General features: G+C 32.6%; 2 long non-coding RNA genes across 2 annotated transcripts; both read left to right on the forward strand.

The window, feature by feature from the left end:
• The first annotated feature begins 6,804 nt into the window (after positions 1 to 6,804).
• LOC134702164 (uncharacterized) lies at positions 6,805 to 8,895 on the forward strand. The gene is made up of 2 exons (XR_010104351.1): positions 6,805 to 6,924; positions 8,066 to 8,895. It is a non-coding gene; the product is annotated as an uncharacterized LOC134702164 (long non-coding RNA).
• A 5,195-nt stretch (positions 8,896 to 14,090) lies between these two features.
• LOC134702165 (uncharacterized) lies at positions 14,091 to 43,181 on the forward strand. The gene is made up of 3 exons (XR_010104352.1): positions 14,091 to 14,163; positions 39,863 to 39,924; positions 43,101 to 43,181. It is a non-coding gene; the product is annotated as an uncharacterized LOC134702165 (long non-coding RNA).
• The last annotated feature ends 28,908 nt before the right edge of the window (positions 43,182 to 72,089 follow it).

The following is a 72,089-nucleotide window of genomic DNA, read 5'->3' on the forward strand; positions in this document are numbered from 1 at the left end:
GGAAGTGTACCCAAATTCATTTTAGTCACGTTTGTATCTACCTATTAACTAAATATCTGCATAATATTAGAAAGATTGAGGGATCAGGGGCTCTCACCAATATCCTGTGCCCTTTGTCCTAAAATGTTGACATTTTTTGGCTTAAAAGTGACAATCTAAGCCCTCTGTAGATATTGATGTTGATGTTATTCTGAAAAATCCTTCTATTACAACCTTTATATATACAGAGTCAATGATTTGATTTAATTTTATCGACATTGAAAGATCAGGGGGGTCTCAACCTCATTTAAGCGGTTTCGGGTAGGTTTTCGCTATATATTTTGAATATCCAACTGGCACTTTGGGCGCTCCGTAAACATGGAAAACAGGAAGTGTACCCAAATTCATTTTAGTCACGTTTGTTTTACCTTTTAACTAAATATCTGCATAATATTAGAAAGATTGAGGGATCAGGGGGCTCTCACCATTATCTTGTGCCCTTTGTCCTAAAATTTTGACATACTTTGACTGAAAATGTTTTTTTTTGGCTTTCCGTATATATGTCTATTTATAAATTATAAATATTTTTAGAGGCATCGGGTTTTTTTTTTTGTCTTAAGAAATATAATATACAAAAGTACATCTTTGAAGTCGTTTAATTGACATAAATCTATAATACATAAAGACAAATATGTAACTTAGAAATGGGTTAGGGTTTATATTCGAGGACAACGAGAAATTACGACAACTTATCTTATCAGTCATTTTAACTATGAATATCATGCTTTTAATGTTATCAAGTTATTTTGCTAGCGCTCGTCACTTTCGTATTTTACGAAAGGGTTTTCGAATTGACAAAAGTTTTTCAAATCAATTTCGTCACTTAAAATTGAAAGTGTAAAAATATTTTCTCATTAAAATACCATAAATCTACCTGTCTATATGTTTTTGACAAGTTTATGACCCCCAGGTAATTAACATTTTCAACAGGTGTAACAAGTTGTGATTACAACTAATCTGCTTTCCACCATCCGATGGGTCACTAATCAGTTAATTATTAATAAACCTCATAATTGACCATTATAATTATTTCCCCAGGAAGATGAGTCAGTTAGCAATTCAACAACCAAGAGTATAATTTCGTCTTTGATCGAAATAATTTGTTACCCCGGACAGTTCGCATTTGCATTATTTCTCAAACGATCACGATTTGAAGTTCGTTTGTCGTAGAATTCGTCATCTGAACGCATTTTCGTCACAATTGATATTAATTAATTGCCATAAAAATCTATCGTCTATTTCCTTTTAAAAAATATTATATAGAACTTTTATTTTCAGTTCAAATAAAAATTTGTCTTCACGAGTTGACAAGTATAATATTTTCTTACAATTATCAACTAAATTTTGAATATCGAACCGACTGCTAGCAGCCGGTTGGATATTGAATATCGAATAACGAATAAAGAACCGGCTGCTAACTTCACATACATGTTTTTACAGGTCAGGAAAATGAGTTTATTTCATTTGAGATTGTATGCATAAAAATTCCTAATTTGATGTTAAAGGGACCCATTTGAAAACACCTGGAATCATCCCTGGCATAGCACATATAGCAAATACTATAAATTATTTTGAAATTAAATATTTCATGGCACAAAGCGAAGACTGAATTATTTAGAAATTAACCACTCATAATAAGCCAATAATATGAGTTAAGAAATTCTATTAGCATTTGTACATTTCATTTCCATGGTTAACTGAATATAAAAAAATCACATATTTGGTTTTTAGTTCAGTTTATAGATAATTGATAAATGTAATTTTATCGGCATATATCCTTCATTGACTTTACACCTTCAGTCATGTTCAATTGACTTTACATCTTCAGTCATGTTCCATTGACCTTACAGCTTCAGTCATGTTCCATTGACTTTACACCTTCAGTCATGTTCCATTGGCTTTACACCTTCAGTCATGTTCCATTGACTTTACACCTTCATTCATGTTCCATTGACTTTACACCTTCAGTCATGTTCCATTGACTTTACACCTTCAGTCATGTTCCATTGACTTTACACCTTCAGTCATGTTCCATTGACTTTACACCTTCAGTCATGTTCCATTGACTTTACACCTTCAGTCATGTTCCATTGGCTTTACACCTTCAGTCCTGTTCCATTGACTTTACACTTTCAGTCATGTTCCATTAACTTTACACCTTCAGTCATGTTCCAATGACTTTACACCTTCAGTCATGTTCCATTGACTCTACACCTTCAGTCATGTTCCATGGACTTTACACCTTCAGTCATGTTCCATTGACTTTACACCTTCAGTCCTGTTCCATCGACTTTGCACCTTCAGTCATGTTCCATTTACTTTGAATGCTTTGCAGAGTTTGTTAAAGTATTGCCATTTTAATTTCAATGTTTGCATTAAACATTTACAATATTTTAAAATAACAGAAAAACTAGACATATTTCTGAATCAACAGTTTATTATTTTATAAAATTTAGAATGGAAATGGGGAATGTGTCAAAGAGACAACAACCCGACCAAAGAGCAGACAACAGCTGTAATCCACCAATAGGTCATCAACACAGCAAGAAAATCCCACACTCGGAGGCGTGCTTCAGCTGGCCCCCAAAACATGTGTACTAGTTCAGTGAAGATGGATGTCATAAAAAACTCTGAAATATATAAATGAACTTATATTTAAAATCATACATGAAGAAAAAAGGCCAGAGGCCCCTGACTTGGGACAGTCTCAAAAAAATGTGGCAGGGTTAAATATGTTTATTACAGGCTATTCTACAAAGGTTTTTATTCCTTCTGGGACACATGAACTAATTATCAATAAAATGATCTTCATTGTTGTCTTGAATACTCAGAGACAGACCCGTTACACTGGCATGTATATATATATATATATATATATTATACTTCTTTGCTTTAAGGGATGATTACCCGCCTGCTTTAAAAAAGTGGGGGTATACTGTTTTGTCTCTGTCTGTTGGTTCATTCATCCTTCCATCCATCCATCCATCCATCTGTCAGTCCGTCACATGAATATTTTTGGTAGCAATTTTCTAAGGAACTACAGTGAAACCTGGGTAAACCGAACCCTGATAAAACCGAATTTCAGTTTAAACCGAACAACTTTCAAAGTCCCACAAAATTTCTCTATCATTTAACATTAATCTAACCTGAAAAAACCGAACCCTGTTAACACCGAATTCCGAACGCTTTTTGAAGGCTTGTTAGTAAATTTTTATGTAAAAATTACCTGTCAAAATCGATCAATATCAATCAAATCAATAAAATATTACTAATGATTTGCATGATTTAATTAAACAAACACAGGATGTCAGAGTATCCCCGAGGGTATTTGAGGTTTAATGAGCTTGTGAGTTGTTGTTACAAACTAATTAGCATGTCTGTGTCCATGTATAAAGTTTTTTTTAGTAAGGAAACGTTAAACTTGTCAGTTAGCCCCATTGCCGATACTGACAAGAAAGGAACTTTCTCTCAGATCAATTAAATGCACCTTACTAAAATAATTACGGCCACAAAATTATAACTGCCATTCTGTAGCTAAACTGTTTAATTAAATTCTAGTTTTAAAGCCTTTCACTTGATTAAGAAGTCGTGCAACACAACAAGGTCAATGGATTTCGATTGCTAGATTCCCTTTAGAGGCCCTTTATATATATTCGAATGCTCCCGAAGACTTCCGTTAGCTATTTAGCAACAATTAAGTCCGAGAAATAACTGGACCCCTGCTGTAGTTTCACTTTTATCTTGTGCCGAAGTATCAATCAGCGGGTGACCAGTTTAGTCCGAGAACTCGTGTGTACAATGACGTTCCCGATTCAACTACGGGATCGTCATTTGACAGTGATTGTGAATCTGAACTGGTCTGAATTAACGGATGAGAAAATGATTATAAAAAGCAAAATCGATCCACGTCGGACATCTCCCAACGACGAGCTTGATTGACGGAGTGGCGTTTGATTTATAAGCAAAAAAATGTAACAACGTTTATCTTCATCTTCTTTTATTTTTACATTTGCATTTAAATCAACACAAAAATAAACTGTCGTCTGTTTTATTACCTATTATCCCTTGTCAGTAAATGTCAGTAAAATTATTTTGGTGTCGACTTCCGTTAACCTCTACAATCCGAACACCTGTGAAAACCGAACAAAACGCTAAGTCCCGCGGGTGTTCGGTTTGGATAGGTTTCACTGTACATTACAAAAACTTATATTTGTTAAGTTTATATAAGTCCAGTTTACCGTGTGATGCATTTTTAGATTCACCACTTAACAACTTCCTGTTTACCAAACACTTACATCATTTTACACATAACATCCAAGTTGAAAATTTATCGTCACATTTTTCTCTGGAACTGCATTACAAGGATTTCTGAAGTTTGGTTTCCGGGTTTATATAATTCAGCTATACCATTTGATGCTTTTTCAGATTCATCACTCAACAACTTCCTTTTTTCTGTCAAGTATTTGGGAAGGGGTATCATCAGAGAGCAATAGCTCACAGTTTCACTTGTTAAAGCGTTGTTTAAATTGTAGATATTGCAACAGTTCCCTTGTTCATTTGAGTTCAATGAAGAGTTTCTAGTCCTGCTGTTCGAACACACCTACTCCTCACAATTTGGTAAGTGATATAATAAGTAGAAAACAAGCTGGCTACAACTTAATCTTGTATAGATTCAGAACTACAATGTATTAAGAAGGAGATAAATATTGGCATTTGTCTTGGGAGAAATCATCAGGTAGGATAATCTTTAGTCAGAGGTCATCAGGCATGGTAACCATTAGAAAGAGGTTAGCAATCATGATACCATATGCCAACCATATACACCATGTGTCAACCATTTATACCCTTTGTCGACCATATATACATTTTCATCAGTATTTACTATGTGTCACCAATAAAGACCATATGCCAACCTGTTTTCAACAAAATATACCACTTGTCAACCAAGTGTCAGTCATTTATAATATATGTCAACTAGGTGTCATCAAAATAGACCATTTGTCAACAAGGTGTCATCAAAATAGACCATTTGTCAACAAGGTGTCATCAAATTGACTATTTGTCAACCAGGTGTCATCAAAATAGACCATATGTCAACCAGGTGTCATCAAAATAGACCATATGTCAACAAGGTGTCATCAAAATAGACCATATGTCAACAAGGTGTCATCAAAATAGACCATTTGTCAACAAGGTGTCATCAAAATAGACCATATGTCAACCAGGTGTCATCAAAATAGACCATATGTCAACTAGGTGTCATCAAAATAGACCATATGTCAACCAGGTGTCATCAAAATAGACCATTTATGAACAAAAAGGTGTAAGTCATGTGTAAAATATATATCAAACATGTGTCAGCCAAATATTACATGTGTCAACCAGTTTGTTTGTCCCTGGTTTTGTGGTTAAAGGAACAGTCTTTTTGTGCTTGTTGTTATTGGATATTTTGTTCTATTTTTAGGTACATTCCTGTGCAATAATGGGAAGAAAAGAAAAGAGTGTAAATTGTCCTCAAGAACAGTCTCTTTATGGTAATTGAAGAAAAGTTTTAATTAAATTATCCTTTATCTAGAAAAAAAAACATAAAATGCTACAACCATCTTGTTTCTAGTCATTATTCATCAAGAAAACACTTTGTCCTTTTAACATTTTAAGGTAAAATAGGTCCTGACCCATATTGGGTGATGATTATAAGGTCATTATAGTTAAAAGTTTTCGCAGCTTGAATTGAAAATAAAGATTGAGAAAATATCCATTTAAGATTTTTCATTTGAAATTGTACATTGTATACCATTTTTGTCTCTCCCTTTTGGCATCACTTTTGTCAACAGCTTTGTAAACAATGGCCTGAAGTTTTTGATTAGGTTACACATGAGATACATGTGGGTTACACATGAGATACATGTTGGTTACACATGATATACATGTGGGTTACACATGAGATACATTTGGGTTACACATGAGATACATGTGGGTTACACATGAGATACACGTAGGTTACACATGAGATACACGTAGGTTACACATGAGATACACGTAGGTTACACATGAGATACACGTAGGTTACACATGAGATACACGTAGGTTACACATGAGATACATGTGGGTCACACATGAGATACAGGTGTTACTTGTTTACTGTAAAGGTGTTTAAGCACTGAATTGTTGATTAAACTTATTCTTTTAGAACTCTTTAGTTTGAATGCTTGGATTTAAGAATGGCCTTGGTAACATATTTTAATCTTTTAACTTTATTTACAGGACATATTTAGCAAGACCAGAAGTTTTACAGAAGTATCTTAATCCTATGTATGATCCTAATCCTCGAAATATATGGCCCTCTGTAGCTCCACACAGTTTGGTATGTAATATAGCATTTCTCTTTTAACTTCATATCTGAAGTACCCTATATTTTTTCAGTTTGTGCGTCCATTTGTCTGTCTTTTTGTCCAACCTCATGTTAAAGTTTTTGGTCAAGATAGTTTTTGATGAAGTGGAAGTCCAATTAACTTGAAACTTAGTTCACATGTTTCCTATGCTATGATCTTTCTAATTTTAATGCCAAAGAGTTTTTCCCAAAATTTTACGGTCCACTGAAATAGTTTGGGTGGGGCATCTGTATTCTATGGACACATTCTTGTTTGTAATAATACTTACTTCTTTACCTGTCGTAAGTGTATTAAATTCTACATCCTCACACATTTTTATCTGATTACTGTCTATTCAAGATATTCAGTTATTTTTCTTTTTGCAGGTGTTGTGGTCTGGGTTATACCAGAGATCAATAATTGACCAATCAAAATAGAAGGAGGTTTGGCAGGAAGTCAGTAAAATTAGAGAGTATGACAAAGAATTAAGGTCAAAGGTCACCAAACTCAGGAGGTAACCATACTTACTACATAGTGATATTAAATAGATATAGATTATATATAAAGTTAAATCTCATATTTGTCTCATTTTGTTGTTTGGTGAAAAATGAAGAAATTATTATACCAAACAACCATTAAACATGATAACCACTGGAAAATAATGTAGAAGATTGAAGCCAAATAATGATACAGTTATGACTTTTGTGAATTCTGCTCCATGATTCCACATAGCTGTTACCATTATAAAAATGGCAATATATTTAATAAAAAGTTATGATAATAACTGTAAAGTTTCAATTGCAACCAGTCTAACCGTCACCATATGACCTTCAACAATGAGCAAAGCCCATACCCCATAGTCAGCTATAAAAGACCCTGAAATGTCAAATGTAAAACAAATAAAACGAAAAAACTTCCGACCTAATTTATGTAATTTTTTTTTATCAAAAAGCAAATATGTAACACAGCAACAGCAACACAGAAGGGTACTTGTACATGCCAACAACAAAAAGACATTAAGTACAGATCTGAAAGTTCTTGCAGACTTGGGACAGACACATACATAATAGAATGTGGCGGGGTTAAACATGTAAGTGGGATTTCAACCCTCCCCTAACCTGGAAAGTACAAAATAAGAACGAAGTATAAAAAGCATTAAAAAAAGGCTTAACTCATCAGATGGGTACAAATAGAAATATATCTAACAAAAACAAAGGTACTTGTACATTCCAACAACAAAAGTAAAAATAGGTGTCAGACAAGTTGTATCAACATATAAGATGTCCAATGGGACAAGTGAGTTGATAATCATCAAATTATAATTTATTTCCTTTATTGATGATTTGATGGTAGCAAATTAAGTTTATTGGCTACATGTTAGCCATTCAATGCCATCAGAGATTAAAATGAATTATTTTTATCTCCATTATAAAGAAATTGACAAAAACAAATGTCAAATCATGCATTTAAAATCTGTCATAAGTTGCCTTTGTTTGCTAATACATTTTCATAGCATCAATTTTGAATTGACACCATGAAAATTGATAACATATCCAATCAAAATGAACAATGTTGCATTAGAATGATTAATTAATTGACTGATTATTGTTTGTTGTTATTGCTGATAATATATGACGGCTGTTATTTTATTTCAGACAACTTGCCTCATTAGAAAGAGAAGCACTAGGAGTTGGACTGATTCTTCCCTCAGAACTTGGTGTTGATTGTATACCAGAATGAGGTCAATATTCAGGACAAACTTTGCTGGACTAATTTATGACTATTGTATAGTTTGTAACTTACTGATATATCTTCAGATTTTAAATACCAGGATAGAGACTTTCATGTTCCATTTTGTCTTAAGGATGTACTTAAGTGAAATTAAAATAATGTAGACTTTCAAATTGATACTATAAGTTGGAAGTTAAAAAAAAACAAAATAAGCTAAAAATATTGATAGGTTATGGAGCTCCTGATCAAGAAATTGATTTTTTTTTTAAATTGCAAGAAAACTTTTTAAGGCTGACTAAGACTTTGATATTTTTGCATTGGTATTATTTGGTGGGTCTCGAAAGAACATAATTCTAAAATCTCCTTAAATATTGGTGAATGACTATTAAAGTCTTATATAAACATTAAAATTGGTGTTATGGAACAAAATATTTTATCCTGTGTTGAAGGACAAAAATATCAAATTATCTTTTTACATGGTAGATTAAAAGTAATTATTATTATAATAATGCATTATACTGCAATTTAAAGTCATATAATTAGTTTACAGTTCAGCACTGTGAATTTATATAATTTGAACTCTAATAGAGGAATATAAATATTTTCAAGTGACGAAATATTTTTGACAATATGTGCAATATTTAATTGTTGATGTAATCATGTGTATGTATGTACTTCTGTGATAAATAATAAAGTTTATTATGTCTGCTATGTTAAAGTGTCAATCAGTGACACTTAAATGCTGGCCTGTGAATTCCAAACTTTTTCTTAATTCTGCTAGCAACATACAATTGAGTAGTGGTATGTGAATATCAAGGTTGTCCTGTAGATTCGAATTTTTTCCTTGATTGTGCTAACACCTGAATATATTAAGAGGCGTTCTGTGAATTCCATAAAGAGGGACAAAAGATACCAGAGTCACAGTCAAACTCATAAATCAAAAATAAAGTGACAACGCCATGGCTAAAAATGAAAGAGACAAACAGACAAACAATAGTACACATGACACAACATAGAAAACTAAAGCATAAGCAACACCAACCCCACCAAAAACTAGGGGTGATCTCAGGTGAGCAGATCCTGCTCCAAATGTGGCACTGGTCGTGTTGCTTATGTTATAACAAATCTGGTAAATAGTCTAATTTGGTAGGTCACATTTATGAAAGGGAAGGGGATATTAGTTACGACGAAAGGAACATATCCGATACTATTGTGAAAATGTTATTCCATAACCGTCAACCAACTTGTAATGGCATTCGTAAAAGGTGCTGCTGGAATGTTGCTACTTAGAAATGGAAAGTTCACAATCGGAATAGTATCAAAGGTACCAGGACTATAATTTAGTACGCCAGACACACATTTAGTCTTCATAAGACTCATCAGTGACGCTAATATCAAAATATTTTTTAAAGCCAAAAGAGGTACAAAGTTGAACAGCATTGAGGATCCAAAATTCCAAAAAAGTTGTGCCAAATACGGCTAAGGTAATCCTTGCCTTGGATAAGAAAATCCTTAGTTTTTCAAAAAAATTTAAGTTTTGTAAACAGGAAATCTATAAAAATGACCACATTAATGATATTCATGTCAACACTTCGTACTGAGCTGGTGATACCTCGGAGACGAAACGTCCACCAGCAGTGGCATCGACCCAATGATGTAAATAGTTATCAAAGGTACCAGGATTATAATTTTAACGCTCGTTTCGTCTTCATAAGACTCATCAGTGACGCTTATATCAAATACAAAGTTGAAGAGCATTGAGGATCCAAAATTCCAAAAAAGTTGTGCCAAATACGGCTAAGGTAATCTTTGCCTGGAATAAGAAAATCCTTAGTTTTTCGAAAAAGTTTTGTAAACAGAAAATTTATAAAAATGACCAGATTATTGATATACTGGGCTGGTGATACCCTCGGGAACGAAATGTCCAAAGCTGAAATCATATCTTTTGTCGTAAAGTTTTGTTTTCAACCGACCCTCATTGTCAATTTCTAGATGTTAGTCAAGATATGAGCCCGACTTAACTGTATCTGTAGTATCCTTTATCTCTAGTTCGATGGGATAGATGCGTTCCACATAGTCACCAAATTTTGAATTCTTTAGTGAAAGAACATCATCTATATAGCGGAAAGTAGAGTTAAAGGATATCGCCAACTTCTTGTCTTTCTTCCTAAGAGGTTCCTGTATGAAGTAAGCCTCGTACTAATAAAGAAACAAGTCGACAAGAAGAGGGTCACAATTTGTTTCCACTGGAATGCCGACAGTTGAAAAACATGTCCTCCGAACGTAACAAATATGTTGTCAATCAAGAAATCAAGCATCTTGATAATGTCAGTTTCAGAGAATTTTTTGTTTGAATCAGAGTGATCCTTTACAAAGTAGGATTTATCCCTCTTTAAGACAAGATACTTGTATCTACCTACGTTGGCCATTCTTAAGTTACACCAAAAAGGTTATCTTGATATAAAATTTAAAGGTGTCCAGTAAAACCCGAAGTAACGTCCTCCGTGATTCTGCTCAACTAATATCAGCACAATTGATAATCGATAATTGTAAAACGAGGAACACTTGCAGTAATTAATTACATGACGTTTACCCCCTTTCGAATGATGTGTTTGAGCTTTTGGTTTTGCCATTTGATAAGGAAATATTTTTTTTACATTTTCGGCGATTATTTTTTTATAAAAAGTACAAAGATTATCAATGTTATATATTTCATCAAAAATGTTGCATTGGTTGCACATGATTATACAGCGTCACCATTTGGTTTAGATTTTTTTTCGAATCGCCTTAAAACATAATGCAGGGAAAGTTTAAATAGAGATGTTGAACCAACTCAAAATTGCAATAGATGAAAATATTCGTGACAACCACGCTCGATTCAAACAAAACAAACTATGTGCAGATCAATTAGAAACGTGAAGTATCATCCTTAAACAAGCCTGAAAGAGTTCAATTCATCACTTTATTCTGTTTTTGTCGACTTTGCTAAAACCTCTGACAACTTAGATAGAGGTGTGTTGTGGCAGTTGATGAGACACTATGGCATTCCTCTGACAACTTAGATAGAGGTGTGTTGTGGCAGTTGATGAGACACTATGGCATTCATGAACATTTGTTACAATCATCTGAAACACCTCTACAGGAATGACAATCATCTGAAACACCTCTACAGGAATGCAGAGTAAGATCATTCACGGAGGCGAACAAATAGAGGCATTTGATATTACAACTGGGTAAATATAAAAAAAAAAGTTGTAGTATGATTGCCAATGAGACAACTGTCCACAAGAGACCAAAATGACACAGACATTAACAACTATAGGTCACCGTACGGCCTTCAACAATGACAAGACTGTCTTTTTCACCTATGCTATTCCTCCTGTCAGTTGACTGGATCATGAAGCATGCCACAGACGACAGAATAAACGGTATTTAATGGACTATGTTCATCCAGCTGAATGCCCTAAACTTTGCCGATGACGTTGTGTTGCTGTCCCAAAACCACCACCAAATGAAGGACAAACTAGCAGGATGAAAAGAGAGCATCAGAAACAGGCCTTTCCATAAATCACAACAAAATCAATGTTTTGAAGTCAAATACAAGGTCCCTATATAGCAAGTCTGATGGTTAACACCAAATCTTAAGAAAAAGTGGATTCTTTTACATACATTGGAAGCGTAGTGGATAATTTTGGCGGCTCAGATCGATAAAGATGAAAAAAAATCAGAATTGGCAAAGCTAGAACTGCATTTAATATGATGGGATCAATTTAATTTGGAAAGCACGAAACATCACTCACGAGACCAAAATACGCGTTATAATTCCAATGTGAAAACCATACTCTTATTATTGAGCTGAGACTTGGAAAACAACAAAAAGTCTGTTTCAAAACTCCAAGTCTTCATCAACAACAGTCTCAGGTTCATGCTTAACATCAGATGGTCTGAGATGATTTCAAACAAAGATCTATGAGTAAAAAAGATCAACCAATATCCAGTTGATGAAGAGAAAAAAAAAAGAGAAAATAGCGATGGAAAGGACACACACTTAGGAAGCCAAACAACATTACAAGGTAATATATGATTTAGCAGGTAAGGGAGCCTTAAAATAGACAATATATTAATCTTTCGACTTTCAAATGAATTACAAAAAAGAAAAATATTGAATTTTAAAGTTAGAAAGAACATCCTGTCGATGCAAAATAGATGCTTAATCTTGTTTTTGCTATTGGAATTCCTAAAAAAAAATCTATATCTTTACACACTATGTGTTGAACACAATTAGTAAGTTCTTATGTTCATGATATTCAAAAAATAAACAATTTTTATTGTTATGAGTAACAATGTCAGTGTTTTCGGCATGTAGACACAGGGGTTTCCAGAAACCCGCTATCCACACCTTGAGGTCAAAATCTATTGTTATTTGTAGCGATAGATCTATTCAGTTTACACTTGTTTCAGACATATAGGAACTCAGTCGAAGTAGAACAATAGAATTGGGGTTTAAAACGAAGATAAATATATTTGAATGTCCATCTTACAACGAAGTATAACAATAGAACTGGGGTTTAAAACGCAGATAAATATATTTGAATGTCCATCTAACAACGAAGTAGACATAACTTCCTTATTCTTTTAATATGCACAGGTATCATTGAATATACGACATTTGAATGATCCAGTCAGGTAATTAAGACAATAAATATAGATTCATGTTTCCGCATGCCAAACCCTGCACTAAAAACATAAAACTTGCGACACACACTATATGTTTTAGAAGAATAGTTTAGTTATCAAAATTTAAAAAAAGGTACTCAACATTAAAATGGCATAGTATACTTATATAAAAGATTTCGTTTATAGAAAATCACCACTTAGAGTGATCTTTTAGTAGAAGGCGACTTCCGGAGTGCTTTGAACTCACCGACAGGACATTTATCTTATCCTCCGTCTCGTTTCCCCACAAATCCGTAATTTTACTATAATTCATGGTAAATTCTCCATTTAATGTTGTTTTAGTAAATTTGTTGAAATATTACAAAGAGAAAAAAATATGAAAATAATTGAAATGAAAAGAAAATGGATTTTTGAAAAAAAGGAGGAGGAAAAAAACAAACTTGTCCTGTCTCCAAGTACATTTAGACTCATATAAGTAAAAGTCCACATAAGAATCAAACAAAATGTGATTCATTGACGAACACCTGCACATTTATATTTCTTGTAGTTTATTCAGAATGAAAAGTTTTAATTTTATTCGTGGTCATGACATGCATGAGTTATCAGTGGTGTATCAACACAGCAGACGGGCGTTTTCTTTGAATCTTACCTATAAAATAAAAGGCTAATATAAACGCTTGCTTTTTATCTAACCAATCCTGCACAAGACTTATACGACCGCTTGTTATATATAATAATGAATATGACTAAAATGTGCAAAAGACATGGCAACAAAAAAGAAAAGAATAAAGTAAAGTAGGGCAAACAAAAAGAAGAGAGAATAATTGGTTGCTATAAAACATAGAGCATAAATAGAAAACAAATAAAGGACCCTATACAGATCCTCATTAACAATAAGGTTTTAAATTTGTTTTTTAAATTTCTTTGTTCCGCTCATCACCATGCCATCAATATTTACTTAAGACTCCAACATTTTACCTTGCAATAAGTGAATAAACAGATAAAGGGTAATGCATGCAGCTTACTTCATTCTAACAACAGCTACCTTTGCAATTTAAATATGAAAAACATGACTCAACTGTTTGCATTATTTCATAAAGATTCGCATTATAAGTAAATGCTAACATATGAAAAATCACAAACTAGTTTGCATTATGTACAAAAGCCTTTTAAAAGTTGATCTTTGGTATCGGTTCAATAAACATATATATGTTATATTGCATTGATGGGTCTTGTATTACCGTACTAGATACCCGTATGTAGAAATGAAGTGTCGACAATCGGCAATGTTTATAAAGGAAACGAAAATGGAAATTTTCTTTAACCAACAGGACTACTTTTAAAGGTAATTTTAGTAAGCTCTGTTGAATATTTATTTGAAATATCAATATGATATGAAGTTGATTTCCATTTGTTTGATGTTTTTAGCTTTTGATTTTGCCTTTTGACTCCGATTTAAAATTTTCTTTGAGTTCAGCAGTTTGGTTACTTCTTTTTCATTATTCAGACAGAACTTTAGGTAAAGTTATTTTCTATAATTGTGTTTTACATTAAATGACCTTTATGAGTAAAATACAATTGTAGATTTTTGTGACTATGGGCGTATCAGGGATATATCTTATTTTGAAACATGTGTTTTAAGTTTAAAGTTTTTTTTTTTAATATTGAGCGCCTGCTTCAAATAATTTACACCTCTATTTCCTCCTCCCTCTATGAAAGCCTCCATCTGCTACTGCATGGTGCTAAATACCATATGTTACAAGTATGTATACCCTTTGAGCACCTCATTCTGGAATATGAGAAGACAACTATTCAAGTTATTATTTTACTAAGTTATTTAAATCATAGTATATCAAATAGAAAAGCTGGACTTCATGATAAAACTTGTAAAGCCTCGTAAGATGTACATAATTTTTTTGTTTAAAATACACTTATAAACAGTCTTACAGGTATTTCAATCGTCTTTGTGTATCGCGCAATGAATGATTTGAAATAACTATCGGTGCTATTTCAATGGGTTGCTAACACTGAAAGGTTAATCTATTTAAAGGTCCAACTAAATAAGAATACATACTTCCTTATTCATTGCACACGCAATTTGAATGATCCAGTTAAGTGACCTAGACAAAAAAGTCCCAAATGAAACCTACCGAATTAGACTTATTACCGGATTTGTACTAACATGAGCTACACGACGGGTGTCAAATGTGGAGCAAGATCTGTTTACCCTTCCGGAGCACCTGATATAAACCTCAGTTTTTATGGGGTTGCTCAGTGTTTAGTTTTCTATGTTGTTTTTATGTACTATTATTTGTCTGTTGGTCTTTTCATTTTTAGCCATGGCGTTGTCAGTTTGTTTTTGGCTTATGAGTTTGAATGTCCCTCTGGTATCTTTCGCCTCTCTTTTATTGATTTATTTCCTCTGGATGACAACACCTACCCTAAAACAACAATTAAAACTTTAGGCACAAATCATTCGTCTTTTTCTGAGGTATAGTTAAACATTGTTCATTAAAAAAAAAATGAAAAAAGTAAACAACATTGACATGACATAAAATGCTTAGTAAAGAGATAATCAGCATCTATCTAGAGTACTATTTTTAGTAGCAGGCGCCTTCCGGAGTGTCATTGAACTTTTATACAGGACATTTTTTTTCCCTCCTCCTTATTTCAAAAATCCCTTATTTTTTGTTTTCTTTTAATAGTAATTATTTATTTTTGTGTTTTTCTGTGTTATACTTCCATAAATTTACAACGTTTGTTTACGATTTATATGACTATCAATTGGTGGTTTATTGTCGACATCGGTCACTACTGAATAATTTATTTGTATAAGTATTGCCGATTGACCACCAAATGTCAGCTTTTCTTCATTTTTTCTATGTGATTTTCATACTGCAAAGCAAATAATGTTTTGGAATGCAACATTTTTTGTTTTCTTTCAAGAAAACTGTTCACATGATCACATTTAGTACTAGTACATTGGACAATTCAGAGTCATTTAATATCTTAAAAAGGGTGGATGTTTTTTTTTCTGAGGGATATCAAAAGCCATTTCTTCGGCCCGATTGGCTCAAAATATATCTGAAGGGTGCCCATATTCACGGTTTCTGATAGGTCTTTTGTTGTCTTAATGTGTAAAATTGAGGAAATGCTGGCACAATTTGGCATCTGAGGGGTTTAAATCAAAGCACGTGAGTGATTGAAATTTGCCTGACAAGGTATAATCCCCCTCACGGCTTTTCATATATTATTGTTTCTGTGCAGCATTTTTGTTTACCATGTAAGACTATGGAGCAGTCAATATTCCAGACTCGGGGCGGGTCCAGGATTTTTCAAACGAGGGGCGGCTTTATTTCAGAAAACGGAATTTATCTACTACCGACGAGCGGAAACAGACCTTTCGCTATTTAGGAATCTGCTACACTTGAACTCTGGTAGCAATACACAGTTAGGGGAAAAAAATCAAATTGACACTCATAATTTTTAACCACCCTCTTTCCCTTCCTTTTTAACAAATAAGGCTTTGTGTTATGCATGTGTATATTTATGGAAAGAGCATCTTCCATAGATTTTTGATTTCCAATAGTTATGATGGTGAAATATAATCTCTTTTTGGCAACAACCTGCATTTTTTTAAGACAAAATATTGCAAAAAGGGGGGTGGGTGAAAATGTCCCAAAAGTCTCCAAAATTTGGTCCAAAGGAAAATTTCAATCATTTACAGTGATACCTTTCCTGAAACCATAGACATTTATGATCTACCAAGAGGTCCAAAACAAATCATATGTATTTCTGCTCATTTTTCCATAAAATCGAAGATCGAGGGTCAAATCTTTGTTGAATAACACTGCAATGATTTCTGGACCTATGGGCGTAGGATGTGAAAATACGGACTGTCAAACACAAAAATGGCCCATAAAATATGCTAAAAACAATATAGATGGTCCGAGACCACAATTATTTCATAGTGCATTTCTGGAATTCCTAGCGCTGTAACAAACTTGTTAAGTTGTCTTGGACCAATACCAGCCTCAATCATACCTGCAATTTATTACATTTTTTGAGTTAATTGATTTAAGAAGATGTGGTAAACTCATCATAGATACCAGGACCAAATGTTGTATATACGCCAGACTAGCATAGGAGTGCTAATGAGACTACTCTCCAAGTCACAATTTATAAAAGTAAACCATTTTAGGACAAACTCATCTCAAAAAGGCAAAATTTGTGAAGATTTAAGTATTTTTGCAATAAAATGATGATTTCCGTTCAGATAAGTGTCCATTATATTATCGAATACAGCGCATATTTGAGTTACAATAGTGATCATGTTTTCAATAAATAGCAAAATGTGCCATAATATATATGTACTGTTACACTGATCCTCCTTTTAATGGGGTTTATAAACTAAAATTATTCACAACTCGTCTTCTTTAAACCAATACGTTTTAAGTTTACATGGTATTTATAAACAATACTCATTTATGAATTATAATAACATATACAAGTAGAGTTACATGTCTTTATTTCCGCTAACTACATGTATCTTGTTAGGAGGCACAGCAAAAAGTATACTCAGTGTGCTGATCTTATACAAAGGCCAAAGCAGGTAAGGTGTGTGTTGTCTCCTTTAAATAACGTGTTAATGTGATAAATGTGCAATAAGATATTTGCCACTGGACGACAAGCAACTATCAGTACTTATAATTACCTATTGCAGCTTTTGTGTTGATGTCAAAAATTGCAGGTCCTTTTGTTCCGTAATGTGTTTTATTTGTTAAAATGTCGTTAAGGAAGTTGCAGTTCAAGCAACGAATTGTGAGATAGCGCCCAAATCCTTGCAGTTTTTCTTTTTCCACTTTAAGTAGGTTCAGCTGGGCAGTGCAGTTAATGTTTTGACAGCTATTCAGTGCTTTTGCCAGACTGAAAAGTTCCACAATTCGTCTACCATCTTTCCATGATATCCCGTCGGTACTTTCCTCTGTGTCTATAACCATTTCTTCATTGTCAGTCAAAGTCGTATTTAATTTGTTCTTGTTCATTTCCAGTATTTCTTTTGATCTACAAGCCCTTCGGCGGATTTCTCCGTCTTTCAGAAACGGCATGGCCGATTTTTTCAGCAGGTACTTTTTTGAATTTCACGCAACTGGATTTATGACGTCAGTGCATATTCCGCGAAATTGTAACTTCATTTAAAGCGACGTCGCGAAACGATAACGTTCTTATTAGAAACATCGCGAAACTACAACGTTCTTGTTACCAACGTCGCGAAAACAACACGAACAGTTTTGAAAACGTTATTATCTGCCCCTGCTACTGTATCGTATTCCCTTAAATGAAAATTAAAAAAAATCCCACCTGCGCTTTCTCAAAGAAATTTTTACAGTGTGTTGTACTACTTTTCGGACAAATTATATCAAAATTATAGAAAACTTCATCGTCTCTAACTCAAAATATGAACAATTTTATGTTTAGGGCGTCTTGAAATCTTTTGACAGCTTCCGAAGTAGTAATTTTTAACCTTTTTCAGCTGGACTAAATCACTACTTTCCTTTAAAATTCTGGACCCAATTTTTTTACAGTGTAATTTCACCCTCTACTATTAATTTGAGGCATTAAACATGGAGAAATAAATTTGGAAGGGGTATAAAAATGAATTAAGAAATAATTCTTTCATGCCATGCTCTATGCTCATTTTAACATGGGTAGGCATTATATTTGTTAATATCTTAATACCGAGCGTTAGCGAGGTATTAAATGTTTACAAATATAATGCCTAGCCATGTTAAAATGAGCATAGAGCATGGCATGATAGAATTATTTCGATTCTAATAGGAATATTTTGAACTTTGTTCTTCGAAGCGGACCCATAGTAGACGCTCGAAACGTCCCCATTTTGATTGATGAACAAAAACGTTATAGAAAAATCAACAGTTTATTAATAAAAAAAAAAAACAGAAAAATTGTAACTTACTTTTAGAATGTTTTTATTTAATTTTCTAGCGAGCAACACCAACAAAAATGTCCATTTGTATCTCTGATGTTGTTTAAAAATTCATCTGACGTTGCAATTTCAATTGTGACGTCAATCACGTGCTGCCCATGTTCTATTCGAATTAGAACATGGCTTTGTACCCAAAGCTAAAGAAGCACGTCATATTAGAATTATGAAATAATTCATGGGGGCTTGAATATATCGTGATTTTACCACGGGTTGGCCCTTTATGACAAATATTTTACCCTGAGCGATAGCGAGGGGTAAAATATCGGCATAAAGGGCCAACCCGTGGTAAAATCTAGATATATTCAAGCCCCCATGAATTATTTCGATTCTAATAGGACAAATACGGCAATTATTTTAGATAGAAGCGCTCTAGGTGATGGCGTTTTGTGCCGTTCCAATAAATAAACGCACTATTAAATTGACGTAAAATAACGGAGCAAACTGAATAAATGATGATGCTTAAACTATTTATAATAACATATTTAGATAGTTTTAGATGAATCTAATTATTATTGTACTTATATGTCTCATATGTATACAAAAATGGCTAATATAACTCATTTTAACATCATTTGTTTACGTTTCCTTGTTGTGATGATTTTCTGTTTCACAAGCGTGTATTTTCCCGTAAATTGCTTATATTCTGACGTCATTGTTCAATGACGTCGAGTAGCTCATTCATAAAAAAACATATGACGTGGAAGAACAATCGGAACAGCCCTTACAATATATTCATATTTTACCACGGGTGTGTACTCAAAGCGTTTAAAGGACGTCATGTTAGAATGGCAAGTAACCCACTGTCAACATTAGGGACTATATTCGGAACAACGAAAAGGACGAAAATTGTGGTCTCGGACCAGATGTTCATATAAACCCACTTGGAAGGCTATATTATTCTTCAACTATCTAAAAATCAATTTTATTGTACAAACACTTTCATATTCAATGGCCAAAAATGCAAAACTAAACTTCTAACTGTGTATTGCTACATTTTTTTTTTCCAATTTCCACTTTTAATGAATTTCTGTGTTCTGCTAGCTAAAACGAGCAAATTGGCCTGCTAGTTTTGAAAATTGGTTCAGAAATATTTTATGAAGGTTAGCAGTTGCCACTGAAATGCAACAAGATAGTGATTTGAAGAAACATGCCATGTCAATGTGTAAATTCTCATTTTTTAGTTAAATTTCTAAAACTTTTGACGTAATACAGCAATCACTTTTCCTTGGTGGCGTCAGACATTTTCTATTGTGACATAATTTTTTTTTTCGAGAATCAAAGGCTATGTGATGTCCAGTATTGACGGACAAAAAGCGATAAGGGAGGTCCCTCATGGGGGTGTCCAAGTAATCACATAATCACAAATGTTTTGCCGCAGTATGAATCACATAATCAAAAACCCCATGAGGAGGCGCATTTTATTTTGTTAGAAGGCTTTAAAGGTGTGGTGAAAATTGGCATGTAGAAAGCTGATGTATACATGAACAATTCAGGATATACCATGTTTCCATGAAGTTAAACTTAAGGTTAAAAATTTAGAGAGATTTGGTTGAACAGATAGGGATTTATAATTGGTGTTCTGACACCTTAAGGTGTATTTAAAGCGAAATTGTTTTTAACGTTTTTATAATCATATTATTTAGAGTGTGCAAGGTATACAAACATAGACAAACATAAGCTATAATGAGCTTTTAACCGACATTCTTTCATGTTTTGACGATCAAAATGTAACGTACGACTTCTACGTACCCCGGATCAACCAGTACGACTGCAACCAGGGGCGGATCCAGGATTTTGGAAAAGGGGGGGGGGGGGGCGTATTAAAAAATTTCGCCGAGCGGAGCGATGCGAAAAAAATTTGGGACCTTTTTTTTGATAAAAAAACATAAAATAAGTGTAAAATGCACTTTAGTTAAAGTGTAGGGGTTGGACGTTTTTGGTGCCGTAATCTCTTCATTTATTGTCTATTATAGACTAATATAGAATGGATCCAAAGCTATGTACTATTTAATATATTTGATGTGGGATTTGTTAATAAAAAATGGACATGGAAAATTCCCGTTTGTTGTATGGTTAGTTAGCATTACCTTACAGATTTCTTATTGTGAACAAGATATACGGCTATTCAGTGAAATTTCCAATACGACCGACACGAAGAAAGACAAACAAGCAATTTTTATCCAAATGTTTGGTTGAAATGTTTCACCCAACAAGGGAAGCGATGGGTTTAATTAAATCAAACAAAGGCTACGAATGAATCGGAAATGACAATGACGTTGTGAATAACGGTCGACACATCGAGACATTTAGTCCACACCCAGCAGGCATCAGGTTGCCGTCGGGCTTTGAAAAAAGAATTCAGTATAATTTAGTTCGGTGGAACAGACCTTTCGGTCAGATATGGGATTGACATGCAACCCCCCCCCCCCCCAAAAAAAAAAAAAAAAAAAGTATTAATAATAATTACGCCCTAATTTTGTTCATCAGTTTCATTTAATGCTACATAATTCTGTTCAAAATATTTATTTTTTAAAAGCAAAAAAGTGGGCAAGATGATTTTTTTAAATCGAGATTGCCCCTCAAATCAAATGGTCCGTTCTTTATACTTTAAATCTATATCTAGAGCCAGCCGGACATATATACACATGTGTATATATGTCTCTGCTAGAGCTTACTGACTGGGGATCACTATTCCGGCAGCAATGTTATCAATGGGCTGGGGCGTGTGGGGTTAAACATTTTCGTATGTAAATAATATTGCTGTGGAACTTTTTTTTCCATGAGAGTGTAATAGAGTACCACTTTCTGTTGGATGGAATTGTAAAAAAGAAGTCAATACGTCGTTCTTGCTCAATACTTTGTCGATTTGAAGGTGTCATGCTTGTCATCCTTAGCCTAAGCAATGTGTTACTGTAATTTGAATTTCAAAATGGCTGAGTGACGTTTTTTTTCGACGGACTGGTCATCTCCGTTGTAGCAAATCACATAACTTTTGTCGTAATCAATAATACGTTACAGTAAAAACGAGCGAACAATATCTTTATAAGTGAAGAATTGGCGCAAAAAAATAAATGCACGGCAAAGTTCACGAAGTCTAGGCTGATAAATCATTTTACAAAAAAAAAAAAAAAAGTGCCAGCAAAAAAGGGGGGCGTACGCCCTCTACGCCCCCTCTGGATCCGCCACTGGCAACCTGTCTTACAAATCCTTGCTTTAAAGGGGTACTAGCTACGAGATATATAAAATTTAGATTTTTTTTGTTAAATCAATTATGAAAGTGAAATAGTGAAATAATAATTCGCTTTTAGCAGCCAAAATAGTTCAAATTTGTCAAATTAAGCAAAGAAACATTGATATTTGCTAATTCACTTGCAAGTGAATCAGTCGGCCTCATTAAATCCATATTCATGTGAACTTCAGTTTAAGCCCTAGCTAGAGATTGACAACGCATGCATTGTACGTGTAGTGGTTATTTTTAAAGAAAAAGAATGTCAACAATGAAAGTGAAACTACGGTAAACCATTTGATCACTTATTCGATCCATATGAAATCATTCTTATACGGTTGAAAACAACGAGAAACATATATGTTGAATCTATAAAATTAAATCAAACAGGCCTATAAAAATCCAATTGCACGTGTTGGTTTAATCTTTTCATATCTTTATTTATGTTCACATCGCTTATATGGTCATCTGAGGTCAAATCGATAGTTAATTAGATGGCGTCTGTACTAAAATTCACACGAAACGAACCTACATATTATCTACCCCATGCGCTATAAACTGTCTCTTTTGGACTTTTGGTAGTTTTGGATAAATGTTTTACATTGTTATAAATCAAATATGAGAATTTGAGTCAAATCGGTGACCATGAATTTGACAGCTAGTGCCCCTTTAACATGTTTTAAAACAATCCTATCAGAAAAAATTCCGGAAACAAGTCCTGTACGAGTTGTATATTATGCATAATAGACATTGTTTCCCGCCGCCTGCCAAAGTATGTTTCCTGTGACGATTGTGAAAGAAATGGTAAGAATAGACGGTTTTTGTCAAACATACTCGAAGATATATCCAATATGTTGTGTTTGTTAAAATAAGACGTGCAAGTTGAAATGCTGGTCCCAGCTCCACAGGGACTCGCGCCGACTTACTTACTTAAAATTTTGTAAATCAATGTTTTTAATTTATTTTTTATTATTTCCTGTTTATTTGCATTACTTTATTAACGTATTTAAAGTTGCCATCAACGTATACTGAAAAATCCTAGTCACTATTTCTTGGTTTTCTGGCAATGTGCAGTTTACTATCCATATCCGTATACTGAAAAATCCTAGTCACTTTTTCTTTGTTTTATGGCAATGTGTAGTTTACTATCCATATCCGTATATATGGATAGTAAAGGATTTTTCAGTATACAGATATGGATAGTAAACTGCATATTGCCAGAAAACAAAGAAATAGTAATGGCAACGTTAAATACATTAATAAAGTAATGCAAATAGACAGGAAATAATAAAAAATAAATTAAAAACATTGATTTACAAAATTTTAATCTGCTAACCGAGTACCTGTGGTCCAAACAACTGTAAAATCAGGGGTTAACACATTTTGTTACAGCTAACTAGCCCAAGACTTATTGGCAGCAGGATTTTACTAGCCCTGTTGGAAGAACTGCTAGTCCATTAAAACTGACCTGCTAGTCCATTAAAACTGACCTGCTAGCCCTATTATCAGTCAGATATATAACTCTATAGGGTTATTACAGAAAAATAACATACATTTGTTACTGTGGACTATAAATATCAAAGAACTATGATAACATATGTATGTTACATGTTTCAAAGGGACAATATACATCATTAGTTTAGTTAAAATGTATACAAGTTCTATTGATATTACTATTGTCTTTATGTCATGTATGTATACTTAACTACAGAAAGATATAACAGTTCATAGTTTGTCAATTATGCATTGTACACCTATGTTATTACAGAAAGAAATATGCCTATAATAACTAAAGGGTGTTATCACAGCTACTCCAAAACATTTGCTCAGACATAGATCATGCTTAATTACAATGTATTTTAATTCATTGTAAGAAATAAGCTTCCCAGTAATTCCCAAGTGTCTCATATAATAAGTTACATTCCTTTAATAACTAAGCCTTGTTATTACAGCTAAGTCTATCTCTAAAAAGCCTTGTCTCATTATTTACCATGGTTAATCAAAAATGTATTACATTTGTGTAATCTAATTTAAAATTTAGTTTTCAAGGCTAAGTAAGTAAGTAAGTAATTTTTATTGGTTTAAAATCCAAAATTACAGGATTGATACACAAACATACAAACATATGAGCCGCGTCGGATAGAAATCGACCTTATGCAACTCGACGTCAAACCGAGTAACGTTACGATAAAGTTTCAGAAGTTTTTATACAGATAGTTTCTGACGTTATTAAAAAAAGGTAACATGTCGTTATCTTACAAAACTACTTTTTTTTCAAAAAAATCTTGTGGGGACATTTCCGGTCGGATTTTAATGTACTAGGTACCAATAGAAGCAGAATTGTCACAGTTATATTTGTTTATTTGGATAGATTTTTGTTGTAAAACGTTTTATTTTTTTGGTAATATAACCAGTATTGTTTTTGTTCAGTAATTTCTTATGTATTTCAACGAAAAACTGTTATATACATGTTCATATCATGAGAAACAAAAGTAATGGACGACAAAACTATGACAAATTCTAAACAAGTATACTTTAGACGATTCTGTGACTTTTAACTATGTATTTGTAAAAATCCAACATAATATGCATTCGCATTTATTTTTAGTGGGGTTTTATATGAAATTTGTAAAAAAATATAAAAGGGGAAACAATTCAATGTTAATCTGATGAAATCGGGCCTTTAGCTAACGTATTCCATACATATAGGACAAAACTAGTATATTATTTCTGATAAGTTTAGTAAAAAAAATGCCGATAATCTTTCACGGAAACCGCTTTATCCGGTCCGACATTAACATTTCCAAAAACTTGAACCAGGAGAATTTTTCTATACCGCCGCGGCTTATATGTTATCAATAAAGACTCAAATATAAAGTTCATACCCTGAAGTAAAAATCAAGTGAATTTCAAGTTTTATAAAAACTACTTATCTGGGAACCGTCACCTGCGTGTCGCGTGTCGTCTGCTTTAATAAAAAAAAAAATCCTGAATCCTCTCCTTTTTTTAATAACATATTTCTCAACCTTAGTATCAGTTTTGGCTAACAGTAATACATTGTTTTGCTAAGGCCAAAAAAAAATATATGTCTGTTTCCTGCTTCCAAGGCCAAAAAATCAGGGTCGGTAGGTCGGGATTTCTTTTTTTTTGCACTTCCTGTCAGATTTGCAGTCGGTTATATGTCATGTTTGGTTAGGGTCCTGTACCCCTAAATGATTTAATCCCTTTAAAGAAGCTTTAATTGAATAATCCTCCAAGTGCTGACATTTTTAAACTCGCTTATTGTGGCACATTTGTGCTGGGAGCAGCCATTTTTGGTTTGGGCATAGTAAAATACGGATCTGGTTCGGACCGGAACCGATTTTTTTCCGGATTTGAATAAAAAGATTTAGGGTCGGGGGGTTTGAGTTAGGGTCGGTCGGGAAACAGGAAACAGACATATATTTTTTTTTGGCCTAAGGTATGTATTTCCTAATACGTTCTATATATTGAACTATTTTTACGTTCACGATCTATTTTTACATTTTATACAGATTTTATGCCCTTTATGGGCCCTGTAATTTGGGAAATAAAAAAAATAAAAAAATATTCTATTCTATACAAAGTGAAAGTACTATCTATTTTTTTAGTAAAATTTATTTTCATTTCATTCAGTGGCATAACACCTGTCTTAAAAAATAATTGTATACAATTCTTAAGCTGAACCAAAGTACTAAACTACTAAAGTAATATTCTGAAAAAATATTTCTGGTAGTTTAAAACGAAATTTTGTGCTGTATTGCAAAACTTTGCTACATACAGTGATACATGCGAAACAAAATTAACTCAAATGTTATTCATATCATTGTACCGTTGCATTTTTGAAAATCTAAAAAGAAACAACAACACAAATATACAATATTAAACAAAGACCAAGACGTGCTCTAGGTGGATTTTTTGTACTATTTGCATGCAATTTATCTGTTCTTATCTATTCAAAAATTCAGAAATGTTTTGCGTGTAGTTTATGTTCAATGACATTTCTATTTAGAAATTGAAAGAAAGAGGGAAGCATTTGCATAACACATGTATACATGTATTTCGAAAACTAATAATTTTCAAAATAAAACCTTTTAAACCTCCTGTTTCATTTCCCGACAACTTTAAAATTAGTATTCGGGCAATAAAATTCCCAATCTATGCATCCTTGGGTCTGTCAACTTTGCGTCCGTCCGTCTGCGTGATTGGTAACAATTTTGAAAGATGTAAACTGTGATGGTGGATTAATAAATAATAAACCAAAATTTCATCTAAAAAACCCGTTTATTTTGAAATTTGAACTTCTATAATTTATACATGTTATATAGATAGTATTTTAGATTTTGATCTACCTGTCAAAAATCACTGGTGAACTCTAATGTCGCAAAGCGCGACAACTAGTCGTATAGAAAAATTCTCCTGGTTCAATTTGTCCTTTTTAATGTTGTAGTAAATTTCTGAAATGGACTGGTTCAATAACATAGGATGCGAAGAACTAGAAAATGGAACAGTTGCCTATATTGAAAATACATGTGACACAATTCAAGCTAAGGCCCGGGAATTTTATTCCACTTCCGTCATTCAAGATCAATCGGAAAATACATGTTCTCTTAATCAAAATGATGAATTAGATGATCCTTCCCGACTTCGAGTAAATGCTCTATTTGCTTACGACTGTAATTGTATAAAAAAATGTTTAACAAAGCTTTCCACATTCAGAGAACAGGCCTATGATGTACAATGTATCGTTATCTGTTTGTGAATTTACAAAAGCAGAGCGTGACATATACTTGCTTTTAAAATGAGAAAACTTAGAAATAACAGGCTCGGTTTTCAGAGGAAGAAGGAGAGAACGAAAACGATACTGTTATTCTTTTCAAGGAGTTGAGTTATAATATGCGAGTTCACATGGAGAAATATTTATAACATTGGGAGGAGCGAATTTAAAAGTTTAAACAAACTTAAATGTAAATGGCGTAACCCCTCCTATTCTTCTACTTTGTAGCGAGTGCAAGAAATATGTACACTCCAAATATGTTAGTTCATGCGTTAACTCAGAACAACAATATGTTCAACTAACCGTATTTAAAGAAGTTTGGAATGCATGTGTCCCTCATATTTAATTTATGAAATCAAAGACGGATCTGTGTGAAACGTGCTTTCAGTTGAGGGAGGATATTTCCGGATCTATTTCAGAAAACGCGAAATTAGTGACAACTCAAAAATTAATTGGCCATATACAGTCTGCGCGGACGGAGTAACATTTTACATATACTGGTTAAAGTTAGATTGAAAACTTGAGAATCATTGTAACAATCTTATAAATTAAATTAAATATTGTATACAAATGTATGTTTTCATGTCTCTCTTTTTTAATAAGAGAAAACGACCGACACAGAATAAAAATTAATGCACGATAACGTTGTCGTGAGATCTGATGTTAAATATATGTATCCGTCAAAACTTTGAAATGGCGAAACTTTTTAAAAAAGAAAGTTAGAGTAAAACGTTTTTTTGTATTCAAATTGTATGACTTTCAGCAAAATTAATATGAACAAAACTCAAATTGAGATTTTTTTTGCATAAGGTCGATTTCTATACGACGCGGCTCATATATATATCATACCAAATTTATAAACATTAGATGCGGAATTGGTTATTTAGTGCTTAATAGAGCATTTCTAGAAATGTACATGTCGCTTATAAATTTAACAATAATTCTAATTATATCAGTCTCAACACACGTATACAAAAATTTAAATCGTTCTTCATTAGTCATATTGAAAAAAGAGGGAACTATTTCACTAATTCTGGAAAACAGTTGGTCTCTAATTATATTTAGTTTTGTACATTTTAAAGTGAAATGAAATTCATCTTTTACTTCTAAGAGACACAAAGGACAAATTCTTTCTTCTACAGGGGTTTTAGTGTGACGCCCTTGTTCAATTCTAAGAACACTATTACTAATACGAATTTTAGCAAAATGCCCTATTACTTTTCTGTCTATATTTAACAATAAATAGGTTTCCAATTTATAATTTTCTTTAAGCTGTCTATATGTTCTCAGCTTATTACCATGTACTGATTTATTATCACAAAATATATTTTCTTTCCAATAATTAAGATATCTATCATTAAGTTTGGTATGAATTGCATATAATAAACGCTTTTTTGAAATAGTATCATGATTTTTCCAAACATGTGAAAAATTTAATGTAGCAAGTAACTGTTCAATCTTTTTAGCAAATCCATTGGTTAATTGCAGGTTGGAACAATATACATCTTTTAGTAAACAATAATTTTTTTTAACAATTGTTATCAGATTTTATGACATGCAGCCAGAAGCCAATTGACAGTTTTAAAGCTTCTATAAAAACTGGATACATACCAAGTTCAGCTAGTACTGCTAAATTGACAGCTGATATATTTACTACTATTAAAGTTTTTGCAAATTTGATTTGGACTTTGATGGTAGCCAATGACCAATATTTTGACTCTAGATTTGTAATATTTTTTATCATATACAGAGACCAAACTTCACTACAATAAAGAAGTATAGGTTAAACACAAGCATCAAAAAGCTTTAAGTGAGGTTATACATTGATATTTTCAGAAAATAACAATTTTCTAATACAAAATATAGCTTTTGAGGCTTTTTTACAAAGAAGTCTCACTGCCTCTGTAAAACTACCAGATGGTTTAAACAGTATACCGAAATATTTATATTCTGTACAGTGTTCCAAAATATTATCACTAAAAACAAACTTGTCTTTTGTAAGTTTTTTACCTGATTTGTTAAAAATCATAACTTTGGTTTTGTCAAGATTTACTGTTAAATCCCAACTAGTGCAATATAAACTAAGCTTGTCAAGGCTTTTTTGTAAGCCATTAGCTGATTCAGAAATAAGAACTAAATCATCAGCATATAGACATGATGTATCATTATCATTTAACTTGGGTGGTTCACATGTTGAGTCAAAAATAGATGGTAAATCATTAATATATAAAGAAAATAATGTAGGGCTTAAAATACACCCTTGTTTTACCCCAACTGAGGAATTAAAAAAATCAGTGATACCTTCCGAAATCTTTACCGAGTACAAAACCTCTTTATACATATCTTTCATTATATGCTAAAAAAGGGACCATCTATGTTGTAATAAGACAATTTTTAAAAGAGGGCATCTCTATTAATAGTATCAAATGCCTTCCTGAAATCAATGAAACATGCATATATCTTTTTTGATGATTTAAATGCTTTATCACTTATAGTTTTTAGAGTTAAAACATGATCACTTGTTCGACTTCCCTTTCTGAATCCAATTTGCTCACGACATATAAGTTCATTTCCTTCAAGATACTTTTCTAATCTGTTATGTAAAACTTTTAGAAAAAAATTTCCCAAACAACTTGAAAGGGCTATACCTCGATAATTAGATAGATCATTAAAACACCCACCCTTGAAAATGGGCTTAATAAAAAAATTTCTCCATAAAGTTGGGTAGATACCAGACTTAAGAATAAGATTAAACAATTTTACATACACATCAATATTCATATAACAAGATATTTGTAACATTTCATTTGTAATACAATCTGAACCACTTGCTTTATTATTCTTTAAAGATTTTGCTGCAATAACCACCTCCTCAGTTGTAATAGAACTGTTTAACATCTTAGTACATGTGTTACAATCTTTAAAAGTAGTATACTTTTTCTTATCATTACATACATTTTTATCATAATCAATATTCATTAATTTATTAAAATATTTAAACCATTCTTTAGGTTGTATGTTAGAACTAGGATCCTTGAAGTTCTCATTTTTTAGTTTCTTAATTGTTTTCCAAAAATCATTTGGACAGCTTTTATTTGAATCTATAATCTGGTTTATCATTTTATGTCTAAATTGTCTATATTTTTTCCTTATAAGTTTATTCAGTTCCTTTTTATGATATAATACTTTGTGTCTAAGACTGTCATTCCAGGGCTCAGTACATAATTTTCTAGTCAGACTCTTTAGGGACCTATATTTAGATTCACATTCATTATCATGATATGGCTTTTTTATTTTTCTTCTTTTACTTCTCTTGTCCAGGGGTCTTATTAGTATTACTTAAGAAAGCAGCATTGTATAATATTGATGATATACTGGAGACGGTGTCATTAACACTTTGAGTTACATTGGAATTACATGTATTATTCGCATCTATATTTTGGGTTAAATTATCTACATCAGAATTTATAGTTCTAAAGTTCACTTTCAACATATTGGACTTAAAAATTTCTTCTCGTTTAGTAGTCCATTTAACTCTTCTAACAGTTGGCTTAACATAATTATCACATGACTTATTCACTAATTGAGAATGTAAAGTTATTGAAATTGGACAGTAATCAGATATTGTTGGTTCAAATTGTCCTACACTGAAATTGACAATACTTGGTAAAAATTCAGATGAACATAAACAAAAGTCATCAATTGACACACCATTATGATTATAGAAAGTGATTTTACCTTTTGAATCACCAAGAGTTCTTCCATTAAGGATTCTTAATTGAGATTCTGTGCATAAGTCAAGTATTAATTTTCCATAGTTATTAGTTTTTTGGTGTACTTGAGTATTTCTAACTTTGCATACACTATCTGCCACATAATTAGTGGGAAGAAAGTTGTCTAAACTATCATCTACTTCATTTGTTATGAAATCTAACTCTTTACAGTTTATATGTGCATTTAGATCTCCCATAAGGATTACATTCCCTAATACACTATATTTCGCAATATCTGCTTCAAGTTTCTCAAAAATTTGTTTATCAAAATTTGTTCTTATTGTGTAAGATGAGTTTGAAGGAGGAATATATAAAAAACATAAAAATACATTTCTATCAAAACTGAAAAATGTCTTGTCTAGTTTAAACCACATTATATCATCCATTGATTTATCCATCAACTTTACACCTGATAATATTTCCTTCTTAAAAAATGTAGCTAAACCACCTCTAACTTTATTTGAATCAGATGATCTACAGTTTACAAAACATTTATAACCATCATAGTTTAAAATCTCATTGGCGGGGATATGAGTTTCTGAAAGACCAACAATGTCTGCAGTCATAATATGACAAATATTAGCATTCATCTAGTTTACAAACTCTGTTACCACTTATTCTTTTAAATAATCCATTAACATTCCAAGAGCTGATAGATAATTGCTTTGAAACTTTTATACACATGATCAAAATTTAATTTGAATTAACCATTCAAAATGCACAGGGGTCGGTGAACTGTAAAACAGATAGAGAGAGAAATTAAAGTGAAAAATAAAATAGAGAAATACTATCACTGTTTAATTATTTTCAAGTCTAAAATCTTACTTGCTTAAATTATTTGCCTTTATGCAGCTTTGATTATAATATGTGAAATTAAATAAAAGTGCTTGCCCTCTACTAGCATACAAGCTGGAAAGTTACTTTAAATGCAAGTATTTTTAAAACTATGATAAAGTGTAAGTATTACAAATGCTATGCATTTAGTTTCTGCGCAAAGTCTCAAGAGTTCCCTAGAGCCCACTATAGATTAAAATATTTTACAAATAACAAACATATGTTATTACAGATTTAGAAAATTTAAGGAATAAAGAGTAGACAACTCATGAAAGTATCTGTAATAACACGCGCAAGTTATTTCCTGTAATAACCCTATAGAGTTATATCCCTGACTGATTATGCCTTAAAAATCAAGAGTTTGCTGCATAATACAAAGTGGGTGTCCTTTGTTTTGAAGGAGACATTATACACTGTATTTAATAATTTTTGTTGAATTGATATTTATTCTGTCATGTCTGTTGGTGCTTAACCTAACTTAGTTGTTCCCACATTCAAAGCAGACTTTTTATTGGCGTGCTTGGGGCAACTAACAGTAATATTCACAGAGCATCGTCTTTTTTTTTCGTCAGCAACAGCCAACCTTCAAGGGGAATCATTGTATCCCAGTTCTGCCAACTTTTCAGGAAGTAAATGTGTGATTTTTTTGCCAAATTGTAAAGATCAAAGGAAAATGCCACCAAATAAGCATGAAAATGTGTGAGTCTCGCCCTAAAGACTTGGCAGGCTTGCTGTCTTGGACAGTATAATTTTTTTCCCCACTTTTCCCGGTCGTATTTGGCATTTTTGGGGAATGAATTTTCAGCCTCGTTTTGGCAGCCCTGCTGTCCTGGACAGTCTAATTTTTTCCACGGATTTTCCCTGTCGTATTTAGAATTTTTGGGGGATGAATTTTTAGCCTCGTTACTCCCTTCATCTACCGTTTTTTGTTTTGAAACTGACGAAGTTCCTGGGGTTCCCGTACTAGAATATTAAGAAATATTTTGTTGCATGGTTTCGTGCTCAAGAGCTTTGCGACAAGACAGGTCAATACTGATCAATACATCATCCCCATTAATATACTGAGTGCCAATGAAAACGCAACACTTGCATGACTTGGTTTTTCAAAAATAAAATTTATATTAGAAATGATAATCTTTCAAAATAAATTGTTCTTGAAAATTAACAATTCTAACAATAGATCGATATCAAACAAAATTGTTTCATTGTCATCTTTCAGACGCTGTAGGTAAACGAAACATCCAATGTCGAATCATCAACTCGCAGTCCTAACAATACATGTTACAACCCCGTTGTGCAGCGCAATCTCGACAGAGCCGTGGAACTAGACGTTTAATTTGATCTCGAGGAATATTGTTCCACTTGTCCCGCATATCAAACTCAAGCTGACTTTATGATATTGGTGGTGGTTTTCATTGTCTAAATCATGTCCAATCTGATGCAAAATTTGCTCGATCAGACCAAAATCGGGCGAAACACATGACTTTTGGCCAAGATGGGTGCCAAATGTCTATGTAACCACCACTGACGGTTTTTGGTACACAATGAATGATTTTTGGTCTACAGAATTCGACTTTTACGCCTTACGATTGTTTAGATGTCACTAAGGAAAGACTTTGGTGCTCTTTAACAATTTCTGCGCAAATGGTGCTTTACTGAAATTGCTCCAAAGGATCTACCGTGACCACCATTGAACTCTCGTGACCCTTGTACACCAATCAGAGTCAATATCGAATATGTTTAAGACCAAAAGTATCGGTCTGGCTGAGCGATTCTTGCATTTTGTACCCCGGGATGTCGCTTATCATTAAATGATCCATTTTGGGTGAATTTGTGTATGATTTGGGTTATTGTAGAGGCTACAACTTCAGTCTTCTCGTAATTGTATGCAGTTAAAGGCTTCATTGGATCATGCCCAAAACTGCATGTCACTGGTTGTCAGAAAGTCCTAGCTTTTACTCAGATGTTTATTGCAGTTTCCTTACAATAAGGGCGGGAAAATTCATGACATTAGCCAAGCTTTAAATGACAAAATCGTGAAAATGGTGCGTATGTTGAAAAGCGGCGAACTCGGTTTATGTCCGTTTAAAATAACCCTTACTTCGCATTTGTTCCAAAAATCACTCAACCGTAAAGTTGATGTCAATTGTCGTAAAAGTCATTTTAAACCAACCATACAAATTTCTAATATAAATAAAATAAAAATTATAAGATTTTTTGGAAAAACAAAAGTGTTGCGTTTTCATTGGCACTCAGTATAATAGAAAATCTCGGCATAAGCAATGTACAACACCCCATGCAATGGTATGATAAATCGATATTTAAAGTACGACAATTGCAATCAACACATGATACCGGGCCACCCAGAGTTATTTGTTCTGTTTTTGGGATACGATTGCTTTCAAGCAATCTGTAGACTTATACCGGTGGCTCAGAGCATTGCCCTCACGTCAATCGTTTTATTCTAAACATTAAGGAACATCTCATATTCTTATGATTGTCTTGCTTTAAAAGATAAAAACAAACAAAGGGTTGAACTTAAACATCTTTACTATAATGTTCTTTTCATAATCTTCATGTTTGATATTTCTCTTGACTTATATGCGTGTTTTTAACTACACGGAAAACCAAGCAGTATTTATATTTAGTGTTATTATAAATTTAGAAACACGTCAGAGGGAATTCCCCAGTTTTGATAAAAATGCGATAGTTCTCTGAATTCCGATAAATCTATTTCTGTCATATAAGAGTTTTTCTTATATGTCACCGTTATGAAACTGATATTTGATATAGTACTTTCATAAAGAATTAAAGAACCATCTAGGTCGTTTAATTAACATTTAATATACGTTCTTGCTCCAGGGTTTGTTTATGTAATTATGTGCATGCGTATAGTTTTCTTGACTTTAAGGGGTATTTGATTGAATGGTTGTTCTGGATTGATCATTCCCACCTCAATTGATTGATTTAAAACTCATGGGATCATTTCTATGTTTGTCTGTTACTGAGGGTTATTGTTGTTTCATAATTTTAAATCATATGCATCATTCAAATTAAAATAAATGTAAGTCCACATCGCAACACCCCTTACGGCAAAATGGAGTCTTCCATATTATCGTTTCGAGTTGTCTCCCTTCCGGAAATTCTGTAAACAAAACATGTTGAGAAAAACTCGTTCTGTAGATAAAGGTCGTGTTATATTAAATACGATCGCAATTTTAACCGAGGAATGTGTACGGAAAGGAGTCATGACCACTGACCCAAAGGAAATTAAATATTTTTAAAAGAGTTAGGAATGGGGTTCATCCACAGGCACTTGTTTCTATCCATTTGAAGACCCACTATCAACGTATATTTACGAGTATATACGTTGATAGTGGGTCTTCCAATGGATAGAAACAAGTGCCTGTGGGTTCATCCTAGAATTATCGTACGTAAATAGGTGTTAAGATACGAAGTGAAATACCTTCTCTCTCTCTGAGAATACAAAAATAAAACACAATGAGTACATTGTTCCTACATTTGTATCTGGGATTGGCTATTTGGTAACTTCAGATTATCTTCATTTTACATGTGCAGTTGAATTAGTTTTGAAAATAATATTATCCAGCCACATGTATACATGTGTCAATGAAAACAATGGCAATTGTATCCCTCAGAGCAATCTGCTCTTTGATTAAAATATGTACAACAGGACCTGTACAAACCAGTTCAAATATTTGGAAACCCGGATGACTTAATTGAATCGGATTGGCTAACTTAGAATAGTGATGAAGGGATTTTCCACTTTCTATTTTGTAAACGTCAAGAATTTTTTATTACTAGTCCGTCGGGCATATCGGGTTACACATTTTAATTGGCCGAGGCGTAAATGATCTAGTGTCGGGCTAGTGGATTTTTTAACCCCTGAAAATATACACATGTAATACTGAACATTAGGACTATGGCACTTGAGACTAATAGAATTGTAAATAATCATGTTTACAAAATTTACTCCAAATTTAACACACTAAATATTCTTTTAGATACAGTAATATTTGGAAATCCCACAGGCAAATGTCAGGTAAGAACTACCTCATACGGAAAAAAATCTTCCAGTTTTGCTGCTGCTTCTTTATGGAATAGCTTACCAGACCATTTCAGGACTTTTAACAGCTTCTCACATTTTAGAAATCTTGTTCAGTCCTGGAGTGGAACAGGCTGTTTTTGCTCTGCCTGTAGATAATTTGTTTTACAATTGCTTTTTATGCTGCATTAACAACTTGCATTGCAACTGAAATTTTGTTTTTTGCATTTTAAAATATTATTAATATACAAGATTTGAAATTTTTACTTTTATAAATTATTAATTATTTAAAAAATAATTTTAAACTGCAAATTTAAAAAAAATAGTGCTTCATATATATGTTTTGGTATTTAAGCAAGATACATGTTATTGCTAGAGTTAAATTTGGTGCTGCTTTTTATTATTTATTTTGTATGCTGCATGCCTTGTTTTATTTGTTATTATACCCCCGCTTTAAAAAAAGGGGGTATACTGTTTTACCTCTGTCTGTCAGTCCGTCTGTCTGTCAGTCCGTCTGTCAGTCCGTCAGTCAGTCCGTCCCATGAAACTTTCGTCACATTTTTCTCAGAAACTACAATACAAGGATTTCTGAAATTTGGTTTCATGATTTATATAAGTCAGCTATACCGTGTGATGCGTTTTCAGATTCATCACTCAACAACTTCCTGTTTACCGAACACTTGCATATTTTTATACTATTAATATTATCCACTTGCTTGTTTTTATTTTTGGTTAAAAGCTCATTAGAGCTTATGTTTGTAATGTTTGTCAATATGCCAAATCAAAATAAAGTTCTACTTACAAAAAATGTACTTACTTACTTAAATAGTCATAGTTTAGAAGCAGTGGCGGATCCACTGACTGCCTAAGAGGGGCCTGCTTCCAGCCATGTTCCAGTGATTCCCTAAATAACCAAGCTTTTCCCACAAAAAGGGGGGAAGTAGGACCCCTTGCCCCCCCCCCCCCCCACAATCGGCGCAAATGAAAGACAAAATCTACCCAAGTGAAAGAATGAAAACAAATGAAATGCAGATTGGCGCAAATATAAGACAAAATCTATGCGCATGTGAAAGAATAAAAAAAATGAGATGCAGATCGGCGCAAAAAAGTCGTGATCAAAATTCATATTTTATTATTTTTATTAAAACGAAGGTTAAATATAGTGTAGTATTTTTTGTGTCCATTTGTGTTAAATTTCCACAAGATATCAGCGCAACATTTAATTCCTCTTTTCTTGGGAGACGTATTTTTAAAAAGTGTACACCATGTTGGAATTCCGGCGTGAAAAACGCGAAATAGGACGTTATAATTTGACGTTTTCTCATTGCTAGAAACAATGTCATAGAGCTTTTATGTCACTACCAAGTTGCGTTAGTTGATGCGCATAAGGCAGATTTTACAATAAGAAGGAATTATTGTTTTTTTGTATCCATCAAAAAAGCAATTGCTGAAACTGTGAAACAGACTGTGTAATGGAGTAATGCATTATGTTAATGAATAAAATGTGTCTTTCTGAGTAAATAAACATAAAAATTACTCTGTGTTTGTGTTTTATGTTAGAATTAGAGGGTTTTCAATTTCAAAATATTGGACATGGAATAGACATCATGACCTACTTTACTGACATCCAGCTTATTTGGAGTGGAATTTTGAAGCATTATTTATAAGTGGAGCCTAATAACATGGACTTATATTTTAAGAAAAAGTCTTCTTTTGTGTTTTAATCATTACTTTAAGGCAGATTTTTATTGGTAAAGGCTAAAAAAGGTAATTTAATAATATTGTTGCTAACGTGACGTCTTTTCCGTCCATTGTGATATGTCACGATCGCAATTTTCTTTTTGGTTCTCAGACAGCCCATTGTAGTTATTTTTACCCCGGGTTTTTTAAATAATTAAAAATAGCAATCATATTAAATTTGGATGACGTAAGGGGGTCAAAGGACTTGAGGAATCAATATCATTGGCTGTTTTAATTTTTGCGAACGTTACTGCTCGAGGTTTCCGTCCAAATCAGTGTCACATGAGCAACATATATTTAGATCTGTAACTCTCCTGTATAGGAGTTACGATATCGCCCTTTGCAGAAATAGATTCGGAGTCAGTTCCTTCACATGATGGGGAAGCAAAGAAGGTAAGTTGTATGTAATATTGTTACAAGAGGACCTTAAATGTATTCCGTCCATCAAAAAGACGTTAGCAACAAAACGTAATGTCATGATAGTAGATGTTGCTAATGTTACTATTACAAATTGGTTTCTTGTGTATTCCTTTGATATAAAGTACACCTGCAAATGACATTCTGTATATTTAGAAATTCTAAACCAGACTGTACAATTTTATTACTCCAGGCATATATTAAACATCACTGTGTGCATACATTTTAACTTTTAAAGAAGTTGTTGCTCATGTGACATGTCCAAATGTCGCTAACGTTACTCATTTTTGTCTCCGTCACATTAGCAACATGAAAGTAGGAGACAGAACACAATACTGTAAAATCTGCCATAAACAATAGGCTGTTTGGTCTTTAACAAGTCGAACATGTGCTTTTAGTTTTACATTGACTTACTATCCCCCTTTTTAGCTCACCTGGCCCGAAGGGCCAAGTGAGCTTTTTTCATCACTTGGCGACCATCGTCGTTAACTTTTACAAAAATCTTCTCCTCTGAAACTATTGGGCCAAATTGACCAAACTTGACCACAATCATCATTGGGGTATCTAGTTTGAAAAATGTTTCCGGTGACCTGGCCAACCATCTAAGATGGCCGCCAGAGGAAATCTGACATGGGATTTTATTGTTCATCAGGTCAAGATCTATCTGCCCTGAAATTTTCAGATGAATCGGACAACCCATTGTTGGGTTGCTGCCCCTGAATTGGTAATTTTAAGAAAATTTTGCTGTTTTTGGTTATTATCTTGAATTTTATTATAGATAGAGATAAACTGTAAAAAGCAATAATGTTCAGCAAAGTAAGATTTACAAATAAGTCAAATGACCAAAATGGAGTTATTGCCCTTTATAGTTAATTTTTAACCATTTTTTTAAAAATCTTAGTTATCTTTTACAAAAATCTTCTCCTCTGAAACTACTGGGCCAAATTAATCTTAATTAAATTAAAAATTAAAAGGTATCTAGTTTTTTAAATGTGTCCGGTGACGCAGCCATCCAACCAAGATGGCCGTGATGCCTAAAAATAGAACAAAGGGGTAAAATGCATTTTTGGGCTTATTACTCAAAAACCAAAGCATTTAGATCAAATCTGACTGTGGTTAAATTGTTTATCAGGTCAAGATCTATCTGCCCTGAAATTTTCAGATGGATCAGACAACCCGTTGTTAGGTTGCTGCCCCTAAATTGGTAATTTAAAAAAAAAAATTGCATTTTTTTGTTATTATCTTTAATATTATTGTATATATAGAAAGAGATAAACTGTAAACAGCAATAATGTACAGCATAAGTCAACATGACCAAAATGGTCAATTGACCCCCTAAGGAGATAAAAAAAATTTCCTTTATAGTTTATAATTTTTAACAATATTCATAAAATTTGTAAATTTTTACTAACAGTGTACAAACACATCACCATCACCAAAACACAATTTTTTCATGAATCTATCTGCGACCTTTGTTTAATATTCATATAGACCAAGGTGAGCGACACAGGCTCTTTAGAGCCTCTAGTTTTGAAAACTTGTAAATGGTCGAGATCCCCACCCCTAAACCATATATATTCTTTTATGGGGCAACAAAACAAATCAAGTGAAAAATAGTGGGAGTCTCTGGGTCATCCCCATCTCCTCATGTTTGAGAACTTGTAAAACGGTTGTGATCCCCACCCCTTTGCCATATAATATATTCTTGTATTGGACAATAAAACAAATCAGATGAAATAAAAGGCTAGTCCACTAGGGTCACTCTTACCCCTACCTCCTGCCTGTTTGAGAACTTGTAAACTGTCTAGATCCCCACCCCTAAATCATGAATATTACTGTACATGATTTCTAGAAGAAGTGAATGACATACAGGTGTAATACCTAGACGTTACTTGTGCATATCACTTTTATACTAGACCAGACCAATTTTTATTGGACTTTGCCCAATGTCAATTGCAAGAGACCGTGGGAATGACTAATTTTGAGAGCTTTGTTTGGGAGACTTCGTAGCAGCATCATTTCTTGTATACAGATTTTTTTTTTTAAGAAGGAAAAAAAGTTAACCAGGAAATCTGCACAACAAGTTACTTGTCACAAGCTTACATGCTTAAAAAGTATATACATGTTCAGAAATGGTTCAACCGATATTTATCTGAAACTGAAATTGAGCTATTTTATATTTTCAGTTTAAAGATCTACTGTCCATTTTTATTTGATTCAAGTCCAGTCAATTTATTACTTAGTAAAGGTAAGTGAACATTATAGTCAAATTGTTTTGGAACGTTTGGTTATTTAGTTTATCAAATGAAATTCTGATTTTTCAGAAATATATTTCAATTGCAAATGTTAACATTCTTAAAGGGGAGATAATCAAGAACTACATTGTAACTAGTGAATTCAAAGTAGCATTACACTAGCGTTTATTTCTGTTCTTTTTTGTCCGCCCATATCTAAATATGATTTGAAATTATTTAAGCTACTCTTCCAATCTTTCCATGAGTGATTTCCATCACTTTGATTTTTAATTCTTTTTAAACAGGATTAACATTTTGCACTCATCTACTTTTGTTAAATAAATTGGACACAAAAAATAACATGACATAATTACAAAATTAATTTCATTTGGGAGTCCAAACTAAACAAAACATTGCAATCATTACATTGTGAGTTGCTTAAAGAGTAAGAATTTTTAAGAAGTCACTTGCAGTGTAGGAAAGAAAGATTGGATGTTAATGTCAATGAGACAGCAACCATTCAATGAAAGAGGTCAACATTGTATTCAACCTATGAAAACTTTGTTCTTATTAATGAGCAACACATGTGGAGCACCTGAGATAACCCTCAACTTTTGATGGGTTTCCTGTTGCTCAGTCTTTAATCATTTTAATTTTTATGCCCCACCTACGATAGTAGAGGGGCATTATGTTTTCTGGTCTGTGCATCCTTCCCTCTGTTCATCAGTCCGTCCGTCTGTCCATCTGTTCGTCCCACTTCAGGTTAAAGTTTTTGGTCAAGGTAGTTTTTGATGAAGCTGAAGTCCAATCCACTTAAAACTTAGTACACATGTTCCTTATGATATGATCTTTTTTTATTTTAAAACAAAATTAAACTTTTGACCCCATTTTTATGGTCCACTGAACATAAAAATTAAAAGTGTGAGTTTCAGGTTAAAGTTTTTGGTCAAGGTAGTTTTCGATGAAGTTAAAGTTGAAACTTAGTACACATGTTCCCTTTTGGTTGATCTTTTTATACGACCGCAAATTTTGAAAAAATTTTCGTCGTATATTGCTATCATGTTGGCGTCGTCGTCGTCGTCGTCGTCGTCGTCGTCGTCGTCGTCGTCGTCGTCGTCGTCCGAATACTTTTAGTTTTCGCACTCTAAGTTTAGTAAAAGTGAATAGAAATCTATGAAATTTTAACACAAGGTTTATGACCATAAAAAGAAAGGCTGGTATTGATTTTGGGAGTTTTGGTCCCAACATTTTAGGAATTAGGGGCCAAAAAGGGCCCAAATAAGCATTTTCTTGGTTTTCGCACTATAACTTTAGTTTAAGTTAATAGAAATCTATGAAATTTTGACACAAGGTTTATGACCACAAAAGAAAGGTTGGGATTGATTTTGGGGGTTTTGGTTTCAACAGTTTAGGAATTAGGGGCCAAAAAAGGGCCCAAATAAGCATTATTCTTGGTTTTCGCACAATAACTTTAGTTAAAGTAAATAGAAATCAATGAAATTTAAACACAATGTTTATGACCACAAAAGGAAGGTTGGTATTGATTTTGGGAGTTTCGGTCCCAACAGTTTAGGAATTAGGGGCCAAAAAGGGACCCAAATAAGCATTTTTCTTGGTTTTCGCACCATAGCGTTAGTATAAGTAAATAGAAATCTATGAAATTTAAACACAAGGTTTATGACTATAAAAGGAAGGTTGGTATTGATTTTGGGAGTTTTGGTCCCTACAGTTAAGGAAAAAGGGGCCCAAAGGGTCCAAAATTAAACTTTGTTTGATTTCATCAAAATTGAATAATTGGGGTTCTTTAATATGCCGAATCTAACTGTGTATGTAGATTCTTAATTTTTGGTCCCGTTTTCAAATTGGTCTATATAAGGTCCAAAGGGTCCAAAATTAAACTTAGTTTGATTTTAACAAAAATTGAAACCTTTGGGTTCTTTGATATGCTGAATCTAAAAATGTACTTAGATTTTTGATTATTGGCCCAGTTTTCAAGTTGGCCCAAATCGAGGTCCAAAATTAAACATTGTTTGATTTCATCAAAAATTGAATAATTGGGGTTCTTTGATATGCCAAATCTAACTGTGTATGTACATGTAGATTCTTAATTTTTGGTCCAGTTTTAAAATTGGTCTAAATTAAAGTGCAAAGGGTCCAAAATTAAACTAAGTTTGATTTTAACAAAAATTAAATTCTTGGGCCTCTTTGATATGCTGAATCTAAACATGTACTTAGATTTTTGATTATGGGCCCAGTTTTCAAGTTGGTCCAAATCAGGATCTAAAATTATTGTATTTAGTATTGTGCAATAGCAAGTCTTTTCAATTGCACAGTATTGTGCAATGGCAAGAAATATCTAATTTCACAATATTGTGAAATAGCAAATTTTTTTTTTAATTAAGAGTTATCTTTCTTTGTCCAGTATAGTAAGCAAGAAATATCTGCAGGAATTTTTTTAATTGGAGTTATCTTTCTTTGTCCAGAATCAACTTAAATCTTTGTTATATACAATATACAATGTATATTCACTTTTTACTACCAACTGATAAATTTAAATAATCTTTACCATTCAGTGATAACAAGCAGTTTTTTTACATCTTAATATTTTATGATTTATTTAAATGAGTAGTAATTGTTGCAAACTCCATTAGAATATTTTAATTGAAATTAGTTTTGGAATAAGGGAAAGGGGGATGTGATTAAAAAATTGGGTTCAATTTTTCTCATTTGAAATTTCATAAATAAAAAGAAAATTTCTTCAAACATTTTTTTGAGAGGATTAATATTCAAAAGCATAGTGAATTGCTCTAAGAGAAAACAAAAATTTTAAGTTCATTTGAATACATTCATTCTGTGTCAGAAACCTATACTGTGTCAACTATTTAATCACAATCCAAATTTAGAGCGGAATCCAGCTTGAATGTTGTGTCCATACTTGCCCCAACCGTTCAGGGTTCAACCTCTGCGGTCGTATAAAGCTACGCCCTGCGGAGCATCTGGTTACTTTTAAGGCCAAATTAGATTTTTTACCCAATATCACGGTCCGTTGAACATGGAAAATAATAATGCGAGTGGGGCATCTGTGTACTATGGACACATTCTTGTTAATTTTGTGTTTTGTGTACTGTTGTTTGTCTTTTTCTTTTTTAGCCATATTTTATTTTGAACATCTATTATTTGTATTTATTAGATCCGTGTCCAGTCAATGTGATCCTTGTCCAGTCAAGTTACTATTATAGTCAATGTGATCCTTGTCCAGTCAAGTTATTATAGGTAAGTGAACAGTATATGTGAACTATATAGGATCATTTACTATTGAAATTTGTTTCCAATGTAAAATGTTCAAACTCTATAAGGGGAGATAATCAACATATAGTTTTTACATTCAAAATACCATAACACCAATGTTTTTATAGTAAACAAGACACATGACATCATTACAGTGTTATTTGCCTTCAAAAATAGATTGGTTGAACTTAAGCATTGAACTTGTGCTAAAGAAAAATAAAGTGAGATAAATGTCAATGAGACAGCAACCCAACAAAGCAACAATGGAGATGTGTAAAGGTCAGGGTATAGGAGATGTGTAAAGGTCAATATATAGGAGATGTGTACAGGTCAATCAGGTCAATATATAGGACTAAGCAACAACATTAAATATAAGACACCATTACATTATTTTTACTTTACTTTTCATAGTTTTAAATTAGTGTGGGCCCAATGGTCAGGGACCTCCCATTTCTGTGAGAGAACATTTGAATTTTGGAAAACAAAGGTCCATTTCCTACAATCTGTTACGTAAGTACTTATTTCAGGACCATGGAATTTCTTGAGGAGGATCTTTCACTTGAAAATTGAAATGGTACAGGACTTAACATACTTTTAGGCAAATTGTAAAACTTACTAATAGAAAAAAATTTCAAGCTTCAATCCTGTGAGTACATTAAGTATGTTAAGAGGGAGAAGGTATCTCTGATCATTAGATCATTTTATTGTATATAATAAAAATAAGGAGATGGGGTTTAACATAAAAATGATACAATTATTCCTGGACCATAGGACAAATATATAAACAATTACAGATTGTCCAACAGCCTTCCATAATGAGCAAAACCCATACCATATGATAATTAAGAGGTGTGGTATGATTAACAATGAAGCAATTATTCCTAGATCATAGGACAAATATATAAACAATTACAGGCTGTCCAACAGTCTTCAACAAGGAGCAAAACCCATACCATATGATAATTAGGAGGTGTGGTATGATTAACAATGAAGCAAATATTCCTAGACCGTAGGACAAAGATATAAACAATTACAGGCTGTCCAACAGCCTTCAACAATGAGCAAAACCCATACCATATAATCATCTATAGAAAGCCTTGCTATGATAAAATGTGAAACATTTCAAAAGAAAAAAAATCAACAGCCTACTACAACAATAAAGGAAAAACAAATATGGTGCACAACTATTAACTAAATCCACTACGTTATAGGTCCTATCTTTCGACAGGCACATACGGAATAAAAAAAATGATTGAAATTAATGTGACTGGTCTAGTTGATTATAGACAGTGTTTCGAGAAGCTGCAATATGATATTTAATATTGTTCTTTATATGTGTTATAATGCTGTTAAATAAAACTTTTGACATTTTCAGGTCTGGGAAAGTGCAATAAATGTTCTGATGTTCAATGGAAAAGGTCACACCCTGCTTGTAGAATATATCTGAACCTCATTTAGGTATGTGATTAGATCGTCAAGGTTTTGAGTTCAGTTCATTAACTTCTAATAGTGCAGAAAAGTTGAGATAAATCACTGTTTCATTGCTATTATTAATCAATTAAAATTAGTATCTAAAAGAGGGACGAAAGATACCAAAGGGACAGTCAAACTCATAACTCTAAAACAAACTGACAACGTCATGGCTAAAAATGAAAAAAAAACAACAGAAAAACAGTAGTACACATGACACAACATAGAAAACTAAAGAATAAACAACAGGAACCCCAACAAAAACTAGGGGTGATCCCAGGTGCTCCCGAAAGGTAAGCAGATCCTGCTCCACATGTGGCACCCGTCGTGTTGCTTATGTGATTACAAATCTGTTAAATAGTCTAATTCGGTAGGTCACATTCATATATAAAAATATTAGGTCAGTATATTACATCCAATAATGATCATGTATTTTTAATTGGCAGTAACTATAATACATGTACCTCAATGATAACTCAACAGTATATATTGAATATAATTTTTCTTTTCTATTTTTAGGATATAATGGAGGATTGGAATGAGGTAAGATTTACCTAATAGTCTCCTTGTGTGGTTTTGTTCCCCATTATTGTACAATTAGATACAAGTAAGTGGTAATTTGAGATAAAAACTAGTAGAATTCTAGGCGAACTACAAAACTACTTTTTCAAAGAAAACAGATCAAACAAACAAGAACAAAACTAGGACAAAGCAAGGTGACTCACAACATTTGACCAACTAAGGTGTTGTTAATAACTATAGCAGATATCGTCTTAACTGTCTTATCTTCTACTCATTACACGAGTCACACTTGATTGTCATATCTTCTACTCATTACACGGGTCACACTTGATTGTCTTATCTTCTACTCATTACATGGGTCACACTTAATCATCTTATCTTCTACTCATTACATGGGTCACACTTAATTGTCTTATCTTCTACTCATTACATGGGTCACACTTAATCATCTTATCTTCTACTCATTACATGGGTCACACTTAATTGTCTTATCTTCTACTCATTACACGAGTCACACTTGATTGTCATATCTTCTACTCATTACACGGGTCACACTTGATTGTCTTATCTTCTACTCATTGCACGGGTCACACTTGATTGTCATATCTTCTACTCATTGCACGGGTCACACTTGATTGTCATATCTTCTACTCATTGCACGGGTCACACTTGATTGTCATATCTTCTACTCATTGCACGGGTCACACTTGATTGTCATATCTTCTACTCATTGCACGGGTCACACTTGATTGTCATATCTTCTACTCATTACATGGGTGACACTTTATCGTCTTATCTTCTACTCATTACATGGGTGACACTTAATTGTCTTATCTTCTACTCATTACATGGGTGACACTTAATTGTCTTATCTTCTACTCATTACATGGGTGACACTTAATCATCTTATCTTTACTCATTACATGGGTAACACTTGATCATCTTATCTTCTACTCATTACACGGGTGACACTTAATCATCTTATCTTCTACTCATTACATGGGTCACACTTAATCATCTTATCTTCTACTCATTACATGGGTGACACTTAATCATCTTAACTTCTACTCATTACATGGGTGACACTTGATCATCTTATCTTCTACTCATTACATGGGTGACACTTAATCATCTTATCTTCTACTCATTACATGGGTCACACTTAATCATCTTATCTTCTACTCATTACATGGGTGACACTTAATCATCTTAACTTCTACTCATTACATGGGTGACACTTGATCATCTTATCTTCTACTCATTACACGGGTGACACTTAATCATCTTATCTTCTACTCATTACATGGGTCACACTTAATCATCTTATCTTCTACTCATTACATGGGTGACACTTAATCATCTTAACTTCTACTCATTACATGGGTGACACTTGATCATCTTATCTTCTACTCATTACATGGGTGACACTTAATCATCTTATCTTCTACTCATTACATGGGTCACACTTAATCATCTTATCTTCTACTCATTACATGGGTGACACTTAATCATCTTAACTTCTACTCATTACATGGGTGACACTTGATCATCTTATCTTCTACTCATTACACGGGTGACACTTAATCATCTTATCTTCTACTCATTACATGGGTCACACTTAATCATCTTATCTTCTACTCATTACATGGGTGACACTTAATCATCTTATCTTCTACTCATTACATGGGTGACACTTAATCATCTTATCTTCTACTCATTACATGGGTGACACTTAATTGTCTTATCTTCTACTCATTACATGGGTGACACTTAATCATCTTATCTTTACTCATTACATGGGTAACACTTGATCATCTTATCTTCTACTCATTACACGGGTGACACTTAATCATCTTATCTTCTACTCATTACATGGGTCACACTTAATCATCTTATCTTCTACTCATTACATGGGTGACACTTAATCATCTTAACTTCTACTCATTACATGGGTGACACTTGATCATCTTATCTTCTACTCATTACATGGGTGACACTTAATCATCTTATCTTCTACTCATTACATGGGTCACACTTAATCATCTTATCTTCTACTCATTACATGGGTGACACTTAATCATCTTAACTTCTACTCATTACATGGGTGACACTTGATCATCTTATCTTCTACTCATTACACGGGTGACACTTAATCATCTTATCTTCTACTCATTACATGGGTCACACTTAATCATCTTATCTTCTACTCATTACATGGGTGACACTTAATCATCTTATCTTCTACTCATTACATGGGTGACACTTAATCATCTTATCTTCTACTCATTACATGGGTGACACTTAATTGTCTTATCTTCTACTCATTACATGGGTGACACTTAATCATCTTATCTTTACTCATTACATGGGTAACACTTGATCATCTTATCTTCTACTCATTACACGGGTGACACTTAATCATCTTATCTTCTACTCATTACATGGGTCACACTTAATCATCTTATCTTCTACTCATTACATGGTTGACACTTGATCATCTTATCTTCTACTCATTACACGGGTGACACTTAATCATCTTATCTTCTACTCATTACATGGGTGTCACTTAATCATCTTATCTTCTACTCATTACATGGGTGACACTTGATCATCTTATCTTTTACTCATTACATGGGTGACACTTACTCATCTTATCTTCTACTCATTACATGGGTGACACTTAATCATCTTAACTTCTACTCATTACATGGGTGACACTTGATCATCTTATCTTCTACTCATTACATGGGTGACACTTAATCATCTTATCTTCTACTCATTACATGGGTGACACTTGATCATCTTATCTTCTACTCATTACGAGGGTGCCACTTAATCATCTTATCTTCTACTCATTACATGGGTGACACTTAATCATCTTATCTTCTACTCATTACATGGGTGACACTTGATCATCTTATCTTCTACTCATTACGAGGGTGACACTTAATCATCTTATCTTCTACTCATTACATGGGTGACACTTTAATCATCTTATCTTCTACTCATTACATGGGTAACTCTTAATCATCTTATCTTCTACTCATTACGAGGGTGACACTTGATCGTCTTATCTTCTACTCATAACACAAGTGGCACTTAATCATCTTATCTTCTACTCATAACACAAGTGGCACTTAATCATCTTATATTCTACTCATTACATGGGTGACACTTGATCATCTTATCTTCTACTTATTACGTGGGTGACACTTAATCATCTTATCTTCTACTCATTACATGGGTGACACTTGATCATCTTATCTTCTACTCATTACGAGGGTGACACTTAATCATCTTATCTTCTACTCATTACATGGGTGACACTTAATCATCTTATCTTCTACTCATTACATGGGTGACACTTGATCATCTTATCTTCTACTCATTACGAGGGTGACAATCATCTTATCTTCTGCTCATTACATGGGTAACACTTAATCATCTTATCTTATACTCATTACATGGGTGACACTTGATCATCTTATCTTCTACTCATTACGAGGGTGACACTTAATCATCTTATCTTCTACTCATTACGAGGGTGACACTTAATCATCTTATCTTCTACTCATTACATGGGTGACACTTAATCATCTTATCTTCTACTCATTACATGGGTGACACTTGATCATCTTATCTTCTACTCATTACGAGGGTGACACTTAATCATTTTATCTTCTACTCATTACGAGGGTGACAATCATCTTATCTTCTACTCATTACATAGGTGACACTTGATCATCTTATCTTCTACTCATTACGAGGGTGACACATAATCATCTTATCTTCTACTCATTACGAGGGTGACAATCATCTTATCTTCTACTCATTACATGGGTGACACTTGATCATCTTATCTTATACTCATTACATGGGTAACACTTAATCATCTTATCTTCTACTCATTACGAGGGTGACACTTGATCTTCTTATCTTCTACTCATAACACAAGTGGCACTTAATCATCTTATCTTCTACTCATAACACAAGTGGCACTTAATCATCTTATCTTCTACTCATTACACGGGTGACACTTAATCGACTTATCTTCTACTCATTACACAGGTGACATGTGATTGTCTTATCTTCTACTCATTACACGAGTGACACTTAATCGACTTATCTTCTACTCATAACATGGGTGACAATTAATCATCTTATCTTCTACTCATAACATGAGTGACACTTGATTGTTTTATCTTCTACTCATTACACAGGTGACACTTAATCGACTTATCTTCTACTCATAACATGAGTGACAATTAATTGTCATATCTTCTTCTCATATCACGGGTAACACTTAATCGACTTATCTTCTACTCATAACATGAGTGACAATTAATTGTCTTATCTTCTACTCATATCACAGGTGACACTTGATTGTTTTATCTTCTACTCATTACACAGGTGACAGTTAATCGACTTATCTTCTACTCATAACATGAGTGACAATTAATTGTGTTATCTTCTTCTCATATCACGGGTAACACTTAATCGACTTATCTTCTACTCATAACATGAGTGACAATTAATTGTCTTATCTTCTACTCATATCACAGGTGACACTTGATTGTTTTATCTTCTACTCATTACACGGGTGACACTTGTGGTCTTATTTTCTACTCATTATGAGAGTGACACTTGATCGACCTATCTTCTACTCATTACACGGGTGACACTTAATTGTCTTATCTTGTACACTTTACACGGTTGACACTTGCATACATGCAGATTTCCTAGTAACTTTAATATATATTGTCTTAGGTTAGTGTGTCAATAACTTACAATGGAGTGCTTTACTTATTATTTAAAAGCATTTGAATCTGTATTGAGTAACTGATGACAAACAAAAATGCAGTTCGACATTTTTTCAGGATTGTCTGATCTTCTACTCATTACATGGGTGACACTTGATTGTCTTATCTTGTACACTTTACACAGTTGACACTTGCATACATACAGATTTCCTTGTAACTTTAATATATATTCTCTGAGGTTAGTGTGTCAATAACTTACATGGGAAGACTCTGCTTATTATCATACAATACTGAGTGGCAGTTTAGTTACATAAAAAAATTTGAATCTGTATTGAGTAACTAATGACAAACAAAAATGCAATTTAAAGTTTTTTTTAGTAAGAAATTTATTGAATTTTTTTTTTAAGTATGAGTGTATACTCTGAAAATTACTTTCCAGTAGTAGACAGTGTATTATTTATGTAGTACCTTCAGAATCCTTGTTTAAACTGTCAATTATGTTATTCATAAGCTATTTATAGAATTTCTCTCTGTCTGAATGTGTTATTAAGGAAGGATACTACTGATTTATGTAGTCATTGCTACACAGAAGAATAATTATTACCTAAATTAACAGCAATTATTTAATACAATTTATTAAATTTAAAATTCATGTTTTACTTACAGAAACTAATTACAGCTGCTAGTACTGGAGGTATAGAAGCCTTACAATTATGTCTACAGAATGGTGCAGACATTGATTAACAAGATTAAATGTTCTATCTATGTTTTACTTACAGAAACTTACTACAGCTGCTGAGGATGGAGATATAGAAGCCTTAAAATTATGTCTACAGAATGGTGCAGACATTGATAATCAAGATGTAAGTAAAATAGTCACATTCAAAACTACCTTAATTTAATACTTCATAGAAAAAACATTTTAAGATACGTCGTCTTCTGGTACATGTACAATAAAAGACACAAAACTACAAGTTACTTAAAAATAAAGTACAGTGAAACTGTGTAAAACTACAAGTTACTTTAAAATAGTGTACAGTAATTTACTGAGTAAAACAGTGTAAAACTACAAGTTACTTAAAGATAGAGCACAGTGAAACTGTGTTAAACTACAAGTTACTCAAAATAGTGTACAGTGAAACAGTGTCAAACTACAAGTAACTAGTTAAAAATAGTGTACAGTGAAACAGTGTAAAATACTAGTTAAAAACAGTGTACAGTAAAACAGTGTAAAACCACAAGTTACTAGTTAAAAAAAGTGTACAGTGAAACAGTGTAAAACTACATATTACTTAAAAATAGTGTACAGTGAAACAGTGTAAAACAACAAGCTACTAGTTAAAAATAGTGTACAGTGAAACAGTGTAACACTACAAGTTACTAGTTAACAATAATGTACAGTGAAACAGTGTAACACTACAAGTTACTAGTTAAAAATAGTGTACAGTGAAACAGTGTAAAACTACAAGTTACTAGTTCAAAATAGTGTACAGTGAAACAGTGTAAAACTAACAGTTACTTAAAAATTGTGTACAGTGAAACAGTGTAACACTATAAGTTACTAGTTAAAAATAATGTACAGTGAAACAGTGTAAAGATACAAGTTACTAGTTCAAAGTAGTGTACAGTGAAACAGTGTAAAACTACAAGTTACTAGTTCAAAATAGTTTACAGTGAAACAGTGTAAACCTACAAGTTACTAGTTCAAAATTGTGTACAGTGAATTAGTGTAAAACTACAAGTTACTAGTTCAAATTAGTGTACAGTGAAACAGTGTAAAACTACAAGTTACTAGTTCAAAATAGTGTACAGTGAAACAGTGTAAAACTACAAGTTAGTTAAAAATACTGTACAGTGAAATAGTGCAAAACTACAAGTTACTAGTTAAAAATAGTGTACAGTGAAACAGTGTAAAACTACAAGTTACTACTTCAAAATAGTGTACAGTAAAACAGTGTAAAACTACAAGTTACTAGTTAAAAATAGTGTACAGTGAAACAGTGTAAAACTACAAGTTACTACTTAAAAATAGTGTACAGTGAAACAGTGCAAAACTACAAGTTACTAGTAAAAAATAGTGTACAGTGAAACAGTGTAAAACTACAAGTTACTAGTTCAAAATAGTGTACAGTGAAACAGTGTAAAACTACAAGTTAGTTAAAAATACTGTACAGTGAAACAGTGCAAAACTACAAGTTACTAGTTAAAAATACTGTACAGTGAAACAGTGTAAAACTACAAGTTACTACTTCAAAATAGTGTACAGTAAAACAGTGTAAAACTACAAGTTACTAGTTAAAAATAGTGTACAGTGAAACAGTGTAAAACTACAAGTTACTACTTAAAAATAGTGTACAGTGAAACAGTGTAAAACTACAAGTTACTAGTTCAAAATAGTGTACAGTGAAACAGTGTAAAACTACAAGTTACTAGTTCAAAATAGTGTACAGTGAAACAGTGTAAAACTACAAGTTACTAGTTCAAAATAGTGTACAGTGAAACAGTGTAAAACTACAAGTTACTTAAACATACTGTACAGTGAAACAGTGCAAAACTACAAGTTATTAGTAAAAAATAGTGTACAGTGAAACAGTGTAAAACTACAAGTTACTAGTAAAAAATTGTGTACAGTGAAACAGTGTAAAACTACAAGTTACTACTTAAAAATAGTGTACAGTGAAACAGTGTAAAACTACAAGTTACTAGTTCAAAGTAGTGTACAGTGAAACAGTGTAAAACTACAAGTTACTAGTTCAAAGTAGTGTACAGTGAAACAGTGTAAAACTACAAGTTACTAGTTCAAAATAGTGTACAGTGAAACAGTGTAAAACTACAAGTTACTAGTTCAAAATAGTGTACAGTGAAACAGTGTAAAACTACAAGTTACTAGTTCAAAATAGTGTACAGTGAAACACTGTAAAACTACAAGTTACTAGTTCAAAATAGTGTACAGTGAAACAGTGTAAAACTACAAGTTAGTTAAAAATACTGTACAGTGAAACAGTGCAAAACTACAAGTTACTAGTTATAAATAGTGTACAGTGAAACAGTGTAAAACTACAAGTTACTACTTCAAAATAGTGTACAGTAAAACAGTGTAAAACTACAAGTTACTAGTTAAAAATAGTGTACAGTGAAACAGTGTAAAACTACAAGTTACTACTTAAAAATAGTGTACAGTGAAACAGTGTAAAACTACAAGTTACTTAAACATACTGTACAGTGAAACAGTGCAAAACTACAAGTTACTAGTAAAAAATAGTGTACAGTGAAACAGTGTAAAACTACAAGTTACTAGTTAAAAATAGTGTACAGTGAAACAGTATAAAACTACAAGTTACTTAAAAATAAAGCACAGTGAAACAGTGTAAAACTACAAGTTACTTAAAAATAGTGTACAATGAAACAGTTTCAAACTACAAGTAACTAGTTAAAAATAGTGTACAGTGAAACAGTGTAAAATACTAGTTAAAAATAGTGGACAGTGAAACAGTGTAAAACTACAAGTTACTAGTTAAAAATAGTGTACAGTGAAACAGTGTAAATCTATAAGTTACTAGTTAAAAATAATGTACAGTGAAACAGTGTAAAACTACAAGTTACTAGTTCAAAATAGTGTACAATGAAACAGTTTCAAACTACAAGTAACAAGTGAAAAATAGTGTACAGTGAAACAGTGTAAAATACTAGTTAAAAATAGTGGACAGTGAAACAGTGTAAAACTACAAGTTACTAGTTAAAAATAGTGTACAGTGAAACAGTGTAAATCTATAAGTTACTAGTTAAAAATAATGTACAGTGAAACAGTGTAAAACTACAAGTTACTAGTTCAAAGTAGTGTACAGTGAAACAGTGTAAAACTACAAGTTACTAGTTCAAAGTAGTGTACAGTGAAACAGTGTAAAACTACAAGTTACTAGTTCAAAATAGTGTACAGTGAAACAGTGTAAAACTACAAGTTACTAGTTCAAAATAGTGTACAGTGAAACAGTGTAAAACTACAAGTTACTAGTTCAAAATAGTGTACAGTGAAACAGTGTAAAACTACAAGTTAGTTAAAAATACTGTACAGTGAAACAGTGCAAAACTACAAGTTACTAGTTATAAATAGTGTACAATGAAACAGTGTAAAACTACAAGTTACTACTTCAAAATAGTGTACAGTAAAACAGTGTAAAACTACAAGCTACTAGTTAAAAATAGTGTACAGTGAAACAGTGTAAAACTACAAGTTACTACTTAAAAATAGTGTACAGTGAAACAGTGTAAAACTACAAGTTACTTAAACATACTGTACAGTGAAACAGTGCAAAACTACAAGTTACTAGTAAAAAATAGTGTACAGTGAAACAGTGTAAAACTACAAGTTACTAGTTAAAAATAGTGTACAGTGAAACAGTATAAAACTACAAGTTACTTAAAAATAAAGCACAGTGAAACAGTGTAAAACTACAAGTTACTTAAAAATAGTGTACAATGAAACAGTTTCAAACTACAAGTAACTAGTTAAAAATAGTGTACAGTGAAACAGTGTAAAATACTAGTTAAAAATAGTGGACAGTGAAACAGTGTAAAACTACAAGTTACTAGTTAAAAATAGTGTACAGTGAAACAGTGTAAATCTATAAGTTACTAGTTAAAAATAATGTACAGTGAAACAGTGTAAAACTACAAGTTACTAGTTCAAAATAGTGTACAGTGAAACAGTGTAAAACTACAAGTTACTAGTTCAAAATAGTGTACAGTGAAACAGTGTAATACTACAAGTTACTAGTTCAAAATAGTGTACAGTGAAACAGTGTAAAACTACAAGTTACTAGTTCAAAATAGTGTACAGTGAAACAGTGTAAAACTAGAAGTTACTTAAAAATAGTGTACAATGAAACAGTGTCAAACTACAAGTAACTAGTTCAAAATAGTGTACAGTGAAACAGTGTAAAATACTTGTTAAAATAGTGGACAGTGAAACAGTGTAAAACTACAAGTTACTAGTTAAAAATAGTGTACAGTGAAACAGTGTAAAACTACATGTTACTTAAAAATAGCGTACAGTGAAACAGTGTAAAACAACAAGCTACTAGTTAAAAATAGTGTACAGTGAAACAGTGTAAAACTACAAGTTACTAGTTCAAAATAGTGTACAGTGAAACAGTGTAAACCTACATGTTACTTAAAAATAGTGTACAGTGAAACAGTGTAAAACTACAAGTTACTAGTTCAAAATAGTGTACAGTGAAACAGTGTAAAACTACAAGTTACTAGTTAAAAATAGTGTACAGTAAAACAGTGTAAAACTACAAGTTACTTAAAAATAGTGTACAGTGAAACAGTGTAAAACTACATGTTACTTAAAAATAGTGTACAGTAAAACAGTGTAAAACTACATGTTACTTAAAAATAGTGTACAGTGAAACAGTGTAAAACTACAAGTTACTAGTTAAAAATAGTGTACATTGAAACAGTGTAAAACTACAAGTTACTAGTTCAAAATAGTGTACAGTGAAACAGTGTAAAACTACAAGTTACTAGTTCAAAATAGTGTACAGTGAAACAGTGTAAAACTAGAAGTTACTTAAAAATAGTGTACAATGAAACAGTGTCAAACTACAAGTAACTAGTTAAAAATAGTGTACAGTGAAACAGTGTAAAATACTTGTTAAAATAGTGGACAGTGAAACAGTGTAAAACTACAAGTTACTAGTTAAAAATAGTGTACAGTGAAACAGTGTAAAACTACATGTTACTTAAAAATAGCGTACAGTGAAACAGTGTAAAACAACAAGCTACTAGTTAAAAATAGTGTACAGTGAAACAGTGTAAAACTACAAGTTACTAGTTCAAAATAGTGTACAGTGAAACAGTGTAAACCTACATGTTACTTAAAAATAGTGTACAGTGAAACAGTGTAAAACTACAAGTTACTAGTTCAAAATAGTGTACAGTGAAACAGTGTAAAACTACAAGTTACTAGTTAAAAATAGTGTACAGTAAAACAGTGTAAAACTACAAGTTACTTAAAAATAGTGTACAGTGAAACAGTGTAAAACTACATGTTACTTAAAAATAGTGTACAGTAAAACAGTGTAAAACTACATGTTACTTAAAAATAGTGTACAGTGAAACAGTGTAAAACTACAAGTTACTTAAAAATACAGGAAATTGTACATATACAATATAAAACACACAAAATATTACTACAAGTTACTTCAAAATAAAGCACAGTAAAACAGTATAAAACTAAAAATTACTTAAAAATAAACAACAGTAAAACAGTATAAAACTACAAGTTACTTCAAAATATTAAATATTGTACAAAAACACAAGACAGCAATTAACCTTAGAACATAACCATAACATAACAGAATGAACATAAGTAGTATAAAACACACAACTACAAGTTACTTCATAACTGATGAGAGTGTACATTAGCAGTATAAAACACAAAATTTTAAGTTACTTCAGAACATTATAGACTGTACACTAGCAGTAAAAAACAGACAACTACAAGTTACTTCAGAACATAACATATTGTACGGCTTCAGTACAGAACACACAACTACAAATTTCTTCAGAATATAACAGATTGTACACCAGCAGTATAGAACACACAACTACACATTACTTCAGAACATAACAGATTTTACACCAGCAGTAGAGAACATACAACTACAAATTACTTCAGAACCTAACAGATTGTACACCAGCAGTATAGAACACACAACTACAAATTACTTCAGAACATAACAGATTGTACACCAGCAGTATATAACACACAACTACAAATTACTTCAGAACATAACAGATTGTACATCAGCAGTATAGAACACACAACTACAAATTACTTCAGAACATAACAAATTGTACACCAGCAGTATATAACACACAACTACAAATTTCTTAAGAACATAACAGATTATGCACCAGCAGTATAGACATACAACTACAAATTACTTAAGAACATAACAGATTGTACACCAGCAGTATATAACACACAACTAAAATTACTTCAGGCCATAACATATTGTACATCAGCAGTATAGAACACACAACTACAAATTACGTCAGAACATAACAAATTGTACACCAGCAGGATAAAACACACAACTACAAGTAACTTCAGAACGGAACAGATTGTTCATTACCAGTATAAAACACACAACTACATGTTACTTCAGAACATAACAGAATGTACACCAGCAGGATAAAACACACAACTACAAGTTACTTCAGAACATAACAGAATGTACACCAGCAGTATATAACACACAACTACAAGTTACTTCAGAATGGAACAGATTGTACACCAGCAGTAGAGAAGACACAACTGCAAGTTACTTCAGAACATAACATATTGTACATGTGTAGTATAAAACACATAAATAACTACATGTTACTTCAGAACATAATATAATAATATATCTGTATGGAAACTGATATTTATATCATTATACTGAATTTGATATTAAATCAAAATCTGTTTTTAATTTAACAGTTTTAGTGAGAGAAAAACAATGCATAAAGGTATTTGTTTTAATAATTGTTTTTGTTTGTTTTGAATTATAGTTGATAAAGTACTTACTTTGAATATTTACAAAAACAATTTTTACACCAAGGTTTTACAGCGGGTGTAAAACAAATATCACACATGTATGTTATTGCTTCACTTTGACCACATTCCTTAATATAAACAAAAATTATGTTGTTAATTAGACAGGTTTAATGGACAACAAATATTTGTAAGAATTATATAAAGTGGGGTCCCATTTGGTTTGTCTACTCGCACTAAATCAGGAAATGTAACTATTTTTTATATTTCTTTGAAAAAGTTACTTTTTAAAAAATTGATCATTATTCTGAATCATGTTAATCAGACAGATTTAATCATTATATCAACAAATACATGTACTTGTTAGGATTATATAAAGTGAGATGTCATTTTACTCAGAGATTTGTAATGAATCCATTGCTGTAAATATTTTATTCATTTCTTAAAAAAAAACAAAAAAAAATTAACATGACAGTTCTGATGGAAGTTTGACATCTCACAAAAAAACCATGTTTATTTATTGTTTATATACAATATTAATACAAGTGTGACTGGTCATTTTATTCAGTTTTGACCACTGATTCATGTGATATATATTTTGTTTATATTTATTACACAACATTGTCCAGTTTATCAGACAAGTTTTGATGTCAGTTGTATTATTCCAGGTTAGAGGATGGACAGCATTAATGTGGGCTGCCAGGGAAGGATACCTGGAGATCTGTCGTTTCCTCATTGATAGAGGATGTAAGATCGACATCACATCAGTATGTTATCTACTTAGTCTGATCACATTACTATTAATCTACACAAAACCCTGTTGTTAATTAGACAGTTTTAATGAACAAATATTTGTAATAATTATATCAAGTGGGATCTCATTTTACTCATATTATTGTTCTGAATCAGAAAATATAATTCTTTTTCGTGTTTCTTTAAAACAATTTTTTTTTATTAAAATGAATGATTATACTGAATCTACACTAATTCCTGTTGTTAATTAGACAGTTTTAATGAACAAATATTTGTAAGAATCATATAAAGTGGGGTCTCATTTTGCTTGTTTTGTTCTACTGAATCCATTGAAATAATTATTTTACACATTTCTTCAAAAAAAATTTTTTTTAAGATATCAGGTTTAATGGAAGTTTTGACATTTCACAACAAAACATGTTTATTTATTGTTTATATACAATATAAAAATACAAGTTTGACTGGTCATTTTATTCAGTTTTGACCACTGATTGATGTGATCTATATTTTGTTTATATTTATTACACAACATTGTCCAGTTTATCAGACAAGTTTTGATGTCAGTTGTATTATTCCAGTATGGAGCGACAGCATTAATGGAGGCTGCCATGGGAGGACACCTGGAGATCTGTAGACTCCTCATTGATAGAGGATGTAAGATCGACATCACAGATGTATGTTATCTACTTAGTCTGATCACATTACTATTAATCTACACTAAATCATGTTGTTAATTAGACAAGTTTAATGAACAAATATTTGTAATAATTATATCAAGTTGGGTCTCATTTTACTCGTATTATTGTTCTGAATTAGAAAATATTACTCTTTTTCATGTTTCTTAAAAAAAAATATTTTATTAAAATGAACAATTATAATTATTACTGAATCTACACTAATTCCTGTTGTTAATCAGTCAAGTTTTAATGATCGAAGGGGTCTCATTTTACTTGTTTTGTTCTACTGAATCCATTGATATAATTATTTTACACATTTCTTGAAAAAAATATTTTTTTAAGATATCAGGTTTAATGGAAGTTTTGACATTTCACAACAAAACATGTTTATTTATTGTTTATATACAATATGAATACAAGTGTGACTGGTCATTTTATTCAGTTTTGACCACTGATTCATGTGATATATATTTAGTTTATATTTATTACACTACATTGTCCAGTTTACCAGACAAGTTTTTATGTTAGTTGTATTATTCCAGGGTTGGGGACAGACAGCATTAATGATGGCTGCCGAGAGAGGACACCTGGAGATCTGTAGACTCCTCATTGATACAGGATGTAAGATCGACATCACAAATGTATGTTATCTACTTAGTCTGATCACATTACTATTAATCTACACAAAATCATGCTGTTAATTAGACAGTTTGAACAAACAAATATTTATAAGAATCATATAAAGTGGGGTCTCATTTTGTTTGTTTTGTTCTACTGAATCCATTGATATAATTATTTTACACATTTCTTGAACATTTTTTTTTTTTTAAGATATCAGGTTTAATGGAAGATTTGACATTTCACAACAGAACATGTTTATTTATTGTTTATATACAATATAAATACAAGTGTGACTGGTCATTGTATTCAGTTTTGACCACTGATTCATGTGATATATATTTAGTTTATATTTATTACACAACATTGTCCAGTTTATCAGACAAGTTTTGATGTCAGTTGTATTATTCCAGGGAGATGGACGGACAGCATTAATGGAGGCTGCCATGTATGGACAACCGGAGATCTGTAGACACCTCATTGATACAGGATGTATGATCGACATCACAGATGTATGTTATCTCCTTAGTCTGATCACATTACTATTAATCTACACTAAATCATGTTGTTAATAAGACAAGTTTAATAAACAAATATGTGTAAGAATCATATAAAGTGGGGTCTCATTTTACTTGTTTTGTTCTACTGAATCCATTGATATAATTATTTTACACATTTCTTGAAAAAAATATTTTTTTAAGATATCAGGTTTAATGGAAGTTTTGACATTTCACAACAAAACATGTTTATTTGTTGTTTATATACAATATAAAAACAAGTGTGACTGGTCATTTTATTCAGTTTTGACCACTGATTCATGTGATATATATTTTGTTTATATTTATTACACAACATTGTCCAGTTTATCAGACAAGTTTTGATGTCAGTTGTATTATTCCAGGAGGAAGGATTGACAGCATTAATGGAGGCTGCCAAGGAAGGACACCTGGAGATCTGTCGTCTCCTCATTGATAGAGGATGTAAGATCCTCATCACAGATGTATGTTATCTACTTAGTCTGATCACATTACTATTAATCTACACTAAATCATGTTGTTAATTAGACAGGTTTAATGAACAAATATGTGTAATACTTATATCAAGTGGGGTCTCATTTTACTCATATTATTGTTCTAAATTAGAAAATATTACTCCTTTTCATGTTTCTTTAAAAAAAATATTTTTTGTAAAATGAACAATTATACTGAATCTACACTAATTCCTTTTGTTAATTAGACAGTTTTAATAAACAAATATGTGTAAGAATCATATAAAGTGGGGTCTCATTTTACTTGTTTTTTTCTACTGAATCCATTGATATAATTATTTCACACATTTCTTGAAAAAAATATTTTTTTAAGATATCAGGTTTAATGGAAGTTTTTGACATTTCACAACAAAACATGTTTATTTATTGTTTATATACAATATAAATACAAGTGTGACTGGTCATTGTATTCAGTTTTGACCACTGATTCATGTGATATATATTTTGTTTATCATGTTTATATTTATTACACAACATTGTCCAGTTTATCAGAAAAGTTTTAATGTCAGTTGTAGGATATGTTGTATATTATTGATATTGACAACAAAGTATTGTACATTATAGTTACATGTTATTTGGTTATATTATAGAAGGATGGATACACAGCTTTACATCATGCTGCTGAGAGTGGATATCTACAGATCACAAGATGTCTGGTAGAACAAGGAGGTGCCAGTTCCTTGATTAAAACACATAAGGTAATATTTTATAGTATTTACCCAGTGTTCAACTATGAAGTATGAATCACTAAAAAGATGTATAAGATATTGTTGGTCGAATGTTTTTTTTTTCAGGGCTATAATCAAAAGTCATATGATCGTGTAAATTGGACTTAAAATATGAAAATGTTTTATAGACTTGGATGGCTAAATTTTACTATAAAACACATGAACATCATATTTTTACCAAAATCTCCCAACATCTAATGCTTTTATTTAGACCACTTGCACATTTTGGGTGATTAGTTGTACCAGAAATGTTTATTTTTATTCAAAAATGTGTATGGATAAACAATAAGATTGGACTAAAACCAGTTTAAATAAACTGTCAAACAACAATCTGTTGTCTTGACAATTATAACAAAATTATTAATTGGTATCAAAATATTCTAAGCAATGCGTTCATCGTGTTTTTAATGTTTAAACAGATGCAAACAAAGACTTGAGGTGGGAAATGACAGATAATTTTTTGAATCAAGAAATTAACTAGACAATAGGGGAAATTCGCCTAATTGCAGACAATTTTTAAAATCCGGAAGTTTGGATACCGTAGAGGCCAATTGCGGACATACTGGTGGTTGCACTGGAAAGGAAAGGATAGAGGGGTATCAAACGGACTATTTCCCGTGGTTTTATGTCATCTCTCTTGATTTGTAGATTAGAAATACTAAAAACCCGCGGAAATGCTCAGTCGGGTAAATGCGGACATAGGGAGTTAAAATACGGACCTTGTCGTCAAATTGCGGACACTTATTTTTTTAACTGCAAATGCAATTCAAAACGAAATTACTATATCTATATATACGATTACCTTTCATGAATACCCTTTCATAACATCTTAAAGCATGTCTGAGAATAGGTTTCGCACGTAAGGTTGTAAAACACGTGGAAAGGTGAAAAAATAATAATAAAAAGTATAAATATCTCAGAAATGTTAATTATTAAATGATATTAGAAGCAGGAGCTATTTTGTGCTGAAAAATTATTTTGTGACTATTGTCTATCAAGATGCATACATGCAAATATACATGATGCTTTGGTGATCATTTTCAATTTCAAATCGCTTGGTATTCGTTTCTATCATTTTTCAGTTTCATAATCACTTTAGAATAAAGTAGTTCGAGAGGATAAGACGTCTTTGGGCTTGATATTTATTTGGTGACACTACTAAATGAAGAGCCCTGCTGATTGTAATTGTATCTTAATTTCCAATTTTTTTAAATAAAAAAAAATTAATAGCGTATGAAGATCTTGTACTGATTCTTATACAATGGTGTTGTTTCATTCATATTTTACGTAGAATAAGGCACGGACTTCGGATGAATTATAGGACGATGCCTTTAAGATTGTTGTGCACACAGTTTGCCAATATTTGTATAGAAATCGATGCAGTTCTGTCTTTGTTTTTTTCATACAAAAATATATCAAATTTCATTTTGATAGAAGAAAAGTAAATACGGATAAACATGGCAAATTTACATGGTTTAAAATGGCAGTAAGTACCATAGATGGGTTTAGATTGAATTACAAGGCAAGATACAAAATTACTTATCCATCGGCCTGTCTTTTCAAGATTCATTCACCAATTTATCTTAAATGTACTTTGGATACACAACCTTTTTAAATACCAATGGAAGAATCTCCATTAATTTCGATTTTCTTGTGAAACATTTCTGATTTTTTTTATGACCGATGGTGTCTTTTCTTGACTTTGTCAGTTTCCTAGTTTACGTTTGTTTTCCGATTCATCAGATTTTTTTTTCATGACAGAGACGGACAGACAGACACACACATGAATAAACAATGGCATTACTACTTGTACGCTTGCAGGAAGTCAAAAGAGATCATTAAAGCCGATGTAATGGTATTTAATTTGATCATATTTTAAAAAGTTTTATATACTCATTTCTCCAAAAAGAATGTCCATGACATTAATAAGTTCGTCTGCCTCTTCTGTATTTAGAATGTCCAACTTTTTACCTCTTCTACCTAATTGTCTAGCAATAAACACAATGCTGCTTCATTTTCTTTATCTCTTTCAATAATTTCGCATAGTAGTGTTGATACATATACAGGTTTTGATAAACATAATAATTTCATGAATAAACAGCAAACAGCATCATTTTCAAACAGTCACTCTTCTTCGAGAACTTGTTGCAATTAAATTTTGGCAAACATTTTATGTACATTTGATTTCATTCCATTTGCTCTTGCAAAAAGTCGGAAACATGTAGACATTCTGTAAAGAGAGAGAGAGCAATAGATAGACTTAAAAACCCAGCCTTGAGAAGGACGTTTTTCAGTTTTTGACCAAGTGAAGATGGGTGCAATTGGGTGTCGATTCTAAACATGCATGTATTTTAAGTCCTTGACTGACTAATCAGCCCTTATGTATTTGATGTGGGGTTCGTGCTGTTTATTCTTTAGTTTTCTATGTTGTGTAACGCAATGGCTAAAAATGAAACAGGCAAACAGTTAAACAATGTGTACTATGGTTTTCCATAAAATAGACCATTCATGAAATACGATGTCATCATTATTGAACTATTTCAAAAGTTTTGAAGATGATCCAAATAATTTTAAAGAACACTGGTTCCATGCTTAAAATATCTTATCAATCAAGTATATGAACTTTTGTAATTGCTTTTCTGAATTCGACAATTGACATGTTAAATTTGAAATCCATTTGAATTCAGGTAAATTTATAGAGATGACCTGCTGTTGAAAAAATACCCGATGAATGATTTTTTTCAGTGGTTTATGTTAGCTGAAATATATGTTTTTGTAATAGGCCTAGGTAACTATAGCTAAGATGATAGACTAGTGCATCATGTTCAATGATATTCATGTAATGACAGTAGCCCATCCAGAATTATTCAAAATGTTACAACTTACATGAACATCAGTGTACAGGTTAAACTTAATAATATACATTTTCCGTTTTTCAGGAAAATAATGTTATTTCGTCTTAGATTTTATGCTTAAAAAATTCCCAATTAGAATAAAAATTCCAAATTAGAATAAAAATTCCTAATTTGATGTTCAAGGGACCCATTTGAAAACACCTGGAATCATCCCTGAGATATAGGAGGGTGTAGATAGGGTATACAGATATAGGAGGGTGTTGATAGGGTATACAGATATAGGAGGGTGTGGATAGGGTATACAGATATAGGAGGGTGTAGATAGGGTATACAGATATAGGAGGGTGTGGATGGGGTATACAGATATAGGAGGGTGTGGATGGGGTATACAGATATAGGAGAGTGTGGATACTGGATAGGGTATACAGATATAGGAGGGTGTGGATAGGGTATACAGATATAGGAGAGGGTGGATAGTGTTTACAGATATAGGAGAGTGTGGATGGGGTATACAGATATAGGAGGGTGTGGATAGGGTATACAGACATAGGAGGGTGTGTATGGGGAATGCATATCTAGGAGGGTGTGTATATGTTTACAGATATAGGAGGGTGTGTATGGACTATACATATATAGGAGGGTGTGGATGGGATATACAGATATAGAAGGGTGTGGATGGGATATACAGATATAGGAGGGTGTGGATGGGGTATACAGATATAGGAGGGTGTGGATGGGGTATACAGATTTAAAAGGGTGTGGATGGGATATACAGATATAGAAGGGTGTGGATGGGATATACATATATAGGAGGGTGTGGATGGGATATACAGATAGAGAAGGGTGTGGATGGGGTTTACAGATATAGGAGGGTAAGGATGGGGTATACAGATATAGGAGGGTGTGGATGGATATACAGATATAGAAGGGTGTGTATGGGCTATATAGATATAGGAGGGTGTGTATATAGATGATAATTAAGGCAATGTATGTAAAGACAACTGTTTAGCCATTATATTCATATACAACAAATTTATTTCCACCCACGGAGTTGTCACATGATAATATGACGTCAAAAAATGAACAAGTACAAAAGTACGGATGTTACGTTCCAGCGACAATCTCAACAGTGGATGGGCTATTCAAATATAGGAGACTTTGGATAGGGTATAAAGACATAGGAGGGTGTTGAGGGGTTTTACAGATATAGGAGGGTAGGGAATGGGTATACAGATATAGGAGGGTAGGGAAGGGGTATACAGATATAGGAGGGTGGGGAGGGGGTATACATATATAGGAGGGTGTGAGTGGGATATTCAGATGTTAGAGGGTGTGGGTGGGGAATTCAGGTAGAGGAGGATGTGGATGGGGTATACAAATATAGAAGGTTGTGGATGGGTACACTAATGCAGGAGGGAGTGAATGGGTTTATACAGATATAGGAGGATGTAGAGGGTTTATCGAGATACATGTATAGGCAAACAGTTAATGAATAGAGAATTATTCGATACAATAAAATAATAATTCGATACAATAATATAAAGAATAGAGAATAATATAAGAATATAAAGAACTCAATAATCATGAAACATTTGTAATGTGTCCAAAAAATATAAAAAGATAGTTAAGGATGAAATCCCCCCATATCCCACACCCTTTGTGTAGATATAAGGATGCATTTATCATTCTTGAAACTGCAACAACAATCAAGACCAAAAGGGGACAGATGAAGCATTTATTCATATCCTTTATAAAAAAGAGTTAAAAGCCTATTTGAAGTCTTCAGAAAATTGTGAACAATAATCTGAATGTTGTCTAAAGAGATATATGAACGAAAATGTTATGGTTAGCATATATGTAAAGATAAAATAAAACACCACCCAGCTACTAATTGTAAGATATGTAAAAAAGATGAAAGCAATATAAAGATTTATCTGTTACGTGTATTTCAGGGTAAGACTCCATACGACATAGCAGCAGAAGGGATGAACGGACAGTATAAAGAAGTGATGGAATACTTACAGGTACAAATATAGTGTTGAATTACAAATGCTACAAGTAGAAAATAAGTTACAAAATAAAAAGAAATACAAAACCAAGAAAACAAATGCTGCTAAACCAAGATTCTTCAGGAGAAAAATCTTTAAACAATTAACCATAAATCTTGAAAAAAAAATCAAATTGTAATGCAATTATTTGTTAACACAATTTTGATTGGACAACATCATATATTTGGGAACTTTAACTAGCTAAGCCATCATTTTTCAATTCACTAATTTATTGTTATGTGATTTCTTCAATAATCAACAAAATTTATAGATGTCTTCTATTTCATTCTACATGTTCTAGAGTGAACGAGGCGAGAGCAAGTTTTTTTAAATTCGATTTATGATATTCTTTCACAGACAGTATGTCGACAATTAACTGTGTTTTTTTTTTTTAAATTTTATGTAGAATGCTTAAGAATGGAGATAACTGTATTGTATTTTAGGCTTTGCCTTCGTAAAACTTTGCAAGTATCCTTTACCTAGTTGACTACTCAGTTATCACTAGGCTTTTAACATTCAGGTTGTGAGTTTGTGTTCTTCGTGTGGCATGACTACCTAAATTCACTTCAGCAATTGGGTTTCCACACATTTTTTTTGTATTGCTGTCCCAAGTCAGGAGCCTGAAATCCAGTGGTTGTCTTTTGTTGCTGTGTTACCTATTTGTTTTGCGTTCATTTTTTTGTGACAAAAATGTTGGTTATTGATTTGGGGATGTACGGCGGGCGGGCGGCAACCAAATGTTGTCCGTGCATTTACTCATGAACCGTTCAACCAAAGCTTTTCAAATTTTAATATGTTGTTACAGACAACAAAATAAAGGTCAAGTTCAATAATGACGATTTTGACTTTTACCGTTCAGGAGTTATGGTTCTTGAAAGATTGAAAAATGGCATTTCCAGTCGTGTCCATGCATTTTCGCATGAACTGTTCAACCAAAGCTTCCCAAATTTTAATATGTTGTTACTGATGACAAAATAGAGGTCAAGTTCAATAATGACGATTTTAACTTTCACCGTTCATCAGTTATGGTTCTTGTGATATTGGTAGGACACAAATAAATGTTAATAAATCCGGTTTGCTGTCGTTGTGACAGCCTCTTGTTTTGTTTGAATTTTTTTACATTTGTCGTTTTGGGGCCTTTTATAGCTTTGCTTATTGTTGAAGGCTGTAGGGTGACCTACATTTGTTAATTTCTGTGTCATTTGGTCTCTTGTGAAGAGTTGTCTCTGTCTTGAAATAGAAGATCCTTCATTATATAAGTTCCAAATGGAAAAAGTATTCTGGAATATTATTTCCAGTGGAATAAATATAACAGTATATGTTCCTAACCAAATAAATGATATAGAATTTTTTTTTTCCCAACAGGAACAGCTATTATGACATTGTTTATGACAAAGTTTTCTAGTGGAACATTATTTAGGCCGAACAAATATCTCGTTGGCAATCATACCACATCATCTTTTTAGCTCACCTGGCCCAAAGGGCCAAGTGAGCTTTTCCCATCACTTGGCGTCCAGCGTCCGGCGTCGTTAACTTTTACAAAAATCTTCTCCTGAAACTACTGGGCCAAATTAAATCAAACTTGGCCACAATCATCATTGGGGTATCTAGTTTAAAAAATGTGTCCGGTGACCCCGCCATCGAACCAAGATGGCCGCCATGGCTAAAAAATATAACATAGGGGTAAAATGCAGTTTTTGGCTTATAACTCAAAAACCAAAGCATTTAAGCAAAATCTGACAAGTGGTAAAATTGTTTATCAGGTCAAGATCTATCTGCCCTGAAATTTTCAGATGAATTGGACAACCCGTTGTTGGGTTGCTGCCCCTGAAATTCGGCGAATTGGTAATTTGAGGGAAATTTGGCTGTTTTTTGGTTATTATCTAGAATATTATTATAGATAGAGATAAACTGTAAACAGCAATAATGTTCAGCAAAGTAAGATTTACAAATAAGTCAACAAGACCAAAATGGTCAGTTGACCCCTTTAGGAGTTATGCTCTTTATAGTCAATTTTTAACCATTTTTCGTAAATCATAGTTATCTTTTACAAAAATCTTCTCCTCTGAAACTACTATGCCAAATTAATCCAAACTTGGCCACAATCATCTTTGGGGTATGTAGTTTAAAAAATGTGTCTTGTGACCCGGCCATTCATCCAAGATGGCCTCCAATGCTAAAAATAGAACATAGGGGTAAAATGCAGTTTTTGGCTTATAACTAAAAAACCGAAGCATTTAGAGAAAATCTGATGAAGTAAAATTGTTTATCAGGTCAAGATCTATCTGCCCTGAAATTTTCAGATAAATCGGACAACCCGATGTTGGGTTGCTGCACCTGAATTGGTATTTTTAAGGAATTTTGCTGTTTTTGGTTATTATCTTGAATATTATTATAGATAGAGATAAACTGTAAACAGCAATTATGTTCAACAAAGTAAGATTTACAAATAAGTCAACATGACGAAATGGTCAATTGACCCCCTAAGGAGTTATTGTCCCTTACAGTCAATTTTTAACAATTTTCCACTGAAACTACTGGGCCAAGTTCATTATAGATAGAGATAATTGTAAGCAGCAAGAATGTTCAGTAAAGTAAGATGTACAAACACATCACCATCATCAAAACACAATTTTGTGATCAATCCATCTGCGTCCTTTGTTTAATATTCTCATAGACCAAGGTGAGCGACACAGGCTCTTTAGAGCCTCTAGTTTATATTTAAGATTTTGATTTAATATTTGGTATATATAGTTTTACCATGACAAAATTACAGATCTATCCGATGATTTTTAGCTCACCTGTCCCAAAGGGCAAAGTGAGCTTTTCCCATCACTTGGCGCCCGATGTCAGGTGTCGTCTTTTGCTGTTTTTGGTTATTATCTTGATTACTATTATAGATAGAGATAACCTGTAAGCAGCAAGAATGTTCAGTAAAGTAAGATGTACAAACACATCACCATCACCAAAACACAATTTTGTCATGAATCTATCTGCTACTTTTGTTTAATATTCTCATATACCAAGGTGAGCGACACAGGCTCTTTAGAGCCTCTAGTTTGAAAAGTTATCGTCCTTTGACATAGGAATTTCAAGCAAGTAATCAGTATTCCACACATTTTTTTTTTGTCATGCTTTAAGATTATGATTTGATATTTGGTATATAGTTTGACCATGACAAGTTACAGATCAAGTTCAAATTTTATTCCGGACTGATGATTTTGTTCTCAATTTTTGTCCTTGGACTTGAAATCATTTTTTCAAAAAGCTTTTTTTTATTATGCTTGAAGATATTGATTTGATATTTGGTACATAGTGTTACCGTGACAAGTTATAGTTCAAGATCAAATGTTATTTTGGTTCTGATAATCAGTTTGCAGAGTTATGGTTCTTGGGATTCACGCAAAACTCAGTTTACCACATCTTATTCCGTCATGGTTGAAGATATTGATGTAATATTTGTTATATAGTTAACAACATGACAATTAATAGATCAAATTATAATTTTGTTTCGATAAAATGAATAGTTAACAGGGGGGGGGGGGGGCTGTTTGCAATGCAATAGTCTCAAAATGCTTGTTTTCTTTTTTTTTGTCTCTTATCTAAAAAACAAACTTTATGAGATATGAAAAAAACTGTTTAAAGCAGGAGAGATCAATAAAAACATGATCTAAAAATGTCAACCTGACCAAAAACAATGGACCATAGGAGTTAGGCAGCAACCATTTGATTTTCTGGGGGGGGGGGGGCTATGGTTTTTTTTTGGAAAAAAAGTTTGTTTCCAGTTTTTGGAGAGAAAAAATAATTTGTTTTTGACCCTGAGAAAAAAAAATGTTTGTTTCACCCTTAGATGCTACTATATTTAATGCTAAAATTGAAAGAAAAAAAATTGTTTTCGACTTGTCGCCAAAAAAATAGATTGTCTTTCGCTGAAGGCGGAAAAAAAATTTGTCCAGAAAAAAAACCCATAGCCCCCCAGAAAATCAAATGGTTGCTACCTTTTTGACCTTAAGGATGTTTGCCATTTCATGTTTTGGAATTTTTGTCAGATTTTCGAAATCCTCTGGTTTTATCCATTTGAATGCCTTAAAAAAATTTGCCCATGGACCCCAATATTTCTTTTTATAAATCTTTTGCATGTATAAATATAAGCCATTTGTAAAAGTCTTATAAAATCTTATTTATTTTTTAACAGTTTTTGAGAACTTTAACTGGTCAATGACAAAGCTATGAAAAATCAAGAGATAACATCTTCCTGCCAAAATTCCATTGGCTAATATTTTGAAAACAAGCACATTGACCCCCATATTTTGTTTTCTTTTTTGAATCCTCAATTAGTCCCCTATCAGGGGTGTGGAAATGCTATGCCCGACTCACCCGACTTGTACATGTATTTGAACAACCGGACAATTAATTATTTTTGTCTTGGTTGCCCGTGGACAAGTAAAAAATTATACAAAACAAAGTTCAAATCCAACAACAACATTTATAAGTAAAACTAATTTCAAAACGTATAAAGATGTTTAATTTATGTAAAAGAAACCATTGTTTAGCAAGTAACTCATCAATGTTCATGACGATTAATATTACGTGAGACCGGAAATAGATCGATTACCAAAATAAATTAAAATAAGTATGCGAACCCGAGTCGCGTAACATTGCATTGGCTTTGTCCATTGACCCAGGATTGTCGATTAGGTTTTATCCATCATTTACCAGAAGTGTCATTTCTTTAAATTTTGTATCGAGATTCAGATTGATAATTACTTAATAAAAATTTGGGCAAGCAAGACAAAAAGAGTCATGAGTCGAGTAGAAAACCTTAAATGTAAATGGAGGACACAGAGTATTAAAAAAAAACGGAAGCGAGAATTTTAGACATCGTGGATATCAGAGTTCCCCTGGCTATCTCTGACTATGGAAATTCGGGAAAACACATTAAGTTTTTGTCTTATTTATAGATGAAAGGTCAACATTGTGTGTTGTCAAAGTGGTAAATAGAAGGAACGCTTTAATCGCCCGTCAATACAATAACAAATAATCAAGAAAAATACAAGTGTGTCAGTTGAGAGAAACACCACAAAATCAATAGTTTAACTATTATTTAGTTTACATTTCTTCAATCACTGTACTCAAATTAAGTATATTATGTACCTACTGGCTACAATTTTTATTCAAAAACTGCTGCAAAATTGTCCTTTACATGTCATTTCATTGGTTGGTTTGCTGTTAGGTTTCTGTCCCATTGATGTTAACCCATTTCCTACTTTCCTACACATATAACATGTATAAACAAATAAATTTCATTTGTTTGTGATGCACAGCAGTGCTAAGTAAGAATCGTATATTAGCTAACAAGAAATACTTCAATATTTATTGGGATCATCAGGGCAAGTAAATTTTTTTCCGGACAAGTACAATTGTAGGTTTCACTTGCCCGGGGACAAGTGCTCACAACAAATATTTCCACACCCCTGCCTATCATTATATACTAGTTTTATGGAAAGTTATTTATTTTGAAACTGAGCAGCAAACATCCTTAAATGACATTTTTTTACAAATTTTAATGCTTTTCCAATATCCATGAAAACAATGATTGAGAAGTAAAACTAAAAACTGCAAAAATAATCGGAAATGCAAGGTCTATAAAACTGCTGATACAACCTTAAGAACTGGATGACTTATAAAGGAATTATAGCCTTAAAATACAAAATATGACTGCCATATAAATAGAACATGAGGGTCAAATGCATTGATTGTATTTGTCTTGCTAATGGATGTTAAAGAACCAACAATCAATCAATCATTAATTGTCTTATATCTTGAAAACCATAACTGATTGAAAAACTATCTCTCAGGAGCAAAA

Source organism: Mytilus trossulus, unplaced genomic scaffold (genome assembly GCF_036588685.1).
Source record: "Mytilus trossulus isolate FHL-02 unplaced genomic scaffold, PNRI_Mtr1.1.1.hap1 h1tg000406l__unscaffolded, whole genome shotgun sequence".
In the NCBI taxonomy this organism is placed as follows: Eukaryota; Metazoa; Mollusca; class Bivalvia; order Mytilida; family Mytilidae; genus Mytilus; species Mytilus trossulus.